The sequence below is a fragment of the Gastrolobium bilobum genome, unplaced genomic scaffold (genome assembly GCF_033153095.1).
Source record: "Gastrolobium bilobum isolate Gb01-03AN ecotype WA unplaced genomic scaffold, APGP_CSIRO_Gbil_v1 utg21165, whole genome shotgun sequence".
NCBI lineage: Eukaryota > Viridiplantae > Streptophyta > Magnoliopsida > Fabales > Fabaceae > Gastrolobium > Gastrolobium bilobum.
The window spans coordinates 141,373-213,461 of NW_026897004.1; the positions used below are offsets into that span (position 1 = coordinate 141,373).

Here is a 72,089-nt window from a genome sequence, read left to right on the forward strand (position 1 = left end):
AATTTCGTCGAAAATTTCGAAGAAAACATTTTCGTCAAAACTTTCGACGGAACACATTCCTATCAAAAATTTTCAACGGAAAACATTCCATCCAAAATATCAACGAAAAAAATTTCGTCAATTTTTTTTATAGAATCTAAATTTCGATGAAACTTTAGACGGAAAAAGTTTTCATAAAAATAATTGAAAACATTTTGACAAAAAAAAATTCTTTCAAAATTCTTGACGTAATCTAAATTATGTCTAAAGTTTCGACAGAAATATTTCCGTCAAAATTTTTAACAAAAAAATATTTTCATCGAAAATTTCGACGGGACACATTTCCATTGAAAATTTTGAACCATCAAAGAATTTTGATGGATAAACATTTCCATTAGAAATTTTGACGGAATTCTTTTTTTTCGTAGAAAATATTAAAGAAATCATTTTTGTCAAAATTTTGGACGAAAATTAAATTCGTCAAAAATTTGGACGGAATTATTTTCTGTCGAAAACTTTGATGCAAATTTATTTTAGTTAAAATTTCAACTGATAAAAAATTTCATCGCCTTTCGACGAATTTTTTTTGTCGAAAACATATTTTTCAACGGAGTTTTCATCATTCGCAACGTAGATATCGTTGAAAATATGATCTTTTTAATTGTTTGAAAAGTACATAAATACTTTTTTTAGAAATTTTAAATTTAATATTTTTTGTAAAATATAATAGTTATATTAATTTTTTTAAATGGTAAAATGATAAAAATATCTCATTAACCTTCATTTTTTTTTCCTTATCATTTTTTCAAGTCGCAAATAAAGGAAGAGAATACCCTTCAATTTCTTTCCCTTCCTTCTCATCTCTCTCTTTGAATCCCCTTCATTTCCTTCCTCTCCAAATTCTCAAACAAAACGAATTAACTTTAATAATCGAACAGTCACTACAAGAAATATGATTATTTTATGATAATATTTAGTGTCAAATATATAATTTGTCACTAATGATATATTATTTGTGTCTAAATTTTATTTTGTCACAATTATTATTTTTAATTGTGACAAAATTATAAATTGTCACTATAATTTCATTAATAGTGACAAATATATATCTATCACAAATAATTCGTCACTAATATAAATTATTAATTAAAACATTTTTTTTTTTCTGTTTCTTTGACACAGATTTTTTCAATTTTAGTCGCCTGGAAGTACTGGACCTAAGCTATAATAGTCTCAAGGGATCCTTAGATGCTGCAGGTACTTATCATTATTGTTGCTCTCACTTATTTGAACTGAAATATATGCTTCCACCTTTGGGAGGGTTTAAAGCCTTAATCTTGGACCTGTCCCGAATCGGACTAATCGCGAAGCGATGAACCGATGAAATATTTCCAAAAAAAAAAAATATACGCTTCCAAACATAATTGGTTACCTCTATTAAAAAAAATAAAATTGGATTTCTTCATATATAATTTAATGTGTGTACTCTCTCGTCTCAACTTACAGGTCTCCTGAAATTGAAAAGGTTGAAAGTGTTACACTTAACTCACAACAATATGAACGACTCAATTGAAGGTAATATCAAACTAATTTCATACACCTTGTATATCGTTGGTTTGATTTTCGCATGCTTAAATGCTTCTTGAAATATTATTTAGGGAGAAATAGAATTAAGATATCTAAATAATGAACTTATTTTAAAATTTTCTTCGTAGAAGGTATCTTAAAAGTAATTTAATACACACATATATTATTTGCTTGGAAATATTATTTAGGGAAAAATATAATTGCAGCATGTTAATAAGAGACTTATTTTAAATATTTTGTTAAATATTTTTAAAAATCTTACAGTTGAACTCATGCTTTTAATTTTTTAATTTTTTTATAAGAATTGTAAAATAAGCTAATAACTTAATAATCTTTTAAAAACAACATTCAATGTTTTAATTATAAATCCTAAACTCAAAAAATATATGTTCACAATGATACCTGGAATTATTATTAGAGTAAATACCTTTTTGGGTCCCTAACAAAAAAAATACGGTATCCACTTTAGTCCCTTACAAAAAAAATTAATATTGAGGTCCTTGAGAAATTCAAAGTGAATCCATTTAGTTGAAATCGTAATCCCTCACAAATTCAAAAAAGATCCATATTAGTCCTTCAAACGGACTAAAATGGATACACTTTAAATTTATTAGGGGACTAAAGTGAGACCATATTTTTTGTTAGAGACCCAAAAGGGAATTACTCTTATTGTTAATATTTATTCCTTAACATTTAGTGGCATGATATTATTTCTAAACAACTTTTCATACTCAAGGACTGTTAAGAACCTTGAGGTCACCACCCCAAAAGCTAACTCAAAGGATGGGAGTACCCAATGCCTTATAAAGGGCACATTAGTTGCCCACACAATCAATGTGGGACTATATATCTCAACACGCCCCCTCACGCAAGAGCCCTTTGGGCGAGAAGCGTGAAATTGCACAGGTCCAATTTTTTATTTACCTTTTTGTGCTTTTATTTTAATTCCACTTGAAAGTGGGAGGCAGTGAGGATCGAACTTGTGACCTTGTAGTCACTGTCACTCAAGGTCTGATACCATGTTAAGAACCTTGGGATACACCACCCCAAAAGCTAGCTCAAAGGGTGAGAGTATCCAAGACCTTATAAACTCCACATTAGTTGCTCATACAACCAATGTGAGACTATATATCTCAAGAAGGACTCTTTTCAAATAAGGATTTACAATGCAAAATGTGACCAATATATATTATTATGACAGGACTTTGCAAAATGAAGGATCTTGTAGATCTGGGTCTTAGCAACAACGAGTTTAGCGGTCCAATTCCAAGGTGTCTCAGCATATTAAGGAACCTCCAAGTCCTTGATCTCTCTCAAAATTTGTTCAGTGGCAATTTTCCATCATTCACTAGCAATTTCACATCTCTTGTGTACTTGTCTCTCCTTGACAATTACCTACAAGGACCATTTTTATTGAGCACTTTGGCTAACCATTCCAACTTTAAGGTTCTATATATTAATTCTCTAAGCCCAAGTGCACAAGTTGAAACCGAAAACACACAATGGGTTCCAACATTTCAATTAAAATCCCTCATCCTTCAAAACTGCAACTTGAACAGGGATAAAGGAAGCATCATTCCCAGTTTTCTTCTACATCAGAAAGACTTGCAATATATGGATCTCTCCCACAACAAATTAGTTGGAGCATTCCCAAGTTGGTTGATACAAAATAACACAAGACTTCAATTTTTCTATTTGATGAGTAACTCATTTGTGGGGAACTTTCAACTATCCTCCATCAGACAAAACCTGAGTTTCCTAGATATATCAAACAACAAAATCAATGGTTTGCTACCAAAAGATATTGGTACTATTCTTCCCGGGATATGGATTTTGAATCTGTCCATGAACAACTTTGAAGGAAATATACCTGCATCAATTGGTAAATTGCAACAACTTACAATGTTGGATTTGTCTGACAATTTCTTCTCAGGTGGGTTACCTGAACAACTAGCCACAAATTGGACTAACTTGCAAAGCTTGAAGCTTTCAAATAACTTTCTCCAAGGGAACATTCCTAAATTTTCTAATTTGTATGAGTTGTTCCTCAACAATAACAACCTCAATGGCACTCTCAAAGAAGTATTGGAAAATTTAAACAGTGAAGGATTGGCCATACTAGACATATCCAACAATTCAATCACAGGTGAAATTCCCACTTCAATTGAGAAGTTTTCATCACTCATTATCCTTCTTATGGCAGAAAATCAATTAGAAGGTGAGATCCCATTTGAGTTTTCCAACCTGACAGGCCTTTATATGTTAGATCTTTCACAAAATAGATTATTAGGGTCAATCTCAGGTATGAATCTTTCAACCATGAGATACTTGTATTTGCAAAAGAATACTTTCTCAGGTTCTATACCTTTCACATTGTCTGAAGGATCAGAGCTAATAACTTTGGACTTGAGAGATAATAACTTTTCTGGGAGTATTCCTTATTGGATGGATAAGCTGTCAAATCTAAGAGTGCTTTTATTAGGAGGGAACAATTTTCATGGCCATATCCCAATCCAATCATGTCAATTAAAAGATATCACCATTATGGATCTCTCACGCAACAAGATCAATGGCTCAATACCATCTTGCTTCAATAATTTGTCTTTTGGAATGGTAGAAAACTATAATTATGGCCCTATATTTCAAATCAAATGGTCAATGTTTACACCTGTAGAGCCAGACTTGTTATATTCCAGAACCTTCCTTGATGTAAATGTGTCACTGTATATGCCTACTACTGAGATGCCATCATATGATGATGTAATAGCATCAACTGTGGAATTTAGAACAAAGAGAAACTACTACTCTTATGGAGGCAAAATCCTAGAGAACATGACTGGATTGGATTTATCATGCAATATGCTAACTGGGATCATCCCTTCTCAAATTGGAAACTTGCAACAAATTCATGCCTTGAATCTATCCCATAATTATTTGTCAGGTTCTATTCCAAACACTTTTTCCAATCTTACCCAAATAGAGAGCCTTGACTTGTCATACAACAACTTGAGTGGTGAGATACCTTCTCAATTAACACAGTTGTACTTTTTATCAATCTTCAATGTGTCATACAATAATCTATCTGGAACACCACCAAGTACAGGACAGTTTGAAGACTTTGATGAGGACAACTACAGAGGTAATCTTGGTCTCTGTGGACCACTACTAAAGCAGAAGTGTGAAGGCGTTGCAACTCCACCATCATCAGAATCCAACAACACGGGAGGAAAGGAAATAACAATAGACATGGAAGCATTCTATTGGAGTTTTTGTGCATCCTATATAACAATACTCTTGGGGTTCATAACGGTGCTCTGCATAAATGCTCATTGGCGCATGGCCTTGTTTTATTATATGGGTAAGTTTATACGTACATGTTTTCCATCGTTTCCTCTGTATTGAAAAATATCAATTCTTGTGATTATTTGTTATCCTATGTAGAACCTCTTTCTCTCTTTTTGCATTGTTCCCTTCTTCGCAGTTTTGGCTAAGAAGAAAAAAGAACTCTTGTTTCTTTCATCTGGTTTTTTCTTTTCTGCTTTTTTATAATAATATTATTGCTTTTCCTTTCTTTTTATTTTAAGGAAAATTCTTCATGCATGTCTCTGTTTTATATTCCTCTGCTTTTGCATCTAGATTCATGGGATTGTTTGGTACAAGGTATTTTGTAGGATTTCCGGGAAACTGAATTTTTCTAAATTTTTAATTTTTAGATATTATCGTAAACTGAATGTTTTCATCATATTTCTGAAAATCGAGATTCCCGGATAAAAAAAATTTCTCCTCTACCAAACGCCCAATGGGCAGTTTCCAAGAGTTTTTAAAATAGAAAAAAATTGAGGGTTGTAACAGCCCGTTGTACACCGGTATTGTTAAAATTAATTATCATATTAAGCGCAGTTACAATCACAATAATTCATTTATAAAAATGCGAGTAAACTTTTTCCGTTTATTACGCGATCATTTAAAACCGTAAAAAGCGTAATAAATAAAAGTTGTGACCATAACTGTAACTCTTGCGGAATACTTGTTTAAACTATTTTATATCTCATTTTACTCAATACTATACACTAAGGGGTTCCCATAAACCTACTTAGCCAATTTCTCAATCTTATGTTTTCTACCTATCCGAACATGGCTCGGTAATTATTTTTCTGCAGACTCACCGCACAAAACCAGACCTTCCTTTCTAGCTACCTTTTTTTCTTACTTAATTATCTTTCTAGGAAGCTATCGCACGCTTTATTTGGAGCTCGTTTTCTCCGGTTATCGCCGTTTGAAGTTGAACAAGCAAAACTGCCAACCAACCCCAAAACAGCTCTGAACATCCCTCACTCCATGAATTACTGCAGAAAAGTCACTCATCCAATTGCTCTCAAATATTTACACCACAAACTAGACACCTCAACCTTCAAGTTTATATATCAAACGCTTAATTTTACTGAGAAACGAAGCGGGAATAAAATTCCCAAAAACTGCCAGAAACATCCCCTGCATATGAGTGTTCTGGACAGTCCGTGTTTACAGGCTTCTACAGGGCTGCGTACAACCCAGAATATTCACAGATTTTGACAAAATGTAGGGTACATCTCAAGCTTCAGAATGGCGTATGGAACTTCCCTATCGGACCTTTGTGGAGAGAGATATGCTCTCCCGAAGTTCACCTAAATTCTGCCAATTCTACAAAAAATTCGTCAGAGTTTCCTTTGTTTTTCCTAAAATCTCCCAAATTTGCAAATGCTTCTAACACATCAAATGTACCTAATAACCAATGGGTGGCACACACAAGGACCAACAACGCCTTGGGGCACTTACAACCCAACTCAGTTTATAGTTATTACACAATACATACTATATGGCTCACTTTATAATTCCTTAACTTATTTCAATCACCAAAGTCCATTTACATGCAATTTCTCAACATAAGCATATAATCATAATCCTAAAATAGGCCTAAAACCCTTCCATCATATTACATCAATATCCATGTATACTTACAACATCTCATACAAATATTACAACTTACAAATATTACAACTTTAACTTACAAATTGAAACATAAGCTTAAATGACATAAACTACTAGACTTAGGCAAAACGACATGAACAAATATGACTATGAAACTCATCCTACATACATATGATGTTCATGCCCTAAGTCTAGCCTAGGCCAAGTGGCCATCAAAATGCAAAAAGGTGCTAATCCTCCAATGACTCAACCTACGGGCTTCTTGCGTGCCGCTCCGGTGCCATTGCTACCTCCTGAAATAAAGTTCCCAAAACGGGGTGAGATATACGAATATATCTCAGTAACCCAGAGGTTCTGGAGAAAACTCCGACCAATGGCTCACTTTGATGCATATAAATAATATAAAACAACATCTTAAAAAACGGGATAAAGCAAGGGATTTAGAGAAACTGGGGAATATCAGGATATAAAATACGACGAAGCTGGAATGGTAGCTACCAATACCAAACAACGTCCTCGGCATATATAAGCCTATGGGTATCATCCAAGGCGTATTCCTAGAACATCCAACCAAGGTACCCCTCCCATCCGCATACACCCGAGACTTCCTAGTGTGCTCCTATCCGGATCACACACCACGACCCTAAGTCAACTGGAACTCCCTCTCGGAGACCTATCCAGTGGAAGTCCGAAAATGCCCGAAGGCTACACTGTCTACTGGCCAGAGACTCGGTACATAAGTACCCTCATAAATACTACATGCATGCTCATGCTGTTCTACACTACTCATATACATTTCCTACCATCACCCTCAACGGGTGTGGTGGAACACACAAGGGGAACAAGCCCCAGTACCAAGAGGTTACCTCAATATGTTCCTCCACTTAGCTCCACAGCAGCTTATTTACCAAACTTGTTATTCCACAAAATGCCTACACAGAGAAAATTCCCAATTACTTAAAACTCATACAACACATGCCAATTTATAATTATAGATGCATTGATCCAACCACTTACCTCAATCCACTTGGTCCTGGACCAAGGGCAATCCACCGACTCACGGTTCGGAGTTCAAATCGGCGTACGACAACCTACAATAACCATGTACGAATCGTCAGTACACGGCAATTCTATCAAAACGCAAAAAACGTCAAATTTCCCTCCTATACCTTATAGGTTCGGCCTTCTTAGGCATTTTTCAAAAATTATTTTTCTAAATTTTCTTTCTCATTTTATTATACATCCTTAGGTTACCAAGAGGCCATACCAAGTGCCGTTTTCCCATTTTACGTCTTTTAAGCGTCGTTTTAGTTAATAATTCGCTCTAGGATCTTTTATGACATTTTACATCCTCAATTATTTTTCATTGATTCTTTCACTTTCCAACCATCACACAACCCATATAAATACCATTTAACACTTGAAACATGATCTAAGCAATGCAAACAACCTCAATTCCCTACACTTCTCTAAATGGCCGAATTGTAGCCTAAGTAATTCCAAGAGATTTCATTCAATTTTCAACCCTTCCACACTTCACACAATACCATTATATCAACATATAATCATCCAACAACTCAACACTAAAATCCTAACACATTTTTGAAATTCAAGTCATGACACCTCAAAATATTCTAAGTTACAAAAACATATTTTTCACCTAAAATTTTCATTGCATTTATAGCTAATACACATTATTCTAAGACACATCCATGTACAAACTTTTTCCAATTGAGCTCTCTAACATCACACATCAACAATTCAAGGTTTAGGGTTCATAACTATAATCTACAAATAAACCATGTAAATGATGTAGAAATCTACTCACAACCAAGGCTTGATACTCCTCCAAGACTTATGCAAGCAATGGAAGGCCAAATGACTCCATGAACATCAATCTTTCTCACAAATTTGAAACTGCCTTTGGCCTAGGTCTCACCAAAGAGACAGTTTCAAAGCTTAAGAGTGCTACCAATGTGTTTAGAAGGTCTTTTCCAACAAATTTCAACACAACTTTTGTTGGATTTGGTGGAGAAATGAGTGGTTTAGGGAGAAAACAAAATTTTGGAGGAATGGCTATGGTGGGGGCTGTCTTGCGCGGTTTCAAGGCAGAAGGAAAAAAGAGATGATGATGAATAGTGAAGGGATGATGTGGCTTAAGTGAAGTTTAAGTGGGGTGGGTCCCACGCCACCTCACGCGATCTAAAACTCGTCCGAACTTTCACTAAACGTCTGTGAATTCACAACCTATTTAGAAACTCTAATTTTTAATATTAACTATTGTCCTTTAATTATACTTGATCAGATGAATCCGGAGTTTTCTGGTCGTTCGGAGAAAACATTTTTTTAAGCTGTTGCGCGCGCCGTTGGCACGCTTCCCCAAACTAACTTAATTCCATCAAATATTATCAGAAATCATATTTCCTAGTTCTATGGACCATTTATAACTCATATTTACAACCTAGAGCTCAAAACTCAATCAGCACATTTTACGGTGCAATCGTACCGCGGTATTTTGACCCGGTAAAAACACTATTCATTGAATTTTCTGAAACTTGCCTAACCACTCAATTTTTCGTTCTGAATCCATTTCCAAGGTTATTTTTACCATCTGAGACCTTCTACTCAATTTTCGTCTTCCTAGGGTTGCGTGTTGGCTATTTACCGTTTTGCCCTTTCTTCGTATTTTGGCCTAATCTTTAGGATTTTCATTAATCCTTCACTTAATTACTCATTTAATATTTTAATACTTAATTTAAAATTGTGAGGTGTTATAAGGGCAATTTCCAAGAAATTTTTTTTACATCCTTTAATAGGTCCCTTCTATCTCATGTTGCAGGTTCAACTTTAATATTATAATTATATACTACCCTTAGCACATAGTTAAAAAATGATTGGAGGAATTACTGAGAAACCTTTTACCTTCTTTTATATAACCCATGAGATTATAAAATGTAGCATGATTAAAAAACAATTTTCCTGCAAAAACTCAAGGAAAAAAAAATAACATAAGAGAAGTTATTTTTATACCTATAATGCTCTAATTAAAATTGTCTTAGACAAATAACATAAGTAATAAAATGAACTTGGGTTTTTACTATAAAGGCAATAATTTTTAAAGCAAAATTTTTTATTAAGATGATGTTTTTGTACTAATTTTAAAAACTTAATAAACAATTACCTGAACATAATCTGATAGAAACACACATATCAAGATCCTGCACAAGATTACCTAGCTGATTAATGGAGTCTACATACAAAAGCATTTGACTCCAGTGATTCTTGGTTGTAGTTGTATGTTAGTTTTGATATCTTAGCTTTAATGTAATCCTAATAACAACTACACCATTTTGATTTTGGCCTACAATTAAGAAAAAAAAATGTATTTCAGTTTCTTCTTTTGAATGAGAAGTAAAGACAGAAAGTAAAAGTGACTTAATATTTATTAAAAGGATTTTAAGAAGAGAAAGAGTAAGCCAAGGAAGATTTCTCCTCCTAAGATTTCAAAATGTTTCCTTGACTGTATCCTTTTTTATCATAGATGATTTTCTTATTACAAGTTTGAGTTGTCGCTGTGGCAATAAAAGTAAAAAGAAAATACACATATGACATAATCAATGTGTCACTAGAAAACCATAAAAATAATGGAAAAGAATACATTAAAACGCAACAAAATAATCACATTCAAAAGAAAATTTTGTAACGACCATTAATGTTCTTGACATAAGATTTAAGAGGTAGAGGGAAAAAAATTTAAATTATATAAAAAAGAGTATAAAGTATCTTAAATTTTATAGTATTTTTACAAATACGAACTTTTAACTTTTAACTTTTAACATTTGAATAAATCTTGACCGTAATTTTTATTAGATCTAGCGATATTTAACAAAGTATATTAGCTTCATTTAAATTGTATCAGTCATATCTTTCTATAGAAGATTTATCAAGGATATATATAGTATGAAACAATGAGAACATTCATCTTCATAATTGATCAGTCCAACACCAACTAGGTTGGGCCTAACCACACACGGTTGAGATAGATGAAAGTTGATGAAGAGAAGGAGAATGTGGATATAGTTGTTGTGCTGCTAGATGTCCTTGCGAGATAAGATGGAGTGTTGGTGAGATTAACCCAAGGTTCACCAATATCCTCAAGATGATTGATGAGCAAATTAGGGGGTACTTGTGATGGGACGTAAATTCGTTCCCATCTAAGCCCATTTTGATGGCAAAATACCATACGTTCCCTCATCTGATGAGCAACTTCAGCATGAAAATCACTTGTTTTACACATTTGTGACAAAAACACAGTGGGGGAACAGATGGTAACGTATTCCTTTAAAATATATTAAAAGGGGAACGGACTGAGACGCATTTAATGCACCTGCTCCATTCATTTAATGTTTCTGTACACTTTGCAGGTAACGTAGAGCTAAAGACTTATATAAAGCAAGGCGGTGCACCAACTGAGCAGCTGGAAACGTGAAGAGCAGAGAATCAAGAGTTCTCATTGGCTGAAAATAGAAGCAAAACATGGGAAGGTCTGCAAACAACGGCTAATCATCACCAAATCCTGTTCCATTTAGCAATTCACGCAAGCTTCACACTCTGCTGCCACAGCCCCGTCCCCTCATTCAAGCAACTAGCTCCAAAGGAATTACAGTCTTGCCACTCCTCTTCCAGCTATAAATAGGACCACCCTCACACAAAAACATCATCGAATCCTGGAGGGTTTGCAATGCGAAAGGAAGAGATCACTTAGTAGTAGTTAGTAGCTTAGTTTAATTTTAAGTTGTAACTGTAGTTAAGTGACAACCCCTCTTCTCTTCTCTGTAAACAACCATCAAGACTCCTCACAAGCAAATACCCATCTTTCTCCATTTTATGTTTCTTTTTGTAAAATGTCTTTTAAATTAATATAAGTGTTTTTCTCTTCGTTCCAATCGTTATCTCTTGACTGAATCTCGGGTCTATGTGATCTCAGTTGAGAATAATTAATGTTTAAACTATCAGCCATGAGCTGAACTATCTGTGGAACGGGTAAAATGTGAAACTCTTAAAGAACTGTTTTCAAAACTCTTGACCGAAGCTTTTTGTATTTCTTTGGCTAAGTAAGCTATATTCATTGTACGCCAACGGAAATTGGGAACATACTGAGAAAGGAACTTCCGTAAGGAAGGGATTTCAGACAGCTTAGCCATTGGGGGAAGGTAGATGTCATGGAAAATACGCTACTGGTCACCTTAAGAATAAGGGGCCAACTCGTCCATTTTAAGGTTCTGAACTAAGTACCTGTTGGAGTCAAGGGAGCCGTAGGAATATGGAAACTTGTGAGCCATCTAGACCATGAGCTGAGGAATCAGAGTTGGCAGGCAAAGAAACTGGAACAAAGCCAAAAGGTGCTAAGTCTTGAGCAGAGAAAGCAGCCCCTTTAAAAGTGAAGCAGTGAATTTGTTCCTTCTGTTAAATTGTTTTAACCACCACCCTGTTGTCTCTTGATTATAGTCATTTCTGTTTTAGTAGTTTTTATTTTATTTAGTACTTATAAAACTCCAATGATTGTTATCTTACCTTCTTCTAAACAGGAAGGATCACATACATAACGCAGCGAGCAACTGTTTGCCATCAGATTGAACCTACTGTTCTTGAGGAACGTTGTCAAGACAGTAGGGAACGTTTGACCAGACAGTTCATTTACTAACTTTTCTTCTCATTTTCACTCTTTATAAACAGTGATAAAACAGTAATTAGCACTTTATCCTCGTAGGAACGATAATTTGGGCATTAATACTCCCTTTATTACTTGATGCGTACACTTGCGCACTTGTCTGCAAGAATAGAGGAACGTCCCCTATCAGAACTTATATTTTTCCACCATCAGCAAACCACCCAACAATCATCACAAGGTTCCTTTCTAGGCAAGGCATTGTTAGTCTCATCAAATACAACATGAATAGACTCTTCAATGACCATTGTTCTTTTATTATAGACTCTATAAGCTCTACTTATGAGTGAATAGCCTAGAAATATGCCTTCATCGGCTTTAGAGTCAAATTTGCCAAGGTTTTCTTTTCCATTGTTTAAAATAAAACATTTGCAACCAAAGACATGAAAATATGAAATATTGGGTTTTCTTCCTTTGTAAAGTTCATAGGGAGTTTTCTTCAAAATAAGTCTAATTAAAGAACGGTTCATAACATAACACGCGGTGCCAACGGCTTCCGCCCAAAAATATTTTGGAAGATCATTTTCATTTAACATGGTTCTAGCAAGTTCTTCCAAGACACGATTTTTCCTTTCTACAACTCCATTTTGTTGTGGAGTCCTAGGGGCGGAAAAATTATGTTCAATGCCATTTTCTTCACAAAAGGTTTCAAAATCTTGATTTTCAAATTCTCCACCATGATCGGTTCTAATTGAAATAATATTTGAAGATTGTTCATTTTGAATAAACTTGGCTAGTCTCTTGAATGATTTAAAAGCATCACTTTTATATGTAAGAAATAAAGTCAAAGTATAGCGAGAATAATCATCCACAATAACCAATGCATAGTAATTGCCACCAAAGCTCATGGTTCTACTTGGTCCAAAAAGATCCATATGCAAAAGTTGTAAAGGCTTTGTGGTAGGAACAATGTTTTTTGATTTAAAAGAAACCTTTACTTGTTTTCCCATTTGACAAGCATCACAAACTTTATCTTTTTCAAATTTGAGCTTTGGTAACCCAATCACTAGGTCTAAGGAAATTAATTTGCTTAATTGACCCATGTCAATGTGTGCTATTCTTCTATGCCATAACCAAGAGTCATCTTCCTTACTAATCAAACATTTATCGTCATTTGAAGGCATACCATCTAAGTCTATCATATAAATGTTATCCACTCTATGACCAAGAAACTTAACTTGCCCATCAATTAGACTTTCAATTTTACAAAAGGTTGAGTCAAAAATAATTTTATAATTTTTATCACATAATTGACTAATGCTAAGCAAGTTATGTGTAAGGCCCTCAACAAGTAAAACATTTTCTATAGAAACGGAGGAGGAATTACCAACTTTTCCAATACCGAGAATCTTTCCTTTGTTGTTATCTCCATAGGAAACGTGTCCATGTTCTTTCTTTGTGAATGATTGGAACTTAGTTACATCTCCTGTCATGTGACTTGAGCAACCACTATCCAAGTACCACTTGGAGCTTTTAGCCTTCAAGCAAACCTACATTACAAAGTCAAGATTTAATCTTTGGTACCCAAACCTTGTTGGGTCCTTGTGCATTACTCTTGGGCTTAGTTCCCTTAGGAACCCACACTTTCTTTTGCCCAATAATATCATTCTTTCTAACTTTACATGTGGACGCACTATGACCTTTTCCACCACAATGAAAACATTTAATGAATGGGCTACTTGTCATGTAGGATGGAGAAATGAAAAAGTTTTTATATGATTTTTCTTCTGTGCTAGTGTCAAAGCCTAAGCCGGATTTGTTGAACATGCATCTTTGTTTGCCAAGCAACACATTTAAGTTATCTCTTCCACATGTGAATTTGCTTAGAATTTCATTTAAATCATCAATTTCATTATTTAGATCTTTACATGAAGTACATGATGATGAAGATGCATGATCATTTGAAGATAGAAATTTGATACAACTAGTGCTAGCATCAAGTAATTTGAGAGTTTCATTTTCATCTTTCAAATCTTTCACTTTCTTTTCTAAAGACGCAATTTGTTTTTCCAAAGAACTAATAGTTTTTCTTGATGCTCTAAGAGTTTTAACATGTTTTAGTGTTTCATTATGCATTTCTTCAAACATGTTAGATAACTCATCATATGAAGGGGAAATAGTAGAGCAAGATGAGTTTACCTCAGTTTCGGATTCATTTTTGTCCTCATTTGCCATGAGACATATATGTTGATTTCCTTTGCTTGATTTCTCCGGTGGTCTCCCATCTTGCATGAAGCATAGTTTGCTTCTTCCTTGGAGTCATCATCGGAAGAACTAGATTCGTCATCCCAAGCAAGATAAGCCTTCTTGAAGTTCCTTCTATCCTTGCCTTGCTTCTTTTCATATTTGTCTTTCTTTTGAATATTTGGACAATCCGATTTGTAGTGACCGGTTTTTCCACATTCATAGCAAGTGATAGTGAGTTGTGAGGATCTTTCTGAAAGTAACTGGCCTTGAAGGCCGAAGTATATGAGAAGAAAAAACAAAAATTTTTCTTGCGGAAACACACATGCAATAAATACTCTTACTTTAAGACAACATGATGTTACCTTTGTTTGTGATTCTAAACCACCAAGGAGGTCAGTGTCAGGTTTGAAGGGTTCAAACCCTCTAACGTTGATCCACACCACCCACGTCAAGATGCATGAACACTTTCTTGAAAGCCACCAATTAACCACCACAAAGAGGCTTGCTATGCGCTCAATAGGTGAAGAAGGAGGCTAGGTGAATGTGTTTAGAAGAGTGATATTTTCAGCGTAAAATATCACAAAAGTGGTGCATGGAATACAGGAGAATTGGCTAGGTATTTTTCTGAAAAACCTAAGGAAGAACTCCACCAAAGTTAGCGCTCAAGAGGATAAGAGAAAGAGCTTTTTTATAAATTCATATTTTTCTCCAAAAATCTGACTTAAAGTGGCGCACAATCAAGGGAGGTAAATTCATATTTTTTTCTCAAAAAATCTGCCTTAAAGTGGCGCACAATCAAGGGAGAAAAAGGTGGAGTTGTTTTAATTCAAAATTCTAAACAACCTTCCTTTTCATCCTCATGAGATTAGGTCTTAACCTAATCAAATATTCTGACTTAATGGCCATCATATGACTAGCCATATGTGCGCCCCATTCAGCCCAAGAAACTGTCCAGATACGTTGAGTAGTTGCATTCATATTTGAATCAACTCACTCACTTATTCTCTCATCAAATCAAATCAGATTTGAGCTTATCTGGTTGACAAGATGACACTCATCACAACCCATAATGGCGCCCCAAATCAGCCTTGAATGAGATCAAAGATCTCCTCTTGATACTAGGGATTTGTTCCAATCAAGATCTTATCTTACCTTTTGTTATGAAACAATTTTTCATAGCCAATTTAAATTCGAATTTAATCATTTAAATTCAAACGTTCAAATATTTAAATTCAAAATTCAAATTCTAAATTTAAACTCTAAATTCAAAATTCAAATTTCAAAATTCAAATTCAAAATTCAAAATTCAAATTTCAAATTTCAAATTTCAAATTTCAAATTCAAAATTCGAATTTCAAAATTCAAATTCAAAATTCAAATTTCAAAATTCAAATTCAAATTCAAAATTCAAATTCAAATTCAAAATTCAAAATTCAAAATTTAAATATTTGATAATTAATTTAACTAATTAAATTAATTAATAATGTCTTGGACCATCCAAGCCCATTAACTATACCATGCGCCCTCTCCCTCTTAGGAGGGCTTCCAAACTTCTTCTTGGGCTAACAATCATTATAGGCCCAATACCTTTAATGCTATATCATCTTGACAATAAGGTGTTAGTGTGTGACCCATTAGGCCCAACATAGCCACTGACATAAATGGGCTTGGGCCCAACAAGCCCACAACTCATCTAATGACAACACAGAGCACTAGCAATGTTTTATTGCCCCAGAGCTAGTTAGATTAATGACTTGATCATCCTATTACACATATTTGGTTGCCGTATATATTTCCTTTCGTCTCGGTTACCTTCCCAATAAACCTAGGGTAAGGAAACGTATCAACCCTTGCGGTTTAGGGTAAGCTTTGTTCGAAATAAGGAATCTTCAATTTACTGACTCTAAAGGCATATCATCTCATGATCTCTTTTACTATGCATAGATTCCCGAGTCCCTGTAAATGTCATCCCGATTTCTCCAGTTTACAGATAACCTAATCTCTCACAGAGATTTGACGAATTCCTTCAGCTTATCACCCTAGCCCTGTGCTCTTTCAGGACAAGCCCAACAGTGTACCTATGAGTCTCCATGTTTCAGGCAGGTGGGGTATACAGTCAAAGTGTGCCTTCTAGAACATAGTATAGGTAATAACTTCTAGTCTAAGGAAAGACATACCCAGATATAAAGAGACTACTCCAATGACACTATCTGTGAGATTTCCTCATAGAGTCTCTTTTGTGGGTTTGTTCAGTGCGAGCTATACCCTTATAGATCCACCCACGACTTTAGCTAAGACATCTCCATATCTGTAGCACATGAGGTCTTTACCTTGTATCTGTATACAAGTAGATAAGTCGTGCTAGTCTTACCCGAGATCACTGATCCCCATTCTCAGTGTCTCTAGACTAGGAACATAAAATTAGGAATAAACGTTCAGTATCCTGGAATCCTCATGATCGTGATCTCATCACTGATACTCAAGAGATACCTATTTTATTCCAAGGGGTTTATCCAGTTACTCATATAAAATATTAACAATAATATTGAGACAAAATATGAAACAGGATAAAAAGTGCTTTTATTTATTTGCGACAATATAAAAGGTCCACATATGTCCTAATCTAATCAAAAGATTGTCTCTAGGACATCCATATACTAACACCTTCATCTTTAGATCTTTTTCTAGGAGGAAATGCGGATTTCTTTGAAAAATTATTCTTAAAGAATTTTCCATACTTATTTACGAAGAGACTCATCTCATCTTCATCAAGACCATTTGCGGAATCTCCATCTTCTTTTTCCTCATCCTTCTCTTTGCTTGGTGTTGATGCTTTCAAGGCAATTCCCTTACTTTTCTCGACGGCTTGTTCCTTCAAGGTTATTCTAGTTAGTTCCATTTCATACTCTTGGGGCTTGCCGAACAAGGTTGCAAGATCCATGGTTTTCAAATCTTTTGATTCTGTAATAGCCGTCAACTTGGGTTGCCATTCCCTATTGTGCACACTTCTCATCACCTTAGCAATTAACTCAAGGTTAGTAAAAGATTTATCTAAAGCATTTAGATGAGTGACAAGGTGTGTGAACCTTTTTTGCATACTTTGAATACTTTCATTTTCATGAATCTCAAACATTTCAAATTCTCTAGTGAGTGCATTTAATTTTGTAAATTTAACATCACTAGTTCCTTCATGGGTTATTTGAAGAATATCCCATATTTCCTTAGCATTCTTACAATTTGAAACACGAGAGTATTCATCATGACCTAAGGCATTTATGATCAAGTTTTGAGCTCTAGCATTCCAATTTTCTTTCTTAATTTCATCTTCGGTGTAATTATCTATATCTTTAGGAACATCTTCATCTTTCGCATTTTTTATAGTAGGTGGTGTATACCCTTTTTCAACTACATTCCATACTCTTAAATCATTATATTGAAGAAATATTTTCATTCGACTCTTCCAATAAGAATAATCGACGCCATTGAAAAATGGAGGTCTAGTACTAGAAGATCCCTCAAGGGGCATATCATGGTTCAAAGAAGCCATCCCTTCTCTTGAAGCGGTTAAGCTCTTTACACAAGAGTTCAAGCTCTGATACCACTTGTTGGACAAGTGGCTTCAATACTCGAGAGGAGGGTGAATTGAGTTTTACAAAATCTTTTCGCAAAGTACCTCCTTTGATATTTTAAAGACTATTTCTTCAATAAAGTGATTTAATAAGGAAAAATCTAAGTGTAAGAGCAAGCGTAGTGAATAACAAAGTAAGCAAGCGAGTATATAAAGACAATCTAAAATGCAATTTCAATACTTAAATAAAGAGATTAAGGTTAGAGAAATTACAAACTAGATGTATCCTGGTTCGGTCACCACCACCGTGACCTACGTCCAGACTGAAGCCGCTCGATCAATTCTTTTCACTAACTATCAAGCTTGAGGGTGCTTGACAAACCACTACAACTTTTCAAGACTTCGGGCTCTTGATGCCTTACAATTTTTCACTCCAAATTTTCTTAGGAATTTAGTGACCTTTCAAGTGTGTAAGGTTCACTCCCCTAACTATTCAAGAATTCAAAGAAAGGTGTTTAATAATGGCTAAGTACTCTCAAAGTACAAATAACACAAGTTGAAGAATAATGGTATATGACACTTTCACAAGAATAAAGCTCAAAGAGAATTTATGATCAAGAAGACAAGAATAATGCAAATAGGATAAGAATTAATGAGTAATAATGATCAAGAAGTGTGTCCCATCAATGGGAACAGTAGTCTCTATTTATAGAGGGCCCCCATGGCCTTTTTCCTACTCATTTTTGCAAACTATCCATTTTATAGCCGTTATTTTTGTCTTCTGTACAGTATGTAATTGATTACCATTGAGTGGGTAATCCATTACCATGAAGGGTCATCGATTACCATAGTTGGGTAATCGATTACCAACATGTTGAAAGGTTGGATTTCACCCTAAAATGGTTTTCTCTTGATTCACGTCAGTTTCAAATACTGTTTAAATATTTTATGAACATTGAAAACTATATTTTCATGCTAGGAATGTATTTGAATGTCAAACTATGATTTAATGCATGTATTTCAGAAAGTGTTTTGAGCTTCATTCACGTAAGGAATCAATTTACAAATAATCCTAAGTCCTATATATTATTTTGAGTTTGGACTTAGAGACTTCTCTTGAAGCTTAATTCTTGATCTTGTTTAGACTTCTTTTTTATGGTTGCACCTTGAAGCTTTATTTCCATGCTTGTTTGTTATCATCAAAATCGTTGAACCTCTATGTTCTTTTTGTAGAGTGAATTAGTTCCACAGAAAGAACGTGACCCAGAAATTGCACCTCAGATAGCCAGAATTCACACTTAGATGGCTTAGCATACAACTTTTTATCTTTCAACACCTGCAATACAGTCCTCAGATGCTCAGTATGCTCCTCTTTACTTTTGGAATAAATCAGGATATCATCAATAAACACTATCACAAACTGATCCAAATACGGTTTAAAAATGTGATTCATATAATCCATGAACACTACAGGGGCATTAGTAAGCCCAAAAGGAATCACCTGATACTCAAAGTGTCCATATCTGGATCGGAACGCCGTTTTAGGCACATCCTCCGGCTTAATCCGGATCTAATGGTATCTAGACCGGAGATCAATCTTAGAAAATACACAGGCACCTCTCAACTGATCTAGCAAGTCATCAATACGTGGCAATGGGTACCTGTTCTTAATTGTAACTTTATTCAACTGTCGATAATCAGTACACAACCTTATGCTACCGTCCTTCTTTTTCACAAATATTACCGGTGCTCTCCATGGAGACACACTCAGCCTGATAAAATTCTTTGCAGATAATTCTTCAATATGCTTTCTTAACTCAGCCAGCTCCAGTGGCGACATCCGATGTGGAGCCAAAGAGATAGGCCCCGAACCAGGAAACAAGTCAATCGACAACTCAATCTCCCTCTCAGGTGGAAATTATGGTATCTCATCAGGAAATACATCTGCAAATTCATTAACCACCAGAATACTAGAAATCTCCAACTCCATATCACCAACCAATCCACCCAAGAAGACATAACCCAGATCATCATCCTTCAAGGCTTTAATAGTTTGACAAACAGACAGATACGGAGACAGACAAACTGTAACACCCCGTTACCGGACCGATGTGTTATAAATAAATATGATATTAAGCCCAGTTACAATCACAACGTTTATTTGTAAATACGGGAAAACTTTTTCTTTTTAAGATCAAGTGTACCTTTGAAATAACTGTGATCATAACCCAAAACTTATAGCGAAATTATGAATGCATTAGCTTAATACCATGCAACTTACATTTAAACATGTTAAGTGGTTCCCGTAAACCAACAAAGCTTAAAACTTATTATATTCATGTTTAACACTAATTTTCTTTGCCTTTTTATTGACTCTAACAAATTTGATACCTCTCAAATGCTCCTCATTCATTAATATGTTATAGGTTTCGTTTTTAGCTATGCGTGGGTTCAAACCGCGCTCAGTTTGGAGTACCGTAGCCCAAGTTACGAAATTTCTAAGAAAATGAATGCTGAAATTCTCAAGACCCCCACGCTCATAGCGTGAAAATGCCCCAGGAGGCAGGGAGGTTGACGCCCATAGCGTGAGACTGGCGCCCATAGCGTCAATCCTACGGCCTCCCCCTGATGGTTGGCGCTCATAGCGTGAACTTTACGCTAAGAGCGCCACAGTTCTGGAGCAAGCACCAAAACAGGACAATTTGACCTCCTTTTGTATTTTATCCATAACTTTAGTTATACTACTCCTATTTACGCAAACTTGGTCTCCTTGGAAAGCTAAAAGAAAGATCTATAACTTCCAAGAAGGCTAAGAGGTCCAATTACATCATTTATGAGACGAAAATCGTGCAGCACTCTGTTTGTATTTTCAACATTTCCCAACTCTTCCATTATGTACCTAATCAATTATCATCACCATATTCATTGGACCACTTCACAACTCAACACATTCATTATGTCATTAACCATTCCATCAACTATAAACCTACATAAAGTATTCTTTACAACAACTAAACTTTAAGCATAATTCAAGTGGAAATTACCTTGATTCCCAATATCGTAGTCATTTTACTTATCAATTGGTCTATCTACAACATAAGACTACAAATGCCTCAAAACACACATATGTGGCCATGGACAAGTCCCATGCTCACGAATATCCAAAATGTAATAACATGAGACATATACGATTTCATATATACAAAATACAACACCATGATCAAATGACTTAGAATTACGTATGAACGCCAAATCATGGCAACTATAATCTTATATAATCCAATTTTCATACTCTAAATCCAAGATACAAAATCAAAGCTAGTATGTGCATCCTATGTGATCCTCCCAAAATGCTATGCTCTCTGTATGCTCATTATGATCCAACTCCTCCATGCTCGCTATAGCCTGAAATGATGTCCCCAAATGTGGGGTGAGATATACAAATATATCTCAGTAAACCAAGGGTACTAGAGGATCACTCCACCCCATGGCTCACTCAAAGTGCAACAATTAACATCATGTAAAAATGCATAACATACAAAATCACAAACAACTAGGGACAAATCCAAAAACATCCACATCAGGATTCCGTTCAAGGACCCCATCGTATAACTCCCAGAATCTTCCTGGTGCCTCTCCCATGGATGAGAAGACCCCATGGAAAAACCCAACTGGAACTCCTCATGAGCCCTATCCAGCGGAAGTCCAACGTTTGGATCATCTGGGTACCGCTCCCAGAGTCGGACCCACGGTAACAACCCAACCGGAATCCTCAAAGGATATCTCCAGCGGAAGTCCAAACCAACACACATCTACTGGCCAGAGATCACAACAATCACACAACAAGTAACAATTCATGAACATACATTTCAATACAATGTCACATAACACAAAATACAACCACAACCTTCCACTAGGTGTGGTGGAGCAAACAAGGGACTAAACTCAAGTTCCAAGGGTTTACCTCTGATCCAAGAGCAATACTCCTCAACGTAAGCTCCAAGCTTAATCCACTTCTGTTGAATTTCTGAGTGGCAACCTATATGATCAAACAACAATAATCAGTAACATTCACATAATACTCATCAACTTAACAATAATAAAAACCAATAAAATCACTTAGGCCTATGGCTATTCTTCCATTTATCTCAACTATCTCAATCACTTTAATCCTTGATCTAACTCATCATCATAACCATTTATGCACTAAGGCACCAACCATCGATTTTACAATACTTTTCACACCATTTCCATCCAATTTCCCTTATATGTCGAATTACCACATAAACCATACATCCTACCTTCGTCCTTCCAATTTCACTACATCACAAGATTCCATAATCTATTTAAACACCATTTACCACCATACAACATCCATTATACCATTTTTACATTATCACATCATCCATGGCCACAATAGGTCAAATTGTTCATGTTAGGGTCCCAAAGGATTTTCAATTCATTCCCACACTTCTACACACCATACCATCTTATAATTCACTCATACAATTATTCGACAACTCAATTACCCAATCCTATCATCATGTCATTTCACAAAATCATCAATATCAACTCCAATTTTCACTAAGTTATAATTTTCCAAATCACAATAATTTTTGTTTCATCAATCATCATCAATTATCATTCTAAGCATTTAATTCCAAAGGAGAAACATCCTTAAAAACCCCTAACCATATCAACCAACCAACACATAATCTAAAACAAAACCCAATTTATGATTTCTATAAAAACTCAATGAAAGTTGAAATACTTACAACCAATAGCTTCCTAAGGCTCCAAGGGTTGATAATCAAGTGTTCAATCAAACCAAAGCACCACCAATGGCTCCCTTTCACCACAATTTCGTCCAAGGGAGGTGGAGGAGGATCTCTTCACACACTCACTTTCAAGACACCCTCAAGAAAGGAAAGACACTCACAATCTCAATACAAACAACTTTGATGTTTAGACTTTTGTGATTTGGTGGCTAGATTGGGTGGAAAATGGCAAACAAAAACTTGCCCTTATGCTTCCATGGAGGTCGACGGTCTCAGCTAGAAGGGAGGGGAAAAATGAGTGAAGTGTCCTTTCCCATGTGTTTTAATCCATCCACTTAAGTGGGAGTGGGTCCCACACGTCACCTAACTTTCTTAAATCATTCATTTTAACCCACAAATTTATAACCTACATATTTTTCTCGTTCATGTCATATTTTTGTTTCCTAAAAATATTGATAATATTTTCGCACTTATCGGTACAATTATACCGTAGTATTTTACACCGGAAAAATCACTATTCACCAAAATTTCCGAAACTTGCCTATCCACTCGATTTTTCGTCCTTAATCCATTTCCGGCATTATTTTTATCATTTGAGATCTTCAACTCAATTTTTCATGCCTAAGTATACATATTTGGTAAATTACCATTTTTCCCTTGGTACGTATTTTGCCCCCAATTTCAGGATTTTCGCTAATCCTACCCTTTTAACCCACATCATCACATAACAATATATATTTAGAAATGTGAGGTGTTATTTTCACCCCACCTTTTTAGAATTTTGTACGCAAAATTAAGTTATACTCATACGCTAACTCAGGATACAGCCGGAGAATCTCATCCTCCCGTTCGCAAGCAGCTTTCTCAGGTGTGCGGGCTTCCCACTGAATCTTCAACATGGGAATTATTCAATTCTCAACCCCTTTTCGTTGTCGTCCAGTATCTCAATGGGACCAATGGAAGTTTTCAGGTCCTCTCAAATTTCAATATCATCCGGTATCACCACATGTGATCATTCAGAGCATACGTCGCAGTTGCGAACTTCCTCTGATTTACTAATTCATTTTCACAAGTTGGGTTATCTTACATATATAGCCCATAATTTCTTTTGGAGGGTGCACTAACCTAGTTAGTCTATCAATAATTATACACATAGGATCATATCCAGTCTAGATCCAGGGCAATTCAATTCATCACTTCCTAACTTTCAATCCTTGCCTTACAGGCACATATCACCCTGACACATTTCAACCCGCAATTATCCTTAGTTGAGTCTTATTCCTACGAAGTATATAACTTTCGCCATTAAATCCTTATCAATACCAGTTACCACATAGTCTTACTTTGTTATACAACCAAAGTTTCTAAACATCTTAGTCCACATTAAATACTCTTTCGGTATCTCAACAGTTCCTCAGTGCAATTTCACCGATTTCATCATATAGTTTGTGCACATGGTAATTTCAGTCTCCGAGGGAGAAATCTCCAATTACGGCCTTTAGCCACAAGTTGTACGTACATATATCTTTACTCATGTTCTTAATCTAAGAACGTGCAATTCCACTTCTGCACCTGCTATAAAACAGGCACCATTCCTGTGCGCAAATGTCGAATCTAACCTTACAGGTTCACTAACTTCCATCAAAGCACATTGGCGAATCAATTTCCAACACATTTCACTGTTACCCAATGTCCACTCATTATAGTTTACATATCACATTGGCCATTTCAAAGCCTTCAACAACAATTCCACTATGAACTTCTACGTACAAGGTCATACCTATACTTCCTATCAATTGTTCATTTCTTTCTCAACTTAGTCATCTCAAGGCTTAACATAAAGTTCATCAATGATTTTGTTCACACTAAAGGCAGATGCCTAAGACTTCCACCAACAACTATGTTTAATTATCGTTCAATACTCTTGCAATTAAGTCCCATCATATAGGGATTTTCAAAACTTACTTATCCTGTCATAAGGAACTAAATCCATCACTATCATTACTTTTGTAATTCAACATCAGTGGGTATACAAATCTCAGAATATTTCAGGTTACTACAAGCACATGACTATATATCATGGTACCTAGCCCAAAACAACATCAACATTGTGCATTTTCAACACACTTCAACATAAGTTGCATATGCAATATACCATACTCTATAAGTCACTCTCCCAGTAAAGAAAATCTATCAACTTTTTATTTAACCAATGGCAATTCCAGTTTCCAGCTATTATTACACATTCGTACTTGACTCCATCACAATTAACCTTTCATTAAAGGCTAATAGGTCACCATCTTAACTTAAAATCTTGATCATCATTGGCCTTCCTAGAAGGACACTTACTCAATCTGTCAACATTAAATCAAGCTATTATCTCTTTTAACATAAGGCGAGAATCCCAACAACTTACAACATTACTTGGAGCCGAAAATTATCTCATCATACTTAATTTACACACACAACAGTGTGCTTCAATATCATACTTCAGAACTCTTACACATTATGCCTCACATCCTATAACAATTTTGACATATTATTATCCACTTACAAGTATATGACCTCACATCTTGCATTATTCACATGGTACCACTCATTTGTGCACTAACATACGACATCTCATCTATAAAAGTCATCTCACCAATTTAGGATACTTCCAAGGATCATAGGCCTTATAGAAAATAACAATAATCTCCGGGAATATAATCTGCGCCGAGATAACAATGGTCTCCGGGAACATAATCCGCGCAGAGATAACAAGGGTCTCCGGGAACATAATCCGCGCAGAGATAACAACATTCTCCGGGCACATAAGCCGCACAGAGATAACAATATTCATATTATATCCGTATATAACAACAAAATGTGTTTTGTATAAACACATGAGGCTCCCCTCATTATAAGAATAATGGTATAATAATTATATCACACATATACATAATTCACTATGACTTCCTGGGTATGTTCCTTTCCACGAATGGTCTACTCATTTAACTTGACTAGTCATCAGACCTAGTCCATAACTTAATCATCATTACATGATTCCAGCATCTTTCTCATAATTCTGCACCTATTTTCCAACTCTTAATAATTCTCGTATCCTGTTACAGTTCCAATCCATTGTCTATTATGGCTCATAAAAACTATGCTCAACACTGTAGAGCCACCCATCAATCTTCTTAATCACCCCTCCTCTTTGTGACTGTAGAATATCTATTTCATTGAAAATACCATCACTTTTTCTCTCCATAATTCACTATGGCATGCGGAGTGTCATCATTTACTAGTCCACGCATTCAGCGCACAAGGATCGCCAGGTGAGTTTCAACTTCGATCGTTGCACGCCTGGGACTTCCAAGAGTAACACCTCTTAGGATGCAATCCACAAAGGAAAGCCCAGGACAACTTCATTTGTCACATTACTGCTCACATGTATATCATTGTGTAACTTGTACACCGGGACTCTATAATGAATCCCTTACCAGATTGAGCATCCAATGACACTCCCAAGAGACAATCTCTTCAGATACTTCCCATCATATGGGATTTCATTCAACATCATTATCCTTTTACCAAAGAATTTGATAATTTATTATAGCACAGATACGTATAAGTGCTCAGGCCTTCACAAAGTGTATATATATACTGGCACTTAGGCCATCACAGGATTATCATCCATCTATTCATCAGAGTAAGTAAGCAGGCCATTATGTATTATTCATTACCCATTACAAATATCCTTTAGCAATGATGCCATTTCAAAATACAGTATTCACCCCTTGGAATTTCTAAGAGACATCCATTATGGGTCAATTCTCTTATGCATTATACCACCTGAACCTCTAACAAAGAGCTATTTCCAAGTAAAGTCCCACACCTTAATGCACACATATATCATGTTACATCATAACAAAGTCACAAACTATCTGACATTATAAAATCATATTTATACTCTTAGTGCATAATATTTATATCACATTTGTATCATTCGTGGCATACCCTTCCAGTTAAACCAGTATTTCATTATCGACAATCGTACTTTCAATTAACCTTGTTCAATGCCATCCATGGCACTTCTCTAAACTTCCTCCATTGTACTCACAGTATATCCTGATGTCCTCACTTATGTCCAATCAATATTAAATCATCATGGACTAAAATTCTACATTACAAACTTTAAGTACCTAGCACATCACTATCATAGTCTTTCCAAGGTACTCACATTCCCCAACTCAGATTTCAACGATTCAAATTATTTCTGTCTAAACATCTTAATTCATTCAAGTGTATGCCCTTCACAAGGGACTTATAACCTTCTTATCTAACCTTCATGTATCTAAGCTTACAAATAAGCATACCTATTCAATTTTTTTCCAGAATTCATCGAGGTTTCAAGTCACTCTCCATGTCTATACCACTAAATCCATATATACTCAATTATTTTAACTACTCCATACAAATAGGGAATGTTCACCAACATTATCATCATAATATCAACTCATTTCAATACTTACTAACCATAAGACCACACATTAAACTATGGTAGCCTTCTACAAAAAAGGGTTAGACACATCTCCAATTCGTTCTCACTAATTCCTCAACTACATAAAATTGACTTACAAACATCTCTGTCCGTGGAGCAATCAACACTGCAACAACAACATCAGTCTAAGGACTGGCATTAGGTGCTCCAGGGTTGTCATGAAGGCATCTTATAATGACCACACATATAACACAAAGGAATAGGTTGATCAGACCCACACTAAGGAATCACATGTGCAGTAATCAAAAAGAGTCTACGTACAACTATACAGCACATACCACATGCATACACTACTCAGAGTTCCCTAAGAAACTGCTCTGATACCATAAATGTAACACCCCGTTGCCGGACTGGTGTGTTATAAACAAATATGATATTAAGCGCAGTTACAATCACAGCGTTTATTTGTAAATACGGGAAAACTTTTTCTTTTTAATATCATTTGTACATTTGAAATAACTGTGATCATAACCCAAGACTTATAGCGAAATTATGAATGCATTAGCTTAATACCATGCAAATTGCATTTAAACATGTTAAGTGGTTCCCATAAACCAACAAAGCTAAAAACTTATTATATTCATGTTTAACACTAATTTTCTTTGCCTTTTTATTGACTCTAAAAATTTTGATACCTCTCAAATGCTCCTCATTCATTAATATGTTATAATTTTCTTCGTTAGCTACGAGTGGGTTCAAACTGCGCTCAATTTGGAGTATCGTAGCCCAAGTTACGAAATTTCTAAGAAAATGGATGCTGAAATTCCCAGGACCCCCACGCTCATAGCGTGAGAATGCACCAGGAGGCAGGGAGGTTGACGCCCATAGCGTGAGACTGGCGCCCATAGCGTCAATCCTACGGCCTTCCCCTGATGGTTGGCGCTCATAGCGTGAACTTTACGCTAAGAGCGCCACAGTTCTGGAGCAAGCACCAAAACAGGAAAATTTGACCTCCTTTTGTATTTTATCCATAACTTTTGTTATACTACTCCTATTTATGCAAACTTGGTCTCCTTGGAAAGCTAAAAGAAAGATTTATAACTTGCAAGCAGGCCAAGAGGTCCAATTCCATCATTTATGAGACGAAAATCGTGCAGCACTCTGTTTGTATTTTCAACATTTCCCAACTCTTCCATTATGTACCTAATCAATTATCATCACCATATTCATTGGACCACTTCACAACTCAACACATTCATTATGTCATTAACCATTCCATCAACTATAAACCTACATAAAGTATTCTTTACAACAACTAAACTTTAAGCATAATTCAAGTGGAAATTACCATGATTCCCAATATCGTAGTCATTTTACTCATCAATTGGTCTATCTACAACATAAGACTACAAATGCCTCAAAACACACATATGTGGCCATGGACAAGTCCCATGCTCACAAATATCCAAAATGTAATAACATGAGACATATACGATTTCATATATACAAAATACAACACCATGATCAAATGACTTAGAATTACGTATGAACGCCAAATCATGGCAACTATAATCTCATATAATCCAATTTTCATACTCTAAATCCAAGATACAAAATCAATGCTAGTATGTGCATCCTATGTGATCCTCCCAAAATGCTATGCTCTCTGTATGTTCATCATGATCCAACTCCTCCACGCTCGCTATAGCCTGAAATGATGTCCCCAAATGTGGGGTGAGATATACAAATATATCTCAGTAAACCAAGGGTACTAGAGGATCAATCCACCCTATGGCTCACTTAAAGTGCAACAATTAACATCATGTAAAAATGCATAACATACAAAATCACAAACAACTGGGGACAAATCCAAGAACATCCACATCAGGATTCCGTTCAAGGACCCCATCGTATAACTCCCAGAATCTTCCTGGTGCCTCTCCCACGGATGAGAAGACCCCATGGCAAAACCCAACTGGAACTCCTCATGAGCCCTATCCAGCGAAAGTCCAACGCTTGGATCATCCTAGTACCGCTCCCAGAGTCGGCCCCATGGCAACAACCCAACCGGAATCCCCAAAGGATATCTCCAGCGGAAGTCCAAACCAACACACATCTACTGGCCAGAGATCACAACAATCACACAACAAGTAACAATGCATGAACATACATTTCAATACAATGTCACATAACACAAAATCCAACCACAACATTCCACTAAGTGTGGTGGAGCACACAAGGGACTAAACCCAAGTTCCAAGGGTTTACCTCTGATCCAAGAGCAATGCTCCTCAACATAAGCTCCAAGCTTAATCCACTTCTGTTGAATTTCTGAGTGGCAACCTATATGATCAAACCACAATGATCAACAACATTCACATATACTCATCAACTTAACAATAATAATAACCAATAAAATCACTTAGGCCTATGGCTATTCTTCCATTTATCTCAACTATCTCAATCACTTTAATCCTTGAACTAACTCATCATCATAACCATTTATGCACTAAGGCACCAACCATCGATTTTACAATACTTTTCACACCATTTCCATCCAATTTCCCTTATATGTCGAATTACCACATAAACCATACATCTTACCTTCTTCCTTCCAATTTCACTACATCACAAGATTCCATCATCTATTTAAACACCATTTACCACCATACAACATCTATTATACTATTTTTACATTATCACATCATCCATGGCCACAATAGGTCAAATTGGTCATGTTAGGTTCCCAAAGGATTTTCAATTCATTCCCACACTTCTACACACCATACCATCTTATAATTCACTCATACAATTATTCCACAACTCAATTACTCAATCCTATCATCATGCCATTTCACAAAATCATCAATATCCACTCCAATTTTCGCTAAGTTATAATTTTCCAAATCACAATAATTTTTATTACATTAATCATCATCAATTATCATTCTAAGCTTTTAATTCCAAAGGAGAAACATCATTAAAAGCCTCTAACCATATAAACCAACCAACACAATCAAAAACAAAACCCAATTTATGATTTCTATAAAAACTCAATGAAAGTTGGAATACTTACAACCAATAACTTCCTGAGGCTCCAAGGGTTGATATTCAAGTGTTCAATCAAACCAAAGCACCACCAATGACTCCCTTTCACCACAATTTCGTCCAAGGGAGGTGGAGGAGGATATCTTCACACACTCACTTTCAAGACACCCTCAACAAAGGAAAAACACTCACAATCTCAATACAAATAACTTTGATGTTTAGACTTTTGTGATTTGGTGGCTAGATTGGGTGGAAAATGGCAAACAAAACCTTGCCCTTATGCTTCCATGGAGGTCGACGGTCTCAGCTGGAAGGGAGGGGAAAAATGAGTGAAGTGTCCTTTCCCATGTGTTTTAATACATCCACTTAAGTGGGAGTGGGTCCCACACGTCACCTAACTTTCTTAATCATCCATTTTAACCCACAAATTTATAACCTAAATATTTTTTTCGTTCATGTCATATTTTTCTTTCCTAAAAATACTGATAATATTTTTGCACTTATCAGTACAATTATACCGCAGTATTTTACACTAGAAAAATCACTATTCACCAAAATTTCTGAAACTTGCCTATCCACTCGATTTTTCGTCCTGAATCCATTTCCGGCATTATTTTTACCATTTGAGATCTTCAACTCAATTTTTCATGCCTAGGGATATGTGTTTCGTAAATTACCATTTTGCCCTTGGTACGTATTTTGCCCCCAATTTCAGGATTTTCGCTAATCCTACCCTTTTAACCCACATCATCACATAACAATATATATTTAGAAATGTGAGGTGTTATTCAAACCGAGGACTTCTCCTGAGATAATATCAACCTCTTACCGCAGCAATCAATCATTGCGCAGTTTTGAGACAACCAATCCATACCCAAAATCAAATTAACAGAGGCCAGGGGCAAGATAATTAAATCAATCGTGTAACCCCTGCCTACGTAGACAAACCCAACCTCTTTACAAATAAAGGAGGAATTACTAACCTCTCATGTAGTAGTAGTAATACGCATAGAGGGAATCATCTGTGTTACTCTTAACCCCAACCCCTTAGCAACATATTTCGCAACGAACGAATGTGTCACCCCCGAATCAAACAAAACAGATAAATCGGTATTAGAAATGAAAATTATACCTTTAACCAGATTCGGTGCCTTTTCCGTCTGCTGCGCATTAGTAGTATATACGCGTCCAACCGTCGGAGCATATGGCAAGGTCTGCAGATTCGCAGCCTGCCCAGTATTGCTGTAACACTCTCTGGTAAAATGCCCAACTTTACCACATTTAAAACAAGAATTCGGAGCCGTAGTACAAGGACCCGGATGATACCTCTTACATTTATCACACTGAGGAGCAGAATTTCTATCATTGAACCCACTCCTCTAACCACCACCTCTCTTGAATTGACCAGGAGGCTGCCTTACCTGCAACCCCCTACCTCTATTATTATTCTGATGGTAGCCACCTCTGTTATTATTTCCAGAAGGACCAGATGTCCTCATAATTTCATGCCCCCTTGAAGAACTAGACTTCGGATACCTGCCGTACACGGTGTCAACCCTTTTACACTGGGTCACCAGATCAGCAAAATTTCTAACAGCAGTATTAGACATCCTTTTGGCAATTTTCTCATTTAGGCCTCTTTGGACTTGACCAATTCATTAAACTTGTCCAAATATGCATCAACAGACATGGTAAATTGTACCAATTTCTCAAACTCACCCTGTTTAGCTTCCCAGACATCCCTGGGAAAATACTCCTCATGAAATAACCTCTCAAATAAAGTCCATGTCAATTCCTCTCCCTGAATAGTGAACGAGCGAGATGCATTGTACCACCACTCGTGGGCATCTATCTCAAGCATATAGACAGAATACATTAGTCTATGGGGATCCTGACACCTTATTACCTGAAATATTTTCTCCATCCCCATCAACCAGGTAATAACTACCTTCGGGTCCCTTGACCCTTGAAATACTGGTGGCTTGTGTTTCCTGAATGATATGAGCCTCTGCTCATCAGTACCAGCAACTAACTGCTCAGCAACCCCAGAGGAATGAGCAACAACAGTCGGATCAACAGAAGGCTCTGGGATATAAGTAGGATCAGTAGTATGGCGACAAACCTCCTCAGAATGACGACTAGCCCCACTCCCCTCGTGATGAGGTGTACCAGATGGCGTAGGTGTAGGAGTCACTGTAGCCGTATATGGAGAAGAATCATCCCTTCTAGGTCTAGCTCTATCAGCCCTCATCTCAGTCATGAAGGCATGCATCATATCCTGATTATTTTTCATCAGGTTCTCAGTCATTGTCCTATTCGCAGCAGTTTTCGCCTGCAGAGCATTCAGAACTGCAATAATCGGATCTGGTGCTAGAGGACCTGCACCTCGAGTTCCACGGCGACCTCGAGCCCTACTCATGATATTTCTACATGTAACACAAAGGAATGAGCTGATCAGACCCACATTGAGGAATCACATATACATTAATCATAAATAGTTCACAGATAGCTATGCAACACAAAATACAGTCACACATAATCAGAGTTCCCTAGTAAAACTGCTCTGATGCTGATGGGATGGAAATCCGTGCCCATTTAAGCCTATTTTGATGGCAAAATACCATCTGTTCCCTCACCTGATGAGCAACTTTAGCACTAAAAGCACATGTTTTATACCTTTATCACAAAAATACAGGTGGGAACAGAAGGTGACGTAATCTTTGGAAAATTTATTACACCTGCTTCACTCACTCAATCTTTCTAGCCACTTTTCAGGAAATGTTGAAAAGAAGTTTCCAATTAAGCACAAGTAGGAAACACTCAACCAAGGAGAAAGGTGCACAGCAGGGAATAAACAGTTCCTATTGGCCAAAAAGGAAAGCAAGGCATGTGGGAAGTCAGAAGGAAAGACAAATCTCAACAAAAACTATCTCATCCAGCCACGTGCGCCCTCAAAAGTACTGCTCACACCGCCCCTTTCATGCAGTCAAGAAACTGACTCCGAAGAATTTACAAGCTTGCCATTCGCTCTTCTGCCTATAAATTGGACGTTCCAGCACGAAGACATCCATCGAATTCCTAAGGGATTGAATTCCTTAATAAGAGATCACTTAGTTTATTTTTGTAGTTTTTATTTGTATAGTTTTAACTTTATTTAAGTGACAACACTTCTTCTTTCTGTATCACCCACATGAGACTCCTCACGAGCAACAACCATCTTCTCCACTTTTCATTTTATTGTAATCAATTTGTTTTTCATTTTAATACAAGTGTTATTTCTCTCATTTCCACTCGTTATCTCTAAACTGAATCTCGGGTCTATGGGACTTCAGTTTGGAATAATTATGTTTAAACTAATAGCCATGGGCTAAATTATCTGTGGAATGAAAAAACTGCAAAGTTCTTAAAAAATTATTTTCAAAACTATTGTATTACAACTTTTGTGTTTCTCTGGTTAAGTGTGCTATATTCATTGTGTATCTTTGGAAATCGAACACATACTGAGAAAGGATCTTCCATAAGGAAGGGATTTCAGACAGCTTAACCAGAGGGGGAAGGCAGTCCTGTGGAAACAGTATTGCTGGTTGCCTTAGGAATAAGGACCACCTCGTTTATTTTAAGGTTCTGCACTAAGTACCTGTTGGAGTCAAGGGAGCCATAGGAATATGGAAACTTGTGAGCCATCTAGTCCATAAGCTGAGGAATCAGACGTTGGCAGAAAGGAAACTGGAACAAATACTTAAGTGTTGAGTCCTGAGTAGAGAAAATAATTATTTATGAATGGAGCAGTGGATCTGTTCCGTCTGTTATTATTGTTTTTAAACCATCCACCCTGTTGTCTCTTGATTATTGTTATTACTTTTTGTATTTTTCTTCTTTATTTAATCTTGTATCTATAAACCTCTCATGAATATTGCTGCTCCTTCCCTAAACAAGAAGGTTGACATACATAACGAAGCGATGAACTGTTTGTTGTCTGATTGAACCTACTGTTCTTGAGGAACGTTGTCAAGACAGTAGGGAACGTTTGACCACATAGGTCAATTACTAACTTTTCTTTTCATTTTCATTCTTTATAAAACAATATAAGACAATAATTAGAGTTCTATCCTCGTGGGAACGATAATCTGGGCATAATACTCCCATTTATTACTTGATGCGTGCATTTGCGCACTTGGGTTAAACTAAGAGAACACCTGTGTTCTTTCTTAGTGAACTGAGGAACGTTTTCACAATAATATATTTTCACCCACTCTCTTTGGAACCCAACAGATACCATAAAATGTAACAGCTCGTTGTACACCGATATTGTTAACATTAATTATGATATCAAGCGCAGTTACAATCACAACAATTCATTTATAAAAATGCGAGTAAACTTTTTCTGTTTATTACGCGAGCATTTAAAACAATAATAAAGCGTAATAAATAGAAGTTGTGACCGTAACTGTAAACTCTTTGCAGAATAATTATTTAAACTATCTATATATCATAAAATACTTCTCTCAAGTCACTAAGGGGTTCCCATAAACCCACTTAGTTAAAATCTCCCTTTTACATTTTCTACCTATCCAAACATGGTTCGGTCTTTTAATTTCTGCGAACAAACCGCATTCTACAAGCTTATCATCTTTTAGTATGTTATTCTAACACAATTCAAATATTTTTCCATTTATTTTCCATGCATACACTGACCTCTCAACACCTCAAAATACCATTTAACACTACACAATATCAATTACAAAAATTTTGCATCATTGGACCCTAAATACCCTATATGACCGAATTCTTCATGCCATGACACCAAATGATTTTTGATTCATTTCAATACTTTCACACACTATACAATCCTATAATCAGCTCATATAATTATTCCACAATTCCATTTCACAATCCCCTAACACATCAATTTCACCATTTCATGAAACCAAGCTCAATTTTCACTAAGTTAAAAACCCAAATTCACCAATAATTTTTATTGCATTTATCACTCCAACACATCATTTTAAGTCACTTTCATCTAATACACAACTTTAATTTGAGCTCTCTAACAACATCAATCACACAATTTAACTCTAGGGCACAAATTATCAATCTCATGAATCAACCAATGGAAAGTGTTAAAACTTACTCAAAAGCATGGCCTATGACTCCTCCACAACATACCCAAGCATTGGAGAACCAAACAACTCCATGAGTGCAAATCTACACCAAAGGTCTGCGGGTTTGGGGGGGATTTTCTCAAAATCTAGGGAGTTTCATGGCTCAAGACTACCATGGTTGTGTTTGGATGGTGATTTCCAACAAATTTCATGACAAACTTCACTTGATTTGATGATGAATTGATGAAGTTAGAAGAGAAAGAAAATCAAAACGAAAATGGCCAAGGGAGGGGGGTTTGGGCACAGGTTTGTGAGGAGTGAGGGGAGGAAGATGATGATGCACAAGTGACTTTGTCATGTGGCAAGGTACACTTAAGTGGGGTGGGTCCCATCGCCACCTCATGCGTTTTCAAAATAATTCAAATCTCGCTTCGATTCCACTAAACGTCCATAATTTCATAACCTATTTAGAAACTCTAATTTTTAACATTAACCATTGTCCTTTAATTTCCCTTGATCAGATGAATCTGGAGTTTTTCGGTCGTTCGGAGAAATTGCAGTTTTAAGCTGTTATGCGCGGCGGGCACGCTTCCCCAAACTTACTAATTTTCGTCAATTTTCATCAAAAATCATATTTCCTAATCTTATATATCATTTATAACTTGTATTCAAAACCTAGAGCTCAAAATTCAATCGGCACGCTTTACGGTGCAACTGTACCGCGGTATTTTTACCCGGTAAAAACTCTATTCACCGAATTTTCAGAAACTTGCCTAACCACTCAATTTTTCGTTCTGAATCCATTTCCAGGGTTATTTTTATCATTTGAGACTTCCTTCTCAACTTTACCTTCATAGGGTTACGTGTTTGGCTAATTACCGTTTTACCCTTCCTTTGTATTTTGGTTTAATTTTCAAGATTTTCACTAATCCTTCCCTTTAATCCCATTTTAATATATTAATATATAATTTAGAAATGTGAGGTGTTATATAAAGCCTATCATGTTTAATATGATTAGGGAGGCTGGAGTTTTCAATGGACTCCCTACAGAAGATCCATACACACACCTCAATAATTTTCAAGATATTTATGATAATTTTAGAACTGAAGGTGTAACATAAGAGATTATGAGAATGAGTCTATTCCCTCACTCTTTGGGCTCAAAAGCAAAAATTTGGATGAAATCCCTCACCCCTGGATCCATACACTCTTGGGAATAGCTCTCTAACAAGTTCATAGAGAGATTTCTCCCTATGTCTCGTCAAGCTGATGTCAGAGCAGAGCTCTCTAACTTCAGAATATTTTATGGAGAGAATCTCTATGAAGCATGGGAGAGGTATAAGGACATTATCAAAAAATGTGCTAACCATAGGGTGGAGAAATGGGGAATTTTATAGTCTTTCTATAAAGGAATTGACCATACTTCTCAATCACATTCAGATTTTGCTGCAGGAGGATTTTTTTTATAGGAACTCTTGAATCCAGATATGAAATCATAGAAGGCACTGCAGAAAGATGTCTCCAGTGGCCACTAGAAAGGATGAATCCAGTCAGGAAGCCAGACATACTAGAATTGGATAAACAAACTGCCATGGAAGCCCAACTGGCTGCATTAATGAATGAAGTGAAGAATCTGAAAGCTAACAAGGAATAACCAAGGGTGCAGGTCTTATAACTCACAGCTTCTGAGAGCGAACCATGCTCAACATGTGGTGATCATCATGATTCAACAGATTGCCCTTCCACAGCCTTGGTGTGTTATGCTGCAAATTTTGAGAACAGAAACTTCAATCAGGCCAGAGACAATCAATATGCAGGACACAACAACAATCAGAATTCTGGAGGCACCATACTGAAGGATCAGAACCATAATCCTCAATGGAGACCACCCATGAACCATAGACCATATAACAGCCAACAACAATACCAATAAGACATCAATGGAGGAATTAGAGCATATGATCCACAAATAAGATCCAACCATGCTCCGTTCCCCAGAGAAGAAGAACGCATCAACACCTTGGAGAATTATGTCAAGGAATATGTTACCAGAAATGATGTTGTTGTCAGGAATATTGAGTCTCATCTGGGACAGATAGCTACTAGCCTCAACACCAGAACAATAGGAAAACTACCAGGAGACAGTGAATTCCTGCAACATCTTCTCCAGAGAATTAAGAGGTAAGTAACATGTCTAGCTAAAGACATTAAATTAAGCGCTGACTGGGAGGCAACCCAGTGGTTACCTTTGATCCCTCACAAGAACAAAGTTTTGGGGTGGTTAAACTTAACCACAGATCTCCCAAAAGAGAGGGAATGTCTGATGTTCACCTCTGATCCAAATAAACAAAATACGTTATATGGCAGGAACGTAATTTTGGGGTGGTTCAATAACCACGCACACCCATATGTTATTATTTCTCTTCAAAATAATAATAATAATAATAATAATGATGATAATAATATATAATTTGTATGTAGTTCATAATATATATTGGTTATATTAGTTATCCATATATTATTTTGTTCATAATATATATTAGTTATATTATTGTTATATTATTCTTTGGGGGTTTAAGTTCAGAATAGATTAAGAAAGGAGAACGTTCCCTTAGCTTATGGGATAAGGATGTTAGGGACACATGTCCCTACTGAGTCACTCAAGGGTACGCAGCCGTTACAAATCTATACTCTTTGCAAATTTTGAAAATGTTCCCAGCAAAAGCAACTGTCCACTCAGACATTAATGCAACCACTCTCCCTATCCTTCCCTCTCTCCCACGATTCTGGCCTAAACTGTTCTACCTCCTCAACCCATCATTAGCAGTTGAGTACCATTACTCCCTGACCACTCGTTTCATAACGTTCCCCCTCCACTACTTCTTCAACTTCCTTCCTTAACCCCCCCCACGTCCTAAAAAAAACTCCTCACTTTCCCTCATTTGCATGCTTATTTAAACCCTTCTCTTCTTTCTTTCGTACTTTACCACTCTCTTGCTAACTTAGAAATGTTTACTCTTCATCACTCTTCTCTATATTTTGCCCTAACCACTTCTCAATCCACAACCATGACCAGACTCACAGTTATAACATCCCGTAGTACTCCGGTTGTTAATATACATTATATTTAGCATACGCAGTGGAAGACTTATCTTAAAGGAATAGTAAAGCGTCTTATAAAACTACAAGTAAACTTTTTCCAAAATATTTTCAAAGCGTTCATCTAATATATTGCATTCGCGAAACATTAACATCTAAGTCTACTAATTAAAACCATTGGCCATCACTAGTGGCCGTTGACCATACAGATATGACTTCAATTGTCATTCCTGATGGAGTCTCACGGACAGCATAACGGCCGTATTTCGGATAACTAGGGACATGGGTCCCACACATACACAACCTGATATATACAATAATTAAACAGACAGCTTGCAAGTCCCACACGGACTGCACTCCCCTCAATGGGTCAATACAAACAATATGGCTCAATGCCCAATTAACTGAATACATACATCAAGTCTACATAAATTTCCAAACGTCTAAACATCAGTAAATAATCCATGGCTCCAATCATACAGTCATGAGCCTAAATAAATATATCATATAATCTCAACATAAGATAATTAAGCATGTTAATAAATATACATGCCATTATAGAGTCTAAATGTAATAAAGATAAATCAGTAGCGTCATCCACTACTACAAGGCGGGGGCCTTGCCCCTAGAAGCATCACCACTACTCTGGGTACCTGAAATGATGTCCACAAACGGGGTGAGATAACACATCTCAGTTAACTCAAGGTTCATAGAGGATCCTCTAATCCCCTGAGTATAACAACTCGCATTTCTAAATTATATATTAAAATATTAAACATGGATTAAAGGGAATTGTTAGTGAAAATCCTAAAAATTATGTCCAAATACAAAGGAAGGGTAAAACGGTAATTAGCTAACGCGCAACCCTAGGAAGATAAAAATTGAGTAGAAGGTCTCAGATGATAAAAATAACCCTGGAAATGGATTCAGAACGAAAAATTGAGTGGATAGGCAAGTTTCAGAAAATTTAGTGAATAGTATTTTTACTGGGTAAAAATACTGCGGTACGATTGCACCGTAAAACGTGCCAATTGAGTTTTGAGCTCTAGGTTTTAAATACAAGTTATAAATAGTTTCTAGAACTAGGAAATATGATTTCTGATGAAATTTGACGGAAATTAGTAAGTTTGGGGAAGCGCGCCTGTGGCGCGCGCAACAGCTTAAAACAGCATTTTCTCCGAACGACCGGAAAACTCAGGATTCATCTGACCAAGGATAATTAAAGGACAATGGTTAATGTTAAAAATTAGAGTTTCTAAATAGTTTATGAAATTATGGACATTTAGCGGAATAGGCGGGAGATTTAAATTCGTTTGAAATCGCGTGAGGTGGCGGTGTGGTCCACCTCACTTAAGTGGACTTAATCCACATGGCATGACACACAATTTCAACACCTTCTCTCTCCTCCCTTTCTCTCCACCCGCGACCTTCCTCCATGGATGTGCAAGAATGAGCTTGAAAGTTTAATCAACCATAACTCCACCAATACTCAACCAAATCCATCGATTCTTGCTTGAAATTTGTTGGAAATCACCTTCCAAACACATTGGTGGTATCCATTAGCCTTGAAGCCCTCTCATTTGTGAGAAAATTGAAAAACACAGCCACGAATTTCTTGGAGTTTTTGTGATTTTGGGGTTGATTTCTTAAGTCATTGCTTGTGGGGTGCTAGGAAGAGCCTTGTGACTTAATTGTGGATAAGTTTCAACACCTCTCATGGATTAATTTGATTATTATTTTCATGAAAACCTAGAGCTTGTTTTGTTGATTTGTGTTGTTAGAGAGCTCAAATGGAAAATGTGTATTAGATGATTATGTCTTAGAATGATGTGTTAGAGCTATAAATGCAATAAAAATTATTTGTGAAAATATGATTTTAACTTAGGAAAATTTTGATGGTGCCATGACTTTATGTTTTGGAATTGTGATAGGATGTTGTAATTGGATTGTTGTATGGTTGTATGATGTTATAATAAGATGGTATGAGGTGTGGAGTAGTTGAATTGGATTGAAAATCCTTTGAGGAGTACCTATGTACAATTCGGCCAAATTGGAATAAATGGGAAATTAATGTTGTTAAAATTATTTGGATGATGTCTTGTGTATTGTAAGGTAATTAGAAGGGTTGTGTGGTGGTTGGAAGGTTAGAAAACCAATGGAAAAATAGTTGATAGTGTTGAGTGGTGTAATGGAACCTAGAGCAAAATATTAGGCAAAACGATGTTTGAATGATTTAAAATGAAAAGTGGCACTTGATATGACCTTTTGGTAACCTAAGGATGCCTAAGAAAATGAGAAAGAAAATTTAGAAAAATAAATTGCAAATTAACACTATTAAGGCCGAACCTACCTTGAGCGGGGGAGGATTTTTGGACGTTTTCGTATTTTGATAGATTTGCCGTGTATTGATGATTCGTACATGGTTGTTGTAGGTTGCCGAACGTAGATTTGAACCCCGAACCGTGAGCTCGGTGGGTTGCCCTTGGTTTCGGAGTAAGTGGGATTGAAGTAAGAATTTGAAACCATGCTTAAAGAGTTGATAACTGGCATGTGTTGGTATGAATTGTAAGTAATTGGGAATGTCCTCTGTGTAGGCATTTCTGTTGTATAACGAGCTCGGGGAATATATTACCTTGGAGCTAATTGGAGAGGATTATATAGGTAACCTCTTGGTACTGGGGCTTAATCCCCTTGTGTGTTCCACCATGCCTATTGAGGGTGATGGTAGGAAGTGTATGTAAGTAATGTAGAATAACATGTTCATGCATTTATTCCCTAAGTCCACAATAACTCATTAGACACTCAGTCCATTAATAAACTCTCTTAGATTAAGGCATTTTCAACTTCACTTACAACTAATCAAGACATTTATCACCAATATATGTCATTCATAATCTTTAACATTAATTATTTTAAGTTACTAAGGGTTCCCATAAACCCATTTAGCCTAAATCTCACTTTTACGGTTTTCCTATAATTGTACATGCTTCTGTTTTCTAGTCACTATGTGTAACCCACTTGTTATAAAATTATCATCTTTTAGTATGTTAATATAGACTCAATTAATTTTCCAACAAGGTATCACATGCCTCATTTGGAGTTTTCTAGCTCTGGTTATCACATCACCGTTTGAAGTTGGACAAGCAAAACAGTCTGCGAACTCCAAACAGAGCCCCCAACATCCCTCACCATTTTTGCGATTCTGAAACATATACCAAACCAAATGCTCTTAAAATTTTATACAGAGAACTAGACACCTTCAGCTTTAATTTGATATATCATGAGCCTAATTTGAATAAGAAATGAGGTAGAAAAAAATTCGTGGATGATGAAGCCATGTATAGCCCCTGCACATGGCTTCCCAGGGAAGTCTCCACTCAATCGAACCTACAGAATGCCATACATCTTTAAATGGTACCAAATTTTGACACCACATAGCTAAAATCTCAAGCTTAAAAATGATGTATGGAACCTCCCTATAGGACCTCTTTGGAGGGAGATATGCTCTCCTCAAGTTAGCCTAAAAACTGGTCATTTAACCCTATGGGTGTTTAATTATCAAACCTTAATTACCTATGGTTAGCAACTCTAAGTCACTTTAATTCTTGGATTTTTCTATTATTAGGTCACATTATGAAATCTCACTTATTCACATTATGTCATGATACCTCAAGTTCACTAATTGCATGCTTAGTGCTCTTAAACCCTAATTAGGCTCATTTTTAGGGTTTAATATTTAATAAGTGTATTATGCATAATCCACCTCACTTAACCACTAGATTAATGTCCTAATTAGGTCTTAATATTAATTTTGACATAGTGACCCAATATTAATCACATATGCCTGAATTGCTTAGGTGTTTAAATTAGTATTTTTTTAGCTTATTTCTTAGCCATTTAATTAGTTAATTGGTACTACACTTAAGTAATCCACTAATCCATGATTTCCTTATTTTTAACACAACTAATCCACATTATATCAAAGGGGGAGAATTTGATTAATTATATTTATTAGGGTTTTTAGCCATCCTTAATAAGATTAGTGGGTTTCACTTAAAGATAACCCACTTAATTCATCTTTCTTAGTTCCTCTTAAGATTTTTCCACACTTAATCACTTCATAAAAAAATTTAGTCATCAAACCCTAGATCCCATGACATGGCTGAATTATAGGTGCCTCCTTTAGGGTTCACGTTCATCCTTTTTCATGGAATCTACACAAGGATCCAAAGGTTGCACCCTTACTCATCTAACCCACCATTTCATGGTTCAAAACTCACACACACTCAAGAACAATAATCAAAACCATTACTTTACAAATTTTTCAACAGTATTCCCCCACCCATAGAACAAAAACCGTGGCATCAAAAGAAGAAAGGAAGGCTTTTGGGTAATCTTTTCCCAAGGTGAAGCTTACATCTTCATGTTCACACCTTTGGCTCCAAGCTTCACCCTTTACCACCAAGAATGCTCCTTTAAACAAGAACACACATTCAAGAACATGCTCGAGAGTTAGAGCTCATAAACACAAAAGGAAAAGATGAGATTTTTCAAGAAAAGTTTAAAAAAAACTTACACTAGAAATCAAAGGAACCAAGGAACCCAGTGTTATTCTTCAAGAAAACTCAAGACACAACTTCATGGTCCTTGAACTCTCAAAAACCATGGTTGTATGGTGTGTGAGAAACTCGAAAATTTGATCCACACCATGAAAATGGTATGGTTGTGAAGAGGAGGGTGAGGCGAGCAAGTTTGGTGAAGGAGATTTAGTGATTTGGAGAGGTTTTGGAGGTGAAATCTTAGACAGAAGTGAGAGCAAAGTTTGAAGTTTGAATTTTAGAGAGAGAATTGAGAAGGGGGGCTCATTCAGAATGAGGGGGAAGGGGAAGGGTGCCCTAATTAGGGGTGCCATGTCACTTTAGTGGCATTCGTCCTTTAGTGAGACCCGGTGTAATTTTTATCTGAACTGACGTCAAATTTTTACCCGAAAACCCCCAAGACTCTAACTTTAAGTACTTAACATTAATTTTGTCTAATTATCATGTTCACAACTTAAAAATTTGATTAGTAGATCACGGATTCACTAACAGTTGTTTGATTGCACTGTAGTCTTTACCGGTGTTCTTAACTGTACCCGGGTTTCATATCTTCTTAACTTTAACATTATTGGTCTAATTATGACTTTTTAGGCATATATTGGTCTTTATTTCCATTTTTTTCATCTTTTTCCCGTTCCGGGATTCTTTGAGAACTTCACCAGAGAATGCTCACTTAACCAGAGAAACACAAAAATTTCAGTACAAGAGTTTTGAAAATAATTCTATAAGAACTTCATAGTTTTTTTGTTCCACAAATAGTTTAGCTCATGGCTACTACTTTAAACATAATTATTCCAAACTGAATTCCCATAGACTCGAGATTTAGTTCAGAGATAACGAGTGGAAAGGAGAGAAATAACTCTTATATTTAACTGGAAACAAATTAGGTTACAGGAAAATGAAAAATGGAGAATATGATTGTTGCTCGTGAGGAGTCTCAAGTGGGTGATACATAATAGAGAAGAAGTGTTGTCACTTAACTAAAGCTAAAACTATACAAAAGTAAAAAAACTACAAAATAAACTAAGTGATCTCTTCTTAAGGAACTCGATGATGTTCTTCGTGCTGGGACATCCTATTTATAGCAAAAGAGTGAATGGCAAAGCTTGTAATTTCTTAGGAGTTATTTTTTTGACTGCATGGATGAGGCAGTGCAAACAGTGTTCAGAAGGTTGCAACTTGCTTGGATGGGACACTTATTGTTGAGATTTTCCGTTTCTTTGCAGCTCCCCATGCCTTGCTTTCCTCTTAGCCAATAAGAACTCTTTATTCCCTGTTGTGCACATTTCTTTGTGCTTGATTGCTGCACCGCTTATGCTTTATGAAAACTTCTTTTCAACGTTTCTTGCAAAGTGGTCAGAGAGATTGAGTGACTGGAGCAGGTGTATTTAATGTTCCCAATCCGTTCCCCTTTTTATATATTTTCCAAAGGATTATGTCATCATCCGTTCCCCACTGTGTTTTTCTCATAAAGATATTAAACATGTGCTTTTAGTGCTAAAGTTGCTCATCAGTTGAGGGAACAGATGGTATTTTGCCATCAAAATGGGCATAGATGGGAACGAATTTTCGTCCCATCAAACACCCCAAAACTAAACTGTTGGTTGTCCTCAAACAACTCAGAAATAGTGGCTTAGGCTGCTTAATTTCAAAAAATAGCTCAAATTCATAAACTTGAACCAATGAGTAATCATGATCTTTTCAAAGAATGAACTACTTTCCATAAATGACAAGTAGAAAGAATTTGTTCCAAGGTAAGTGAAGGTTGCTGATCTTCTGTCTCACTATCACTCAGGGCTTGGTGTTTCTCTGTCCATTCCTGGATGTGATTCTTCAAACTTGCTTATCTGCTGATTTCCTAGGAAGTGCAAGTGCTTTCCATTTTAAAAGATCTTTGAAAGAGATTTGTGGGGGGGTTTAAAATGGAATGGTCACATGTCTTGAGTCAAGGAACGTTTTTCAATTTCTCTGTTTCAGAGCTGAACTTTTCTATTTGAGGGAACACCTTATCTTTTTGTACCTTCTTTTCTTTCTTTGAAGTAATATTGTCTGGTACTTTCTTCTGAATTCTTTTGAATGGTTGCTCCCCTTTTTCTTTGTTTCTTATCTTCTTGTCCTTTATGCTCATTTTGGATTTGCTCCTTTCCCTTTTTAGTTGACCTGGTGATGTGTGTGAGTGTGTGTTGAGGTGTGAATGGGAATGGAAGTGTCTATTTGATAGAGGTGAGTGTTTGATGGTTGATCCTTGTTAGTGGAATTCACATGTTCTTCAGCAGTACTTACAACATCAAAGCAAGTTCAGAAGTTTCATTGTGGTTACACCTTAGGAACGCTCTCATGAGTAAGTGTTTGGCATTTTTCGTTCCTCACCAGTTTTAGTTCGCACAGATCAGCATCCTTCAAAAATCTAAAGATTAAATTCACTTCTCTTTTCCTATTTCAAACACTCAGAGTAAGAATAAGAATGATTACTCATTGACTTTGTGTCTCATGCCATTGGTTATCTAAATTTTTGCAGCCACAATATTATAACTGAAATGTATGCTCCAAACAGTTTGAACAAAAAAAGATTTTTCTATTTCAAAAAGAAATTAAATTTACACTAGGGAACAGAAAAGAAAACAAAAGTAAACTTGTAGAAAAAGCAATAGATGGAAAATAAACAAAATAATGTACCAAAAAAATAAATAAATAAATAAACAAAATAGGAGGGTCTTTCTCCTTTTCACTGTGGATGTCTCTTGCCCAGCTCGGTGTTCTTCTCAGCCTCAATCTCTTCCTGTGTAAGTGTCCTTCTCCTAAGCTGATCTCTTAATCTTCTTACTTCAGCTTCAGGGAGCCACTTTTCAGCGTCTTTTAGTAGATCACTGATTACAGCAGCAAGGTGTTCAATGGTGAATCTCATCATTATCTTACCATTATGAATATGCACCAGCTGCCCCTCCACATCCAGCACTCGAGTTTCCAGCTGATAAATTCTTCCATACAAATATGTACCAAAGCTTTGAGAGCTTTCTTGGTTTCCGTTCGTTCTTCGGTGTTTTGGAGGTAGAGTCTTCTAAGTTGTTTTTCAGCTCTGGTATTGTGCATGGAATGAGCATGTTTCAGGGAGTCAGATGCATTTCTGATCTCGTTCCTGACAGCTTGGAGGGTGGATGCAGAAGGTGCAGCACTGATGCTTTTGATGCTGGCTTTAATGGTGTTGAGGAGCTGCCCCCTGTCTTCCTTCTGTTGCTCCTGGAATTTGATGAAGGAAGATGAGAGTTGATCCAATCCGTTCCTTAGAGCCTTCAGCTCTTCAGTAGTGCTGGTCACGTCCAGCTGAGGAACGGATGGTGCTTCAGGTAGCAGCTTCTCTATTTTCTTCCCCATCATTTCAAAAATCTCAGCAACCCCTATTTGAGATTTTCTCCTTGATGCAATTGAGGTGGCTAGAATGGGGGAAGCTGGCTTCTTTTTCTTCTTTTGGTTGTTGTTGCTGCCAGAAGCTGGAGGTTCTTCAGGTGCTTGCCTGATCACAACCTCTTTTGTTTTGGAATTAGAGGGGGCTGCTGTAGTCTGTTCCTCCATCAGTGGAGGAACTTCTAAGCCCTCTTATTCTGCTAGAGCCCTAGCAATGGCCTCGTCCTCAAAAGTATTGGGACGGATAATGGGACAAGAGAGGGGCCCTCCTAGGCTGATTTACCTGGGCACATTTGGCTTTTTCTTTTTAGGGAATTCAACAAGAATCCCTTTTCCTTTATCAAGTTTCTTCTGTGGTTGAGCCTCTTGCTCAGCCACTTGTTCTTCTGCAGCAGGTGTTGCATCTGTTTCCTTAATTCCCTCTCCTTGTTGTTGCCTAGGAGAGGGTTGTTGTGTCTTTTGTGGTGGTGAAGAATGAGCAGGTGATGGAGTAGGGGACGAAACGTCAGAAAACTCAGAAGTAGCAGAACTACTTGGGGACGTCTCCTTAGCAGTTGATGTAGGTTTTGACGTTCCTTCTTTCTTTAGCCTTTTTGCAATAGGCTCATTGTCTTCACTGTCTTCTTCCTTGTCAGAGAGGGTGATGGGTTTTTCAGAGGATGCTCCCTCTGCCTTTTTTGTGTTGCTGAAGGATCTCTTCAGCCTCTGACTGGAACATTCTCCCTTTCTAGGGGAGCTTTGGCAGGAGATTTCTTTTTGCCCTGCTTGTTCTCAGTAGCAACAGAGGCTTCCTTCTTTACTTTGGTGGGAAGGGGAACGGTTCTCCTTGCCTGGGTGTAGGTGGAAGTGGTTGCAGATTTTGAAGGGGTTGCCTTCGTGGTTTTCTTCTTTGGGGCCTCAGGGCCCTCTTCATCTTCAATGTCATCAACGTCACGTCTGACGTTGTAACTTTCAAGACATGGAATATCTGTTTCTATGTAGGTGCTCCTCAGACCATTCCATATTTTAAAATCAATGACAGACCCCATCACTAGGTCTTCATTGTCGAAAGTCTTCACCCCAGCTCTCAAACACAGCTTTGTAATTAGGCAGGGGAGACAGACAATAATTTTCCTGATCTCCTTTTTCAGGCTGCCATAGATGAGAGGTACTACATCAAAGGAAGTATTCCTCATGAGGCAGTAGAGTTGCACCTGTAGTGCCCACTTGACAGTGGCATTATGCGTTGAGGGGGTGAGGTTGGTGTTAGCAAACATAGACCAAAATCTGGCCTCATATTTTAAACTGCCCTTGCAGAGGGCTCCCTTGGCATAGATAGGGTCACCAATGGTAATCAAGTTATTTACTTCCAGCACGAACTCTGGGACCTCTCTGCTCTCTATGTACCCTTGGTACGGGCAGTTGGAGACAGTTAGAAGATGGAGTACCTCCTTGATGGCTGAAGGGGTGAATGATACTTTCTTCCCCCTCACAGTCACCACATCAGTTGTGTACCCCTGAGGTAGCCTCTTTGCATGATACAAGAACTCAGCAACCAAGGCAGTGTTGAGTTCTCGTTCGTTTGTGGCAAACAAGGTCCACCTGAGTTTGGTCAAATCCCTCTTCACGAAGGATGAAAGATGAGTCTTGTCTTGCAAGAAAATGTTTCTCTCTGGGTAGAGAGACATATTTTCTTCAGTGATTTCTGGTTCTTGGCCACGACTGGCCACAGGGGTAACAGTTACAGAGAGTCTAGTCATGTTTATGGAAGAGGGAAAGGTTAGGGCAAAAATGCAAAGGGTGATGTTGAAGAGTAAAAAGTTTCTAAGTTAGTAGAAAATGGTAAGGCTTGAAGGAGAAAGGAGATGAGTTTAAATAAGCATGCAGAAAAGGGAAAATGAAGAGTTTTCAGGATGTGGAGGTTAAGGGGAGGGAGTTGAGGAGGTAATGGAAGGGGAACGTTATGAAGTGAGTGGTCAGGGGTTAGTGGTATTCAACTGCTGCTGATGGTTGTAAGGAGGTGGAACAGTTTAGGTTAGAAACGTGGAAGAAAGGGAAACAGGAGAGGAGCAGTTGCATTAATGGCTGAGGAGACAGTTGCTTTTTCAGGGCACATTTTCAAAATATGCAATGAGTGCAGATTTGATAACGGCTGGGTGTATGTAAGTGACTCGGCAGGGACAGATGTCCCTGTCACTCTTATCTCCTAAGCCAGGGAACCTTCCCTTTGTCTTTACCTATATTCCTAAAAGAATTATAATAAACTAATGCCCTAATAAATAATAGTGCAATGAAAACCTAATTAACACAAGAAACAGGAATTATATAAATTGTTTTATAAAGAGAAAAAATATTTATTATGTATAAAATATATTTTTTTTATTTTTTTAAGAATATGTGATTATTGAACCACCCCAAAACTACGTTCTTGGAACGGAACATGTTTCATTTATCTGGACTAGAAGTGAACATCAGACGTTCCCTCCATTTTTGGGAGTTTTATGGTTAAGTTTAACCACCCCAAAACTTTGTTCTTGTTAAAGGGCAAAGGTATCCACTGGGTTGCCTCCCAGTCAGCGCTTAGTTTTATGTCTTTAGCTTGACATGTTACTTACCTCTTAGGTTTCTAGAGAGGTTGTTGAGAGAACTTCAGTATCCCCTGGCAATTTTCCTGGTGTCCTGGTGTTGAGGCTAGCAGCTATCTGTCCTAGGTGGGATTCAATATTTCTGACCACAGCATCATTCCTGGTGACATATTCTTTGACATAATTTTCCAAGGTATTGATGCGTTGATCATCTCTGTGGAATGAAGCATAATTGGTTCTTCACTGTGGTTCATATGCTCCACTACTGTTGCCTTCTTGATACTGTTGCTGCTGATTGTTGTATGGTCTCTGATTCATGGGTGGTCTCCATTGAGGGTTATGGTTCTGATCTTTCACTATAGTTCCTCTAGGGTTTTGATTGTTGTTGCTTCCTGCTTGCTTATTGTCTCTGGTTTGGGTGAAGTTTTTGTTCCCAAAATTTTATGCATAACACACCAAAGTAGTGGATGGGCAGTCTGCTGAATCATGAAGATCACCATAGGTTAAGCATGGTTCACTCTTAGTTGCTGTGAGTTGTAAGACTTCCATCCTTGGGTGTTCTTGATCAGCTTTCAGATTCTTCACCTCATTCATCAGTGTAGCCAATTGGGACTCCATGGCAGTTTGTTTGTCTAATTCTAGCATGCCTGGCTTCCTTACTGGGTTCATCCATTCCAGTGGCCATTGGAGACATCTTTCTGCAGTGCCTTCTATGATTTCGTACCTGGATTCAAGAGTTCCTGTAAAGAAATATCCTCCTACAGCAAAGTCTAAATGGGATTGAAAAGTATGATCAATCCCTTTATAAAAAGACTGTAAAATTCTCCAACTTTCCATCCTATGGTTTGGACATTTCTAATGATGTCTTTATATCTCTCCCAAGCTTCATAGAGATTCTCTCTATGAATTTGTTAGAGAGTTCCTCCCAAGAGTGTATGGATCCAGGGGTGAGGGTTTTCATCCATGTTTTTGCTTTTGAGCCTAAGGAATGAGGAAACAGCCTCATTCTCATACTCTACTTTGTCACACCCTCAGTTCTAAAATTATCACTGATATCTTGGAAGTTTGTGAGGTGTGTGTAAGGATCTTTTGCAGGGAGTCCATTGAAGACTCCAGCTTCCCAGATCATATGAAATATGATGGGTTTTAGTTCAAAGTTGGGAGCTACTGGTCACTCCTCTTTCTGGTCTGTTCCTGAAAGGAGCAGCCAAAGCTCTGAAGTTTTGTTCAGGAGGGATATCATCATTATTATTATTGTGATCAGCCATATTTTCACAAATATTTTCCCTAAGATCTCTTCTTCTCCTGTGCAAAGTACGTTCTGGTTCAGGATCAAAGAAGAACTCAGGTATTTCTGTGGAGTGGTTAGAATCTGTTTCAGACTCTCCACTCATAAACCATAAAACAAAGATAATATGAAAAGCAGAATATGTGACAGAATAAAAAAATGAAAAATGAAATATACAAAGTATGTACTTAAAACAGTAATAAGGACAAAATTTAGTGTTTCTATCCCCGGCAACAGCGCCAAAAACTTGTTGGGTCAAAATCTTGATGGTTGTTTAAAATATTATGATGAAGGACGTTCTAGTTCATTAAGAGAAAACACATTTGTTCTCTTAACTTCAACCCTAGTACGCAATTGCACGCATCAAGTAATAAAGGGGACTATTAGTGCCCAGATTATCGTTCCCACGAGGATAGAACTTTAATTAATGCCTTAAACTATTTTAAAAAAGAATGAAAATGAAAAGAAAAGTTAGTAATTGACCTGTTTGGTCAAACGTTCCCTACTGTCTTGACAACGTTCCTCAAGACCAGTAGGTTCAATCTGACAGCAAACAACTCCTCGCGTCGTTATATATGGAATCCTTCTTGGTGAAAGAAGGAACGACAGTAGTCATTGGAGATTCGTAGATACAAGATTGAATAAAGCAAAAATAACAACAATAATAGCAGTAATTAAGAGACAACAGTATGGATGGTATAAAACAGATGTAACAGAAAGAACGGATCCACTGTTCCATTCTTAAATAGCTATTTTCTTTACTCAAGACTTAACACTTTTGTATTTGTTCCAGTCTCTTCACTGCCAACTCTGATTCCTCTACTTATGGACTAAATAGCTCACAAGTTTCCATATTCCTATGGCTCCCTTGACTCCAAAAGTTACTTAGCACATGACCTTCAAATGAACGAGGTGGTCCCTTATTCCTAAGGAAACCAGCAGTGTTGTTTCCACAAAACTGCCTTCTCCCTCTGGTTAAGCTGTCTGAAATCTCTTCCTTATGAAAATTTCTTTCTCAGTATGTGTTTAATTTCATTTGATACACAATGAATGTAGCTCACTTAACCAGAGAAACACAAAAACTTCAGTACAAGATTTTTGAAAATAATTCTTTGAGAACTTCACAGTTTTTCCGTTCCACATATAGTTTAGCCCATGGCTACTACTTTAAACAAAATTATTCCAAACTGAAATCTCATAGACCCGAGATTTGGTTCAGAGATAACGAGTGAAAAGGAGAGAAATAACATTTATATTTAACTGGAAACAAATTAGGTTACAAGAAAATGAAAAATAGAGAATATGGTTGTTGCTCGTAAGGAGTCTCAAGTGGGTGATACAGAATAGAGAAGAAGTGTTGTCACTTAACTTAAGCTAAAACTATACAAAATAAAAAAAACTACAAAATAAACAAAGTGATCTCTTCTTAAGGAATTTGATGATGTTCTTCGGGCTGGGACGTCCTATTTATAGCAGAAGAGTGAATGGCAAAGCTTGTAATTTCTTAGGAGTTGTTTTTTTGACTGCATGGATGGGGCGGTGCAAACAGTGTTCAGAGGGTTGCAACTTGCTTGGATGGGACACTTATTGTTGAGATTTTTCGTTTCTTTGCAGCTCCCCATGCCTTGTTTTCCTCTTAGCCAATGAGAACTCTTTATTCTCTGATGTACACATTTCTTCGTGCTCGATTGCTGCACCGCTTATGCTTTATAGAAACTTCTTTTCAACGTTTCCTACAAAGTGGTCAGAGAGATTGAGTGAGTGGAGCATGTTTATTTAATGTTCCCAATATGTTCCCCTTTTTATATATTTTCCAAAGGATTACATCATCATCTGTTCCCCACTGTGTTTTTGTCATAAAGATATTAAACACGTGATTTTAATGCTAAAGTTGCTCATCAGTTGAGGGAACAGATGGTATTTTGCCATCAAAATGGGCTTAGATGGGAACGAATTTTCGTTCCATCAGTAGCCTGAAGAAGGAGATCAGGAAAACCACCGACTACCTCCCATGCCTAATTTCAAAGCTCTGTCTAAGAGCTGGTGTACCCGTTCCCAAGGGTGAAGACCTAGTTATTGGGTTTGTTCTTGATTTCAAAACTTGGAACAGCTGAGAAGCACCTACATTGATGGAGCTTTCTCATTCCTTAGAGATCACAACATCAAGCATGATGTTGCTGTGCTCAATGATGAGGATGATTAAGAGGAAAAAGAAGACCCTGAACCCAAAAAAAGAAAACCAAGAAAATCAAGAAGCCAGCACCTTCAAAACCAGCACCCACTGCCTCAATCACCAAAACTGCAAAATCTGTTTCCCCTCCCTCCAAAGTAAAGAAGGAAGTCCTTGCTGCTACTGAGAGCAAGCAAGGCAAGAAACCTCTTCCCAAATCTCCTGCCAAACCAGCCACAAAAGAAACCCCACAAAAAGGGGAACAATCCAATAAAAGGCTGGAGAGAACCTTTAGCATCACTAAAGGACCAGAGGGAACTACCTCTGAAAAGCCTATCACCCTCTATGACAAAGAGGAGAATAGTGAAGACAATGAGCCTATTTCAAAACGGCTAAAGAAGGATGGAGCATCAAGACCTCAACTAACTACTAAGGAGACGTCCCAGGTAGCCCTGAAATATCTGGTTTCTCTGACGTTCCGTATTTCCAAGCATCACTTCTTCATTCTTCACCACCACCACCATAAGATGCACCACAACAGCCCTTTCCCAAGCAGCAAGAAGGAGAAAGGCTGAAGGAAATAGAAGCAGCCAAGGCTGCAGAAAATAAGTGGCTGAGCAAGAGCAACAAGAGGCTCAGCCACAGAAAAAGATCGACAAAGGAAAGAGGATTGCTCACAGTCCCCTAAAAAGAAAAGGCCAACCGTTCCCAGACAAATCAGTCTGGGGGGACCCCTCTCTTTTGCATTCATCCATCCTGATACTTCTAGGGACGAGGCCCTAACTAAGGCCCTGGCAGAAGAGGAAGGACTTGAAGTTCCTCCATTGATGGAGGAACAGATTACAACAGTCCCTTCTACCTCAAAGAAAAGGAGGTAGTGGCCAGTCAAGCACCTGCTGAAGAACCCTCAGCTTCTGAACCTCGGACCAACAACAACAACAACAACAACAACAAGAAACAAACTCCCCTCACTACAGCAATTCCCCTTGCAGCAAGAAGAAAATCCCAAATAGGAATTGTTGAAATTTTTGAGCTAATTTTCCAAGGTATTGATGCGTTGATCATCTCTGTGGAATGAAGCATAATTGGTTCTTCACTGTGGTTCATATGCTCCACTACTGTTGCCTTCTTGATACTGTTGCTGCTGATTGTTGTATGGTCTCTGATTCATGGGTGGTCTCCATTGAGGGTTATGGTTCTGATCTTTCACTATAGTTCCTCTAGGGTTTTGATTGTTGTTGCTTCCTGCTTGCTTATTGTCTCTGGTTTGGGTGAAGTTTTTGTTCCCAAAATTTTATGCATAACACACCAAAGTAGTGGATGGGCAGTCTGCTGAATCATGAAGATCACCATAGGTTAAGCATGGTTCACTCTTAGTTGCTGTGAGTTGTAAGACTTCCATCCTTGGGTGTTCTTGATCAGCTTTCAGATTCTTCACCTCATTCATCAGTGTAGCCAATTGGGACTCCATGGCAGTTTGTTTGTCTAATTCTAGCATGCCTGGCTTCCTTACTGGGTTCATCCATTCCAGTGGCCATTGGAGACATCTTTCTGCAGTGCCTTCTATGATTTCGTACCTGGATTCAAGAGTTCCTGTAAAGAAATATCCTCCTACAGCAAAGTCTAAATGGGATTGAAAAGTATGATCAATCCCTTTATAAAAAGACTGTAAAATTCTCCAACTTTCCATCCTATGGTTTGGACATTTCTAATGATGTCTTTATATCTCTCCCAAGCTTCATAGAGATTCTCTCTATGAATTTGTTAGAGAGTTCCTCCCAAGAGTGTATGGATCCAGGGGTGAGGGTTTTCATCCATGTTTTTGCTTTTGAGCCTAAGGAATGAGGAAACAGCCTCATTCTCATACTCTACTTTGTCACACCCTCAGTTCTAAAATTATCACTGATATCTTGGAAGTTTGTGAGGTGTGTGTAAGGATCTTTTGCAGGGAGTCCATTGAAGACTCCAGCTTCCCAGATCATATGAAATATGATGGGTTTTAGTTCAAAGTTGGGAGCTACTGGTCACTCCTCTTTCTGGTCTGTTCCTGAAAGGAGCAGCCAAAGCTCTGAAGTTTTGTTCAGGAGGGATATCATCATTATTATTATTGTGATCAGCCATATTTTCACAAATATTTTCCCTAAGATCTCTTCTTCTCCTGTGCAAAGTACGTTCTGGTTCAGGATCAAAGAAGAACTCAGGTATTTCTGTGGAGTGGTTAGAATCTGTTTCAGACTCTCCACTCATAAACCATAAAACAAAGATAATATGAAAAGCAGAATATGTGACAGAATAAAAAAATGAAAAATGAAAAATACAAAGTATGTACTTAAAACAGTAATAAGGACAAAATTTAGTGTTTCTATCCCCGGCAACAGCGCCAAAAACTTGTTGGGTCAAAATCTTGATGGTTGTTTAAAATATTATGATGAAGGACGTTCTAGTTCATTAAGAGAAAACACATTTGTTCTCTTAACTTCAACCCTAGTACGCAATTGCACGCATCAAGTAATAAAGGGGACTATTAGTGCCCAGATTATCGTTCCCACGAGGATAGAACTTTAATTAATGCCTTAAACTATTTTAAAAAAGAATGAAAATGAAAAGAAAAGTTAGTAATTGACCTGTTTGGTCAAACGTTCCCTACTGTCTTGACAACGTTCCTCAAGACCAGTAGGTTCAATCTGACAGCAAACAACTCCTCGCGTCGTTATATATGGAATCCTTCTTGGTGAAAGAAGGAACGACAGTAGTCATTGGAGATTCGTAGATACAAGATTGAATAAAGCAAAAATAACAACAATAATAGCAGTAATTAAGAGACAACAGTATGGATGGTATAAAACAGATGTAACAGAAAGAACGGATCCACTGTTCCATTCTTAAATAGCTATTTTCTTTACTCAAGACTTAACACTTTTGTATTTGTTCCAGTCTCTTCACTGCCAACTCTGATTCCTCTACTTATGGACTAAATAGCTCACAAGTTTCCATATTCCTATGGCTCCCTTGACTCCAAAAGTTACTTAGCACATGACCTTCAAATGAACGAGGTGGTCCCTTATTCCTAAGGAAACCAGCAGTGTTGTTTCCACAAAACTGCCTTCTCCCTCTGGTTAAGCTGTCTGAAATCTCTTCCTTATGAAAATTTCTTTCTCAGTATGTGTTTAATTTCATTTGATACACAATGAATGTAGCTCACTTAACCAGAGAAACACAAAAACTTCAGTACAAGATTTTTGAAAATAATTCTTTGAGAACTTCACAGTTTTTCCGTTCCACATATAGTTTAGCCCATGGCTACTACTTTAAACAAAATTATTCCAAACTGAAATCTCATAGACCCGAGATTTGGTTCAGAGATAACGAGTGAAAAGGAGAGAAATAACATTTATATTTAACTGGAAACAAATTAGGTTACAAGAAAATGAAAAATAGAGAATATGGTTGTTGCTCGTAAGGAGTCTCAAGTGGGTGATACAGAATAGAGAAGAAGTGTTGTCACTTAACTTAAGCTAAAACTATACAAAATAAAAAAAACTACAAAATAAACAAAGTGATCTCTTCTTAAGGAATTTGATGATGTTCTTCGGGCTGGGACGTCCTATTTATAGCAGAAGAGTGAATGGCAAAGCTTGTAATTTCTTAGGAGTTGTTTTTTTGACTGCATGGATGGGGCGGTGCAAACAGTGTTCAGAGGGTTGCAACTTGCTTGGATGGGACACTTATTGTTGAGATTTTTCGTTTCTTTGCAGCTCCCCATGCCTTGTTTTCCTCTTAGCCAATGAGAACTCTTTATTCTCTGATGTACACATTTCTTCGTGCTCGATTGCTGCACCGCTTATGCTTTATAGAAACTTCTTTTCAACGTTTCCTACAAAGTGGTCAGAGAGATTGAGTGAGTGGAGCATGTTTATTTAATGTTCCCAATATGTTCCCCTTTTTATATATTTTCCAAAGGATTACATCATCATCTGTTCCCCACTGTGTTTTTGTCATAAAGATATTAAACACGTGATTTTAATGCTAAAGTTGCTCATCAGTTGAGGGAACAGATGGTATTTTGCCATCAAAATGGGCTTAGATGGGAACGAATTTTCGTTCCATCAGTAGCCTGAAGAAGGAGATCAGGAAAACCACCGACTACCTCCCATGCCTAATTTCAAAGCTCTGTCTAAGAGCTGGTGTACCCGTTCCCAAGGGTGAAGACCTAGTTATTGGGTTTGTTCTTGATTTCAAAACTTGGAACAGCTGAGAAGCACCTACATTGATGGAGCTTTCTCATTCCTTAGAGATCACAACATCAAGCATGATGTTGCTGTGCTCAATGATGAGGATGATTAAGAGGAAAAAGAAGACCCTGAACCCAAAAAAAAGAAAACCAAGAAAATCAAGAAGCCAGCACCTTCAAAACCAGCACCCACTGCCTCAATCACCAAAACTGCAAAATCTGTTTCCCCTCCCTCCAAAGTAAAGAAGGAAGTCCTTGCTGCTACTGAGAGCAAGCAAGGCAAGAAACCTCTTCCCAAATCTCCTGCCAAACCAGCCACAAAAGAAACCCCACAAAAAGGGGAACAATCCAATAAAAGGCTGGAGAGAACCTTTAGCATCACTAAAGGACCAGAGGGAACTACCTCTGAAAAGCCTATCACCCTCTATGACAAAGAGGAGAATAGTGAAGACAATGAGCCTATTTCAAAACGGCTAAAGAAGGATGGAGCATCAAGACCTCAACTAACTACTAAGGAGACGTCCCAGGTAGCCCTGAAATATCTGGTTTCTCTGACGTTCCGTATTTCCAAGCATCACTTCTTCATTCTTCACCACCACCACCATAAGATGCACCACAACAGCCCTTTCCCAAGCAGCAAGAAGGAGAAAGGCTGAAGGAAATAGAAGCAGCCAAGGCTGCAGAAAATAAGTGGCTGAGCAAGAGCAACAAGAGGCTCAGCCACAGAAAAAGATCGACAAAGGAAAGAGGATTGCTCACAGTCCCCTAAAAAGAAAAGGCCAACCGTTCCCAGACAAATCAGTCTGGGGGGACCCCTCTCTTTTGCATTCATCCATCCTGATACTTCTAGGGACGAGGCCCTAACTAAGGCCCTGGCAGAAGAGGAAGGACTTGAAGTTCCTCCATTGATGGAGGAACAGATTACAACAGTCCCTTCTACCTCAAAGAAAAGGAGGTAGTGGCCAGTCAAGCACCTGCTGAAGAACCCTCAGCTTCTGAACCTCGGACCAACAACAACAACAACAACAACAACAAGAAACAAACTCCCCTCACTACAGCAATTCCCCTTGCAGCAAGAAGAAAATCCCAAATAGGAATTGTTGAAATTTTTGAGATGATGGGGAGAAAAATGGAGAAGCTACTTCCTGAAGAACTATCCGTTCCTCAAATTGACACCTTCAGCACCATAGAAGAGCTGAAAGCTCTGAGGAACGAAATGGAGCAGCTCTTCTCTACCTTCAACCAGTTTTAGGAACAATAGAAGGCAAAGAGAGAGCAACTCCTCAACTTTGTCAACAATAGCATCAGAAGCATCAGAGTTGCACCCTCTGCACCAACACTACAGGCTGTCAGAAATGAAGTCAGAAATGCAGCTGATGCCTTGAAACATGCCCACGTCATGCACAATACCAAGGCTAAGTTACAACTCTGACGCCTCCTTATCAAAGATGCTGAGGAACGGAAAGAGACCAAAGAAGCTTTCAAGGTCTTTGGTACGTTCCTGGAAGAAAAACTCACTCAGCTAGAGGATAGAGTGATGGATGTGGAAGGCCAGTTGGTGCACATACACAATGGAAGAGTAATTATAAGGGCCACCATTGAACACATCACTACTGTAGTCAGTGACCTCCTAAAAGAAGCTGAAAAATGGCTCCCTGAGGCTAAAGTGAAGAAATTAAAGGACCAGCAGAGAAGGAGACCATTGACACAGGAGGAAATTGATGAAAAGAGGGATGCAGAGAAGAACAAGATTTTGGAAAAGAGGCGTTCACAATGAAAGGAGAAAGACCCTCCTCTTATTTTCATTTTTTTGCATTCTGTTATTTTTCTTTTTACAAGTTCAAGTTTATTTTATTTTTCCGTTCCCTAGTGTACAACCTTTTTGAATAGAAAAATTCCTTTTTGTTCAGTGAAAAATTCAAACTATTTTGAGCAAATATTTCAGTTATAGAATTGTAGCTGTGCAAATTGAATAAATAATGGCATGGAACATAAAAGTAGTGAATAATAATTGTATTCTTACTTTGAATTCTGGAAGTAGAGAAAGAGAAGTGAATTTAATCTACAGATTTTTGAAGGATGCTGATCTGTGTTAACTAGTTGGCGAGGAACGAAAAATGCCAAACACTTACTCATGAGAACGTTCCTAAGGTGTAACCGCAATGAAACTTCTGAACTTGCTTTGATGTTGTAAGTACTGCAGAGGAACTAGTGAATTCCAAAAATAAGAATCAACCACCAAACACCCATCCCACCACAATCACAGCCTACTCTTCCATCCAATCCATCCATCCACACACCGACACACACCCCTCATACCACCAGGTCAAACTAAAAAGGTCAAGGGATAAAGGAAAAATGAGCAGTGAGGATAAGAAGACAAAGACAAAGAATGTGGGAACAACCATTCAAAAGAATTCAGAAGAAAATACCAGACAAGATTCCTTCAAAGGAAGAAAAGAAGATAGAAAAAAAAAGTGTTCCCCAACAGAAAAGTCCAACTCTCAACAGAAAAGTAATGTAAATGTTCCTTGACCCAAGACCATTCCTCACATTATTTTTGACCACTCCATAATTCCTCCTCACAAAGGTCCTTTGAAATGGAAGACACTCATACCTCTTAGGAAAGCAGCAGATAAGCAGGTTTGAAGAATCACATCCAGGAACGGACAGAGAAACACCAACCCTGAGCGATAGTGAGACAGAAGATCAGTAACCTTCACCTACCTTGGAACAAATTCTTTCTACCTGTCATCTATGGATAGTAATTCATCTTTGAATGTGATTATGTTACTCATTGGTTAAGTTTCTAATGTGAGCTTTTCTTTGAAATTGAGCAGCCTAACCACTATTTCTGAATTGTTTGAGGACAACCAACCGTTTAGTTTTGGGGTATTTGATGGGACGAAAATTCGTTCCCATCTAAGTCCATTTTGATGGTAAAATTCCATTTGTTCCCTCATCTGATGAATAACTTTTGCATTAAAAACACATGTTTATATCTTTATAACAAAAACACAATGAGGAACGGATGATGAGGTAATCATTTGAGAAATATAGGAAAAAGGGAACAGATTGGTACATTAAATACACCTGCTCCACTAACTCAATCTCTCTGACCACTTTGCAGGAAACGTTAAAAAAAGCTTCCATAAAGCATAAAGAGGTACAATAATCAAGGAGGAAGAAACGTGTGCAGCAGAGAATAAAGAGTTCCCATTGGGCAAGAGGAAAGCAAAGCATGGGAAATGCATAAGGAGAGGAAAATCTCAACAATAAGTGTCTCATCCAGCAACTTATGTCTTTCTTGAGCATTGTTCACACCGTCCCTTTCATGCAGTCAAGAAAATAACTCAAAGGAAATTACAAGTTTTGTCATCCACTCTTCTGGCCTATAAATAGGACGTTCCAACACGAAGAAAGCATCGAATTCCTTAAGAAGAGATCACTTAGTTTCAGTTTTAGTTTTTACTTTTCAGTTGTATAGTTTTTAGCAGTAGTTAAGTGACAACAACCTCTCCTCTATTCTGTATCACCCACTTGAGACTCCTCACGAGGAACAACCATACTTCTCCATTTTTTTTGTAACCTAACTTGTTTCTTATTAATATAAGTTGTTATTTCTCTTTTCTTCCATTCGTTATCTTTGAACTGAATCTCGGGTCTATGGGATTTCAGTTTGGAATAATTATATTTATAGTTATAGCCATGGGATAAGTTATTTGTGGAACGAAAAAAGCTGTGAAGTTCTTAAAGAACTATATTTAAAACTTTTGCACTAAAGCTTTTGTATTTTTGTGATTAAATGTGCTTTATTCTTTGCGTATCAATGGAAATTAAACTAAAACTGAGAAAGAAACTTCCATAAGGAAGGGATTTCAGACAACTTAATTAGAGGAGGAAGGTAGTGTTGTGAAAAAACACTATTGGTTGCCTTAGGAATAAGGAACCACCTCGTTCACTGAAGGTTCTGAACTTAGTAACTATTGGAGTCAAGGGAGCCATAGGAATATGGAAACTTGTGAGCCATTAAAGTCCATGAGCTGAGGAATTATAGTAGGTAGTGAAAAGACCTGAACAAATTCAGAAGGGTTACGTCTTGAGTTGAGAATATAGCTATTTAAGAATGGAACAGTAGATATGTTCCTTGTGTTAAAAACTATTTTCATCCATCCATATTGTTGTCTTTTAAATATTGTTATTTTATTGTTATTTTCTTTCATAAATCCTGTGACTACAATATCAAAACTCCAATGAATATTGTCGTTTCTTCTCTCATCAAGAAGGATTTCATATATAACGACGCGAGGAGTTGTTTGAAGTCAGACTGAACCTGCTATCCTTTAGGAACGTTGTCAAGATAGTAGGGAACAGACGACCAAATAGTTCAAATATTGTCTTTTCTTTTCATTTTAATTCATTTTAAAACAATTTAAGGTATTATTTAGAGTTCTATCCTCGTGGGAACGATAATCTGGGCATTAATAATTCCATTTATTACTTGATGCGTGCACTTGCGCACTTGGGTTGAAATCAAGGGAATGAATGTGTTTTCTCTTGATGAACTAAAAGAAAAGGAACGTCCATTAAGGAACATCTAAGCAACCAACAAGTTCACACCCAACAACACTCATCTAGTACGACCAATGGACTCAATGGCCTCGTACATGGAATTCACAAATATGTATATATATATATATATATATATATATATATATATATATATATATATATATACCCATCACCCTTTACTCAAATATCACCTCTTTATAATTACTTCCTATGCTTAATTACCTTATGGAAGATTTCTCAAATATCACTCCTTTTATATTTAGTGTATTATAAACTATACACTATCCATAAATCTGTATACCAGATTAATCATAACACAACATTTACAATGCTCACATCAATTTCAATACAATGTATTGAAATACATACATCACAATATTTCAAACACAACACATCAATTTCATATAACAAATCAAACATAACACTTTGCACACAAGTATTAAATGAAACATAACACTTTGCATATAGATATCAAATAAAACATAATACTTTAATCACATTTAATATATTTCACTCAGCATCAACATGTTAAATCACCTTGCATTTACTCACATTATATCAAATACAATTACATTAATGTACACATAATAGTTCATATCACAATTAATTACAACAATTTAAATAAATCATGTGAAATCATAATATTCACAGTATGTTAATTAAATTCATATAAGGTCATGCGATTTAGAATATATAATTTATATATACATATTGATCTTATATGAATGCAACTATGTTAAGTTCTAACATTAATAATAGTTATTTTCACCAGAAACCATAATCCACCTCATTATTGCGGAACAATCAAGGAGAAAAAAACTTCTAAACCGAGAATTTACCTATAAAGCTCCCTACTTATTTACTTGTAAATCCAAGTTACTCACACACTTTACGTCCCTTACTTCATCTAATTTAATACTCTGGTATCATATATAAAATACCATTAATTTCAATACAATACACTTGCATTTCAAGAAACCAACACATCACATGTTAATTCAATTACCCACTAGGTAATTCCCTTAATCACTTTATAGCTTTATTTATCTTAACAGTTCATGCCATACCGCAAGTCTTTTCACTAAATTCATCATTTAATAATTAAATCCAACACTAGTTAGTTTAAACCACTAACTTCAAGTGAACTTTTCACACTTTATTAAGGCTTAGCAGACCTTAAAACCATTTGAATCATACCAAATTGTTATAGCAAAGGCTATAACAAATTCACTTGAGTTTAACTTACATTACATTTCTTTTAAGTAACCATGGCCGAATTCATATAAAATAAGGTTCATGAACTTGTTTAAACTTTTCAATTAACTATGTTTAGTTAACCTTCTTTATGGGGTCATGAAATCTTTCACCAAAAATTATGATATTTTACCATCTTAATCTAAGAGTCTTAAGCTTTCCAACAGTATATCATACACCCCATTCTGATGTGTACAACTCAAGATATTTTTGCAGTAAGCAAATTGCTTAAACCCGTTGTTAAAACAACAGGGCAGCGGGCACTTTAATTTTTCTAGGAATGTTTCACCACCCAGTTTATTTTTAGATTTTTATATCAAATACTAGATATCTAGGCTTTAATTTGACATAAGATTCGTCCCATTTTGTTAAGGAACGAAGGAGTTACAAATTTTGCAAACTCCAAGTAACATGCTGCCAACACAGGACAGTTTTAGACACCGTTTGTTCTTACTAAATCTGGGCATGATTTAGAACCTAGAACATATTTTGAGACAAGAAACTAGAAACATTAAGATTTAATTTGATACCTCACACTTTCAATTTTATAAGAAATGAGTGAGATATGGTCTTTCTAATTTAGGCTAAAATGGAAACATAGTTTTTAACAATATGAACAATATTTACTATTTTGTTCATGAATTTTCCAATTCTGATCATATTACTCTGAAATTTTTATATGTTAAAGTAGACTTGTGTACCTTTAATTTGGTATAAACCACCCTCAATTTGGAGTCTTACAACTCCAATTATAAATTTTGCAAAATAGAGGCTAGATATCACTCCATTAGGATTTGTCACTTTCTAATCAACTCAACTAACTCCAATCAATTTTTCTTTTAAACCAATCATCATTTTAACACTTAGAAACTCTAGTTTCACTTAGTATTTTTATCAAACACTTGGTGTGCATCCTTTTTACTCTCTTGGCCGATTTGTTTTTCTTACAAAACATAAAACCCTCTTTTCATTTTAAGCTTAATCATGCATAATTTAACTTCAAACCAACAAACCACCGCCAAAGAACATTAAACCACTTAAATCTCATCATAGGTTCATGATATAAGAAACCCTAATCAGCCCTTAACAAGCAACATACAATAATTTCCAACCATTCTTTAGGAGCTAGGAAGTATTTTCCACCAATTAAACTTCAAAACAAGCTTCTAAACCATCTTGGGCAGATTTGAGGCTCTACATATATAGATGAATATCTCTCAAGATAAAGCTCCTCTCAAAGAACAAATACTTAGGGTTTACTCACAAGATCTACCTCTTGAAGTTTCATGAAGAAACCTAACCCTAAAAGTGTTTAAATTTAATTCTCTAAGCTTGTCTTCCTCCTAAGCATGCTCACAGTTACAAGAGAAGAAGAAGAAGAAGAAGGTATCTTATAAAGACTTGGAGAGGTAAGTTAGCCGACCTATACATAAAGATCTCACCAAGTTATATTATTTTTCCCTTAGTTACTTTTAACTTTTCATGCTAGTCTCTCATTGGTCCATTTGTTTACTACTTTACCTTGTCATCACTTAATACAACCTTCTAGAATATTTGGATCTCTTCTTTACTAAGGAAGGTGGCATGGAATTACAAGAAGAGAAGACAATCAACTTTGATTGCAAATTGTTACTAAGATACTAAATACTTTACATGTCATCCTTGACTTTCAAACTTGAATCCTATTGGACAATTTATTCTTAAGACTTTCAACCTTAATTCCTATTGGCTAGTAAGTTATTCAACTATGACTAAGCATTTGAATTGTTTTTTGACTTGCCAAGTATGTTTCCATTGGTCTATATTTTAAAGACTTTTCAATCATCAACCTAATTGGTCCACTTAATCACATTTTGACCAATATCATTTTCTATTGTTAATAATTAACCAATCTTTGACCTAATTTTAATAATTAATATAGACATCATCTAATTAAACTAAAAGTACCTTGTACCCATGAAATTAATCAAACAATTTAATTAGATCATCTAATTCAAGAATTGGCCTAGTTTTGGTCCACTATCAACTTAATGCTAACTTTCTTCATAATGACATCTATGTCCTCAAATATTTTCCATACTTACACTTGGATCCTATTTGACTTGTCTAGCATGAACTGTATCATTTACTTGATTATTATATAATTTACATGATTTACCGTTCACTGTTTTCTTGAATACGTGTTTAGTTCCATTAAACACTTAATTAATTTATTGTCACCTATTTTGATAGTGAGGGTTGTTATACCTAACATCATGAAGTAACCTATGAGTGAACGAAGAGTAATAGAGAAGCTTGCCCAATCTGAGTCACAATACATATGATTTTTCATGTCATTGTCAGTCTATAACATAACACCTTGACCTGGATTATACTTGAAATATCAGAGAACCCTATAAACAACATTGTAATGAATCTATTTGGGTTGTTTGTAACATCCTGGGTGCTGACGAGAGTGGGAAGTGATATTCCTTTGGCACGTGGGTTGGGCTGTATTACCAGTTGTCATGCCCAGTTTCTGGAGTCCAGACTCGCTAAGGTAGGAGGGCTGTGACGATAAGGAGTGGCTCTTGGCAGGCTTTCAGCGGGAGAGGTACATGAATGAATCAAATCAACACCCGAAAGAGAGGGATTCCAGAGACTATGCTGGTATGAGACGGTACAATTGAGAATAGCTTAAAGGAATTAATTGGTATTACCTATACTAACAAGATGCATATACTTTTCAGTAGCTCATAACGGAAGAACTCCATAGTTAAATGTGCTTGGCTTGGAGCAATTATGGGATGGATGATCTTCTGAGAAGTTTTCCTAGGAAATTTGGTAATGAGGACAAAGCACATTGAAAAATTTCGTGTTAATGTGTGGGGACAATCATTAATCCAGCAAGCGGCCAGGCATTACATTGTAAGAACTGTGAGGAAGTGTGAATTATGCAGCATATATATGGGCACATTATGTTTAAGTAAACCAATTTTCCAATGAGTCTATGGTAATGAATTGGAAAGGGGATGCATTTTAAGTGATATAGTGGTATGTTGTCATGATATAACTGAATACAGAATTGAATTTATCCAGATATCTTAAGACAAGTTAACTATAGAGATTTTTTAGATCAATGACTAATTTCTTCTTAGATGCGCTTGATATTCTTTATAAAATGCACTTTATCTTCTTATATGTTTATGGACTTTGAATAACCATTATCTTTACATGCATTTTGCTAATCTAGTTGACTTGGCCCTCAAGATTGTTCAACTTTCTTTGATTGAGGTAGTAATTTCAAAATAATCATTTTCTAAAATGTGAATGAATATTATACCTTCACAAAGATTTTAAAATGTCTTAAGAAGTACTTTTCCTCAGTTTTAATCTAGAATATTATCATTTAACCACAAATCCTAAAAAGAATTAAAATAAAAAAGGATGTGTTTGATCCTTTCCATTATCATCTTTTGGAAGAACTTAAAGCCTTAATCCTGGACCCATCCCGAACAGAATTGCCTTCTGTGGAGGATATATGTGGTTTATCAAAAAAAAGAGAGAGGAAAAACTTATTATTATTATTGTTGGAACAAAAAATTAATTTTTAAATAGTGATAAGGAGGGATCACTAATTTGTTGACCAAATTTGATTTCAAAGAAATAACAAGAATTTTCATTTCATTTATATTCTTATTTTGATGATGTAAGATTTAATTTCTTTTAAATAATTTTATAAAAGGAATTCTAAAAATAAAAATTTTTTTAAAAAAAATTTGGAACAAACATGGAAGAAAGATATTCAACTAAAGGCAAAAAAAAAAAAAAACAGAGAGATAAATTTGGGGGAGGAGAATCCTTCATTGGGTAGAGATATGTTCATTTCCTAATTCATATTGATAATAGATAAATTCTAATAAAATAATGCGTATAAGATAAATCTCAATTTTTTGTTCTTGTTTTTGTAAGTTTTAATTTTTTTAACTTTATAATCTTAAAGTAGACTTGTGTTTGTTCTACAAACTTATATTACTTGATTGAAACATTTGCAGATACGTCCCTAATAAAAGGTATTAACATTCCATGATGAAGCATCTTTTTCCCACTTTCATTTTGCCTTTCTCCCCTTTGGGCTGAACCCCAGTTGATTTTGTGGGCTTTTTGCCCGGGCTCACGTGGGCTATGTTTGAATGGAGAAGCTATCTCATATGAGCAATTGAATTAGGCTCTTTAAAGGGCTCACTTCAGTGGTGGAGAGGCGAAGCAACATTTTAGTGATGAACAAGTTGATTCTTAGAATATATTTGGAGTAAATTTATTTCTTAAGTTAAAAGTTGATAATAAAAATTTAAAGTATTTAATGTTTCTACCGTAAATGTAGATAAATTATCTACATTCGCTCCCAAAACGACGTCGTTTTAGGTTGAAAAATAACAAATTATAATAAAAAAGATTATTATAATTCTAAAATAATTTATAATTATAAAAATATCTTGATTTCCTCATCTAAACGTCGTCGTTTTGGATTCAATGTAGATAAAATTATCTACATTGACGGTAGAAAAAGCGAACCCAAATTTAAAATATAAAATTAAAAGTTGTTTCATACTTGTATAAAATTTTTAATTTATAAATATTTTAAAGGTCAAGCTAGAGATGAATTATTCGATAAAGTAACATTTAATATTTTTTTAAAAAGCGTTATATATCTTAATAAAGCTCATTCTGAGAGCTTTTATTTTTTTTAATTATTATAAAAAAGTTCTTTTTATAATAAAAACTCTCATTAAAATATATTTTGTTAAACTTCTACGTCAAAGAAGGAGATAAGGCAAAAAAACTGTCAAACCAATATTAAACTCAGCTTGATTATTGACCTGGTCGAGGTACTTGATCATTGGTTCAACTGCATGACTCAGTAAGTATATGTAAATATATAATTTATATTAAAAAACTATAAATATACTCAAATACTTGTCAAAAAATATACTAATTTCAGATATTTTAATATGAAAATAATAAATTACACATCATTGTCCAACAAAAGATCAATCAAACATATAATATTTATGATACTAGGATTTCAGGTTCAGTAAACGACATCTCTAACTATAAATCAAATCAAAATTCCCTGCATATTGCATAATCAAGATAATATTAGTGTTTGTAGGTACATAATCTATGTAAGTTAATAAGCTACAGATCACTCAAATATTTCAAAAGAAAATAAATCATTTGTGTTTAAAAATAAAAAATAAAGAAGACATTAATTTATGAAAATAAGTTAATAAGCATAATTATTATCTTTTCTCATCCACGATTATGAGAATCTGTGACATCAGGAAAAACGAAAATTCACAAGGAAAATCCTTAATTTTGTTTTAAATAAAGGGTTCGTTTTTTCTGGAGTTACTGCAGATAATTTATATGCAGTAAATCAATACGACGTCGTTTTAGTGCGAAAATCATGATATTTTTGTAATTTTAATTTATTTCAGGGTTATAATTGTCTTTATATTCATAATTTTTTAAGATTTCAATACCGAAACGACGTCGTTTTGAGAATAAATGCAGATGACTTATCTTTCATTAAATGCAGAAACATTTTTTCCTTAAATAAAAACCAATAAAATAAAATAAAATAAAAATTATTTTCGGTTTCGGGTTATTCCTTTGCTCTACGTTACTCATCACCTCTCCCCTTCTCTCTTTCTTTTCTTCGCCTTTCTCTCTCTAAAATCCCAGAGCTGCGGATTCACACACAGCTATTGTTATCTGCTTCTTCGATTCCAGGTTCATGTGCTCTAATTTGGATCCGTTTGATGCTACGTCGTTTTGCATTAACCCTTGTTCCCTGTTTATTTTATTTTTCTTGGGTTGTTCTCGGTGTTCCTCTGCGCCATTCCTTCGATTTCGATCAATGTTTTTCACGGGAATCTTTGCCTGAGATCTCGGTCTTTTTTAGGGCATCGATTCTTTTCCGTAATTTTCGGTTTTGGGTTTCATGCAATTTGCATCAACCAGCTCGTTTTTGTAATCTTCTTATTTCTTGGTTCAATTCGGCCTTGTTTAAATTCATTTGGTTGATTTTGAGTTTAATTTTATGCAATTTTTTAATCTCTATTTTAGGGTTTTATCCGTAGGTTTTTGATTTTTTTTTGAGGTGGGTTTATGGGTTTTCTTGTGTTGGATTTTGAGTAAAAGGGATGGTTCCATTCCTTTGTTTGTGTTATTTTCTTAGGCTTCAATGTTGAATTAATGCCATTTGAATTTGTTCTATATTCCCTTCGATTTTCCGTGACAATGTGCCGTGCTCCTAAATCTGATTTTGTGTAGAATTGTTAACTTTTAAGTGGTAAGAGTTGACTTTTTTAGCATTATATATTATAGGATCTTCTGTGATATAGTTGATAAAGGAGTAATTTAAATGTTTGACTGATTTTCTATGTTTTAATGTAATGCGATTGCGGGGTATACAGCAGGTGTTAGTGAAATAGTTTTTGATCAAGGAATGGCTGGGATTTCAAGTGAGGAATCTGGAGTGGGAAAATCTGTGGAGGGAATTTTCAGCGGGCAGCGTTGTCAATCTGGGGAAGCATTGGCGGAATGGCGTTCATCTGAGCAGGTGGAGAATGGAACTCCGTCAACTTCACCCCCTTACTGGGACACTGATGATGATGATGATGGTGGTGAATTTGTAATTGTTAAAAACATAAATTTTTTCCATAAGAAGTTGTTCAAGATCTAAATTTTATTTTTATCTTTACAGGACCTAAACCTTCTGACTTGTTTGGAAAACATACATGGAAGATAGACAAATTTTCTCAGATTACCAAAAGGGAACTTCGCAGTTGTGCATTTGAGGTTGGCAACTACAAGTGGTATGCAGCTTTGGATAAACTTATTGGCCTTTCTTGGTATTTAGCATGCTTTAGAGCTTAACTATCTAAGCTTTTTTGCATCATTCTCCTTTATACATTTATTGATTCAGGAGCTTGTTGTTACATGAAAAAGGGTGTGGTCCAAGGATTACATTTTTCCCCCTCTTTTTCTCTCCTTCATTCGCTCTTGTTTTTGGTTAACAACATATGATACATGTTTGTAAATTATTTTTGCGCCCAAATAGACCATTATGGCTTCAGTCAATCATGGTGCTGAATTTGTTATGAATATTATGAGTCTTGCCAAAATTTATTGTTTGTAATTTATCTCTAAACCATCTCTATAAAGAGGGAAAATATTGGTTAGAGGTTTACATAGTTCTTTCCAGTACTCTGCAATTTTCAGACATTTACAAAGGAATTTGTGACTATATAACATTCTAATTTAAGCAAGGGAAATAAACTTTTCTTTTTTTATTTGTGAATGGTGTGTCCTATATCAGGAGTAGTTGAACATGATCATAGAATTAACACGTTTGAACTCGATGCAAAGTTGGTACACACAATCTAACAGACGCATATTGTTTGCTGAGACAGTCTCTGTGACTTGAAACTTGCTGTACATATTGATTGAGGTTTTGACCTAATCATGTTGTGTTGTGTGGCAGGTATATTTTAATTTATCCACAAGGTTGTGATGTTTGCAATCATCTCTCTCTGTTTCTCTGTGTTGCTAATCATGACAAACTTCTTCCAGGTTCAATTCTTGAAATAGTTGGATTGCATTACGTACTGTTAGTGTTACTAGTTGCTCATGGTCCCACAGTACCTGACTTCTTTTTTGTTCTCACCTTTTTATTTGGGGTAATACAGGATGGAGTCATTTTGCACAATTTACAATAGCTGTGGTCAATAAAGACCCGAAGAAATCAAAATATTCTGGTCTGTTGGTAAATAATTGGATTTATTATTGGAGTTTACAATTTTTCTATCAGCATCATTGAATTATTTTTACTTGACTTTTCTAGATACTTTGCACCGATTTTGGAAGAAGGAGCATGACTGGGGATGGAAAAAGTTTATGGAACTTTCGAAGGTTTATGACGGCTTTGTTGACAGTTCTGACAATCTGATAATAAAAGCTCAAGTTCAAGTCATTAGGTGTTCTATGCTTAATTTGTTATTTTATATATAATCTTAGAAATATGCACAAACCATCTTGTATACAGTTTAACTGGTCATTAAGGTTATTGTACACATAGTTTTGATTCCATTTGTTTACTTATCCAGAATGAAAAAAAAATATAAATGCTCTGTGCTTCTACTAGTTAGAGTGATTAGTCCTTTTCAATACGCTTCATAGGAGATTTGAGAGCCAGCAAGAAATGATATTCTTCCTTTGATGTAAACATTTTGAAAGTTTTTGTGAAATTGGGCGAACGAGTTCCTGCCATTATTTTAGCATTTATCTGAGGTTGTCAACCTTCGATTCCATTTGTGCCATTTTGTAACCATGCAGTATTTTCCATGATCATGTTCCACATCTGCATCTAATAAAGGGCAAGGATAGCTACTTTCTCTATGTCTGTGCCTTTATTCTTCCTTGGCTTTTTTCATATAGTTTTTGCAACTAACCTCATGACAATACATACCTATAACCTGTTCTAAGTACTTTGAAGATCTCATTCTATGTTCACTGAAATTCCGTGCTTCCTCCACCATTTTTGCTCTTCTCCAATCAGATGTTGTAATATTCATGACAACTTCTCTTGTTTAGTCTTCAAGGTTGAGAGTGAACTGTTCCTCATCTTGTTCAAAGAGTGAACTGTTGAGAGTTTACAACTTTGAAGTTTCAGAGAATCCAGTGATGTTCCTCATCTTGTTCAAAGAGTGAACTGTTGAGAGTTTACAACTTCAGAACTGCTGAAATTATGATTTATATTGGGTTTCTTCAAATTATTGGATTATAAGTAATAAACTATGGTGCCAAGTTGGCTGTTTGCTTTTTTATCTTTGGAGTTGACTTGTTTGATGCTTAGCAAGTAGTTAAATTGACATCTTATTTTTTGCTTAGTTAAAAACACTATTTTTTCTGAAAAAGGTTAACCAAACGGCCACATATAGAAAGATTTTCTATGTCATTGTGTCTATGAACTGTTCTGCTCAATCTGAGGAAAAAGCTGTTAACAGATTGTGCTTCTGTCAGATTGGATTTTGTTATTTCTGAACAATGATGCAATGTGCCTTGGAGCTTTTGATTCTGATATGTGACTATATTCTTTTGTTCTTAATGTACAGGGAGAAAGCTGATAGGCCTTTTCGTTGCCTTGCTTGTCAGTATAGGAGAGAACTTGTTAGGGTATATTTGACAAATGTAGAACAAATTTGCCGGCGTTTTGTGGAGGAAAGAAGAAGCAAGCTTGTGAAGTTGATAGAGGACAAAGCTAGGTGGTCAAGGTATTTCATACTTATCTTTAAATGCATCAAACTTTGACATGTATGTATACTCTAAATTGTCTCGTTGACTATGCTATATAGTTATCATTCTCAGATGGCATCTCTTAGTAGGACTCCAAAAACGTTATAACGGGGAGCGGATAATGGTGTAGCTGCTCAA

The 72,089-nt window shown here is 36.3% G+C and overlaps 2 protein-coding genes and 1 non-coding gene across 5 annotated transcripts in view; 2 read left to right on the forward strand and 1 right to left on the reverse strand.

Annotated features, from left to right (window-relative positions):
* The first annotated feature begins 2,760 nt into the window (after positions 1-2,760).
* On the forward strand, positions 2,761-4,968 carry LOC133303308 (receptor-like protein 13). The gene is made up of 2 exons (XM_061503201.1): positions 2,761-3,235; positions 3,311-4,968. The coding sequence occupies exons 1-2, from the start codon at positions 2,761-2,763 to the stop codon at positions 4,966-4,968; spliced, it is 2,133 nt and encodes a 710-aa protein (XP_061359185.1).
* A 31,731-nt stretch (positions 4,969-36,699) lies between these two features.
* On the reverse strand, positions 36,700-36,806 carry LOC133303309 (small nucleolar RNA R71). The gene has a single exon (XR_009750450.1). It is a non-coding gene; the product is annotated as a small nucleolar RNA R71 (small nucleolar RNA).
* A 31,478-nt stretch (positions 36,807-68,284) lies between these two features.
* Positions 68,285-72,089, forward strand: part of LOC133303302 (TNF receptor-associated factor homolog 1a-like) — a 21,411-nt gene continuing 17,606 nt past the window's right edge. The window contains exons 1-7 of one of the 3 annotated variants that reach the window (XM_061503192.1): positions 68,285-68,384; positions 69,074-69,280; positions 69,361-69,472; positions 70,141-70,229; positions 70,346-70,414; positions 70,501-70,633; positions 71,771-71,929. In XM_061503192.1, the coding sequence (XP_061359176.1) occupies positions 69,103-69,280; positions 69,361-69,472; positions 70,141-70,229; positions 70,346-70,414; positions 70,501-70,633; positions 71,771-71,929 (740 nt within the window). In that variant the 5' untranslated portion in view covers positions 68,285-68,384; positions 69,074-69,102. Of the gene's footprint in view, positions 68,385-69,073; positions 69,281-69,360; positions 69,473-70,140; positions 70,230-70,345; positions 70,415-70,500; positions 70,634-71,770; positions 71,930-72,089 lie in introns of those variants that run through there. The other 2 variants (XM_061503191.1, XM_061503193.1) reach the window with 2 other exon arrangements.

Excerpts from the sequence above, each read along its gene's own strand:
- LOC133303308 (XM_061503201.1), top strand. The coding sequence starts at position 2,761 with ATGACAGGACTTTGCAAAATGAAGGATCTTGTAGATCTGGGTCTTAGC. Across the intron at positions 3,236-3,310 it reads CCCAAGTTGGTTGATACAAA|AAAACCTGAGTTTCCTAGAT; the intron begins ATAACACAAGAC and ends CCTCCATCAGAC.